The sequence below is a fragment of the Hippoglossus hippoglossus genome, chromosome 1 (genome assembly GCF_009819705.1).
Source record: "Hippoglossus hippoglossus isolate fHipHip1 chromosome 1, fHipHip1.pri, whole genome shotgun sequence".
Classification (NCBI taxonomy): Eukaryota; Metazoa; Chordata; class Actinopteri; order Pleuronectiformes; family Pleuronectidae; genus Hippoglossus; species Hippoglossus hippoglossus.
Genome location: NC_047151.1, coordinates 26,326,570 through 26,398,093, shown reverse-complemented (window position 1 = coordinate 26,398,093; position 71,524 = coordinate 26,326,570). Strand labels below are relative to the sequence as shown.

At 45.0% G+C, this 71,524-nt stretch overlaps 2 protein-coding genes and 2 long non-coding RNA genes across 9 annotated transcripts in view; 2 read left to right on the top strand and 2 right to left on the bottom strand.

The window, feature by feature from the left end:
* The window catches only part of tab1 (TGF-beta activated kinase 1/MAP3K7 binding protein 1), a 12,517-nt gene extending 6,187 nt beyond the window's left edge, over positions 1 to 6,330 (top strand). For 3 of the 4 annotated variants that reach the window (XM_034581474.1, XM_034581463.1, XM_034581483.1), the window contains exons 7-11: positions 520 to 631; positions 1,775 to 1,919; positions 2,290 to 2,503; positions 3,442 to 3,595; positions 5,665 to 6,330. In XM_034581474.1, coding sequence (XP_034437365.1) covers positions 520 to 631; positions 1,775 to 1,919; positions 2,290 to 2,503; positions 3,442 to 3,595; positions 5,665 to 5,890 — 851 coding nt within the window. In that variant the 3' untranslated portion in view covers positions 5,891 to 6,330. The remainder of the gene's footprint in view (positions 1 to 519; positions 632 to 1,774; positions 1,920 to 2,289; positions 2,504 to 3,441; positions 3,596 to 5,664) is intronic. The other variant, XM_034581467.1, reaches the window with a different exon arrangement.
* Positions 6,331 to 14,648: 8,318 nt separating this feature from the next.
* Positions 14,649 to 60,894, top strand: mgat3b (beta-1,4-mannosyl-glycoprotein 4-beta-N-acetylglucosaminyltransferase b). Of its 3 annotated transcripts, none has more exons than XM_034581404.1 (5): positions 14,649 to 15,515; positions 55,613 to 56,075; positions 58,110 to 58,771; positions 59,827 to 60,109; positions 60,227 to 60,894. In XM_034581404.1, the coding sequence occupies exons 2-5, from the start codon at positions 55,614 to 55,616 to the stop codon at positions 60,722 to 60,724; spliced, it is 1,905 nt and encodes a 634-aa protein (XP_034437295.1). In that variant the 5' UTR covers positions 14,649 to 15,515; position 55,613; the 3' UTR covers positions 60,725 to 60,894. The 3 variants fall into 3 exon arrangements, with proteins under 3 accessions (XP_034437295.1, XP_034437303.1, XP_034437288.1); XM_034581412.1 differs by lacking the exon at positions 14,649 to 15,515 and adding an exon at positions 47,667 to 47,823; XM_034581397.1 differs by lacking the exon at positions 14,649 to 15,515 and adding an exon at positions 47,703 to 47,818.
* Positions 23,332 to 40,310, bottom strand: LOC117759627. Its single transcript, XR_004613527.1, has 3 exons — positions 40,299 to 40,310; positions 23,807 to 23,902; positions 23,332 to 23,669 (listed from the first exon to the last, which is right to left on the bottom strand). It is a non-coding gene; the product is annotated as an uncharacterized LOC117759627 (long non-coding RNA).
* Positions 60,895 to 67,081: 6,187 nt separating the features above from the next.
* LOC117759602 lies at positions 67,082 to 69,566 on the bottom strand. Its single transcript, XR_004613520.1, has 3 exons — positions 69,450 to 69,566; positions 68,040 to 68,254; positions 67,082 to 68,002 (listed from the first exon to the last, which is right to left on the bottom strand). It is a non-coding gene; the product is annotated as an uncharacterized LOC117759602 (long non-coding RNA).
* Between the last annotated feature and the right edge of the window lie 1,958 nt (positions 69,567 to 71,524).

Below are 71,524 nucleotides of genomic sequence, written 5' to 3'. Positions count from 1 at the left end.
CCATTAGTGTGGACTAGCTTGCACTGTGTCATCTATCCATGGTGGACAGCCGAGCTAATGGTCCAGTAATGAAGGTTGTGTGTGTAACAGAAAATACACACATTGTGAAAAGCTTTGCAGAAGAAGCGTTAGGTGTGGCCTGGCACCTGTAATAAATATTATGTGGAATTGGCTGCATCGATCCCCTGCATTTCGCGGGGCGCCATTAGAGGAGGAGGCAGAGTCTCTTTGTTCTGTTGCTCCTTCTCTTTGTCTCTGCCAGTCGGGAGTCACGTAATTGCTCTGCTTTTCAGGCCCTCCTCTGAATGATTTAAATGAAATGGCAGTCATTCCATTAACCCAGCTGAAGGTGACCTCTCCCCTCATATTTTCATCCCACCCTCCCGCTCCCTGCCTCCTCTTATTGCTCTTGTCTCATTGCTTTGTCCCCCCCCCCATACAAAAATCTCCTGCTCGCTATCCACCTTCCTAAGACTCATCTGCTTTATGCTCCTCCATAACGCCTCTCGTCTCCTCTAGGTGTGGATTCTGCTCGTGTGAGGCAGGCGGGCCAGATAGCGGGACAGAGCAGCACCAGGAGACTGGGAGACTACCGGGTCAAATTTAACTACAATGAAATCGACCTGCTCAGGTGAAGCCACAAACACGCTGTCTGTTCATAAAGCACTTTATAAGACTCCCAAACTCCTCCAGATTGTTGCCTTGTTTGTTTAATCCACAAACAGAAATCCCAAACTGTCAAGTGGTGTTTTTACAGGTCAGAGAGTCATGTGCTGCTACTGTGTCTTCACTGGTCAGAGTGATAATGTGTTAATCAGTCAAATTTGACTGAACCGGTCTTTATGCTAAGCTAACATCAAATTAGCACCAGCTTGATCTGACTAATTAAAATCTTTCACACAAAAAATGAGAGAGTGGCATCAATCCTGTCCTTTCCCTCTGGGCCACAAACTGATATTTGAGGTAAATATCAAACTATCTACTTAAAGAGCCGTGTTTCAAAGGAAAATGTGACGACTGAAGAAATATTTTGAAGTTGTGTCAGCGTGTGTGTGTTCAGCAGCACCTGGACAGTTCTGGCTTCATTATCAGAGCTGACTCTGTTCCAGTGATTACTTTTACGATACCTGAACCTCCTGAAATTCTATAATCCAGGGCCCCCCCCCTTCTCTCACATGTCTCATTTCCTGTTCTTGTCTGTTGCTCAGGCCAAGCAAGTGCGGCTCAGATATCTATGAGTCATGCCAAGAATGATCCTCAATGAGACGCACAAAAGAATCCTTATAGGATTTCCTCCTTAGTGCCGTCGGGGAGAGTGCAGGAAATTTGATGTGTTCAAAGTATAAGCAATCGATCTTTGGGTCGATGGGAGTAGCTGGATTTAATGTATTCATTTCAGATGCTCTTACAGTCAGACGTTTTACTGAAAAAGAGGCAAATGTCAGAGTCAGGCGGACATTTTCTGGAACTGTTCCTGCCTGCCCCCGGGTAGAGTCCGAGAAATGTCTGATTGAGGGAGAATACAACAGGAAAATGTGCGGAAAATTCACAGCAAGTGGATGTGTTGATGACATTTCTAACACGTGGCGGACATCAAACTAAACAAACATAAACATTTTCTAGAGTCTGTGAAACTCTAGAAAATGTTCAGAGCCAACTTTCTGGACATTTTCCAGAGTTCATATCCGAAAACAGTTTGTGCTTGTTTCCTTCTTTATCTCTTTGTGTTGTTCATGTATCTACATATCTATCTTTTGTCTTCCTCTGCCGTCAGTGTGGCAAAGACCAAACCAATCATTGCAGAGCCTGAGATTCCCGTCAGCCAATCTTTGGACAGTGTGACGGGCTTCTTGTTGCTCATGTCAGAAGGACTAATCAATGCTCTGGAGTCGGCCCATGGCACCGAACAGGCCAATCAGGTTCGTGCATTCATCCTGACAGTTTCTTTCCACCTCAGCCAATTTACCTTCACTTCATTTATTTCTTTAATCTGCGGTAATATTTCTCTACTTCCTACTCTGTCTCTAACCTTCAACCTTCTTTTGTCATTCTACCCAGACTTCCTTGCTCCTTTTTTACTAATGTAATCGTTGTGTTATTTTTCTTTGTCCTCTTCTTGTAATCACATCTACGTGACCACTTAGTCTGAAAGTCCATTATCGGCGTCTTTTCCTCTTCTTCTCTTCTCATTTTCAAATTTTTCATTTTCATCCTCTTTATCATTCTTCCTCTAACTCTAACATCGATATATCTTTCTCCGACTCCCCGTCTCCTCTGATGTCTCTGTAGGAAATTGTTGCCATGGTAGCAGCAGAGCTGGCCCTCCAGACCAGTCTGGAGGCTGTGGCTCAGTCGGTGGTGGAGCGCGTCAAGCGGCTGCACCACGACGTCTACGTGTCCGGCCGTCAGAGGGCGACCTTCTGTTCTCAGCACGAGGACATGACTCTGCTCATCCGTACGCTCAACTACCCGCTGGCTGATGGAGCGCTCACTCCCACTCAGGGTAGGATGGGTCCACGTGTCACAGAAAGCCTGTCCTGGGACACACCTCTGTACTGGTTACACCAACGCCAGTGTTCCTCACTTTGAACTTAGAGAAATGTGACAAATATATAATTCTAATTCATACAGTATGTTAAAGAATCATAAAGTCTTCATATCAGTGGTTTGTAACCTTTCTGGGCTGTAACTCTAAAAACTAATTCATCTTCAATCTTCTTGAGCTGTTACCACTTGTAGCACAAATCTATTTTTAACTTTTTTTAATCAGGCCCGAAGAGATGAAGCTTCACAGTACTTTTTAAGATATTAACAGAGAAGAATATCCTACTTCTGATTACTTTTTTCAATTTTTTAATTAAAATCTGGCAAAGGAACGTTTCTGAAATAAAGGGTTTAAGAACCATTAGAAGAAGTTATGTCCTAAGCTGATCTTAAATATCAGTATCAGTTTTATAGTTCTGAATCATGACCTCCAAATATCTAACATCTTGTAGAAAGTATGTGAAGAGTGTTTTCATTCCTGAAAATACTACAAGCAGTTCTTCTGCTTCTTTTTCTTCTTCTATTGTTTAATGTTGTGTTTACTTCCTGCAACTGGTCCAAAAGTCCTAACTATTCAGAAAAGTGATCCCGAACTGCGACTCTACTGAAACCATGGTTCAGTTTGATCTGGACAGAGATCACCTCTTTAGAAGAAACCTTGAAATCACACTACGTCTATCCTTGTCTGAGCTTTTATTTTCTAAAGGCAAAGATGTTATGAAGTGTTGCCAAAAATATCACAACAAGGCCAAGGCAGAACAAAAAAATCCAATTTACTCCAGGTCTCCAAGATATCTTTTTAATGCTGAGCTTTTCCCACTCTTGTTTTTCTTAATAATAGCACTTATGAAAAGTAAATAACAATATCGGCTCTTTTTTTATTCCCTCTTGTTTCAGGGGGCCGTATCTACCCTGTGTCTGTGCCCTACTCCAACAGCCAGAGCACCAGTAAAACGAGCGTCACCCTCTCACTGGTCATGCCCTCCCAAAATACCCTCACCAATGGAACCAACACTGCGTCCACCTTAGAGGAAGGCACCCCCACGCCAGGGTAAGCATGGTTTTTCTCCTCTGTCCACTTGCTCTGTGAGTAGACATGTATTTCCGCCCCTGGTTCCCTCCCACTCTTTATGTTTGGTCTGGGTACGCTTGATTTTTATTCATTTGCATGTTTTTTCCCTGCTGTTCAGACCCTGATACGTGCTTTTTGTCTCGTATCTGTTGCGCCTTCATATCATAAACTTGATTTCCACTTCGTGTCCCGCCGCCTACTCTACCTGTTTTGGATAAGCTTGTTTGAACTCCCACGTGCCGCTCTTTACTCTGAGTTATTCTGACTCAACACCTCCCTCCCTGCTGGTAAGTTTGTTTGTGTATTTTAGATAACCCTGTCCTCCCTCCCTTGTTCTATTTGTTTTAAGTAAGCTTGATATTCACTTCCCTGTGTCCCTCCTCTGCTTTGCTTATTTACGTGTGAGTGTAATTTTCACTTCCCCATTGTTCCAGTGTGTGTGAGGCCTGGATTCATTTCACAGTGTCCAAAGGGCAGATTGATCTTTTACAGCTGAATCAATATTTAGTAATTGTCATTTCCTCATAAAGATACGGTGTATATCATATACTACAAGTATGTAGATGTAATTACAGCAGTTAAGCTCTCGGGCGTCATCTTTACAATTGATTTACTGTGTTTGGCAGAAACAGACGACACAGGAAGTCATTCACGCTTTCCCAAGAAAAAAAATAATTTTACAAATTGCTGTGAGTAACTGGCCCCAGTCCTGCCTGTACTGCCAGCTGGTGTCGACCACATGCTTTTTCCATCACCTGCATCACAGCTGGTAAAATGGTAATGGGCTGTGTTTGTTAAGCGTATTTCTAGGTGGCTCCTCGAAGCACTTAAAATACAAGTCACATCCACACAGCACTTCTATACATCTTTTCTATCACTGACACTCCGGTGTGTGGACAAGGGAAGCAGGGGGATTGATGGGTTAGTCGACAATCCGCTCTACCCCCTGAGCCGCAGCCGCCCGGCTGGGTGTGATCACAGGACGTTTCAGCTCTCATCCAAGAGGCGTCTTCAGTTCTCTTCGATGGGAGGTGAAACGTCTTCAAGAAACACAAGCAAATCTACTGAAGACACCAAGACCTGGATGACTGAGAATCTTCACAGTTATAACGATGATAATAGTAATACTTCTTTCAAATTGGTAAAATCTTTCTTCTTAGTAGATCTGCAGTTCATTGGTTATGAGTCCCTCACTTTGCTCTCTCGCTTATCGCTCTGACACTAACTCACACAGACAACACATTTTGGTTTTCGTGAACAGAAATGATGTTTATTTGATGTCAGGTGTGAACAGACAAACTAAACGCTGTCCACTTGGGATTGAATCTCTCAGGATGGATGTTAATACCAGGTCTGAACTGGCTATATTGAATTAAATAATCTATGAAGTTCTTATTTAAATGATCAATATCCTTTTATCATCGTTTCAATGTTCTTTCACCAAGTTTATATCAAAGCATGAATAATTGAGGAATGCGCCTTAACCTGCAGCTTTGGTTTTGATGCATGTGCAAACTTTCTCTCTCCTTATTTCCCCCCTGTGCTCAGTCGTCTGCAAGGATTACTTTCACCGTCTCTTCTTCCTTTAGGACCTCTGCTCTGTTTCTGTCTGTCACTCACTGTCAGACTCACATCTTCATTTCTCTTCCTCATGGTCCCTGACTCGCCTTTATCCGTCCCGTGTCCCACTCTTTTCGCTTTTCCTTTTGTCGCTCCTTCAGCATGTTTCACCCAACGTCCTCCCAAACCTGCGTCGACGTCCTGCAGCCCATAATTGAACTCCCTCTTTTCCCCATCTCTCCCCTTCCTCCTCTCACCCTCTCCACCTCCCTCTTCTCTCTTTCTACCACCCCACCTCCTCCCCGTCCTCTCCCCGTCTCCACCTCTCTCCTCTGCCTGTCCTCCCATGATATGGACCCCGTCCTCTCCTCCGATGCCCCCTCCTCTTCGTCCTCGATTCCAACTCTCATACCTGCCTCCTCCCCGTCCTCCACCCTCCCCAACCACCCACCTTACTCCTCCTCCTTCTACTCCTCCGCTCTCCCCAGCAGTCAGAGTCCAACGGCGACCCTCCAGTCCACCAACACCCAGACGCAGAGCTCCAGCTCCAGCTCGGGAGACGGGAGCCTGTTCCGCCAGAGGGGCAGTCAGGCAGCGCAGCCCGACGAGACGGGCAGAGTTCCGCCCTACGTGGACTTCAGTCAGTTTTACAGCCTGTGGGGAAGTGACCACTGTGACGGCCAGATCACCCAGGGAGGACTGGGACCCCAGTGATGAGGAGGGTGCAGCGGGGAGGCACATGGATTTTGACGGGACGGAGACTGTAAGAGGTGTTTGGGCTATTAATGTATCATAACTAAAAATAAGTGACCTAAAGGTGCATGAGGACGCATGGAGGACGGACAGAGGTTTTCACGGCCTTGCTATCAAAGAACTGTGAAGCCAAGTGAGAAAAAAAGTTTCACGACATGCCACGAAATGATCTTTGCTCTTCCGTAACAGATGCTGGTGATGAGTGATTGTGAATATATGTAATCCAGATTGTAGCCATTTTTGTCAGGTGTAAAAAAAAAAACGTGTAGGAATCTCACAGACCTAAGAATTTGTAGAGCTGAGAGTAATTACAAACTCTCAGGCCTTAAAATGGGATGAAATAATGCGTTTTGAAAGTATTTTTTTTATATGTACTGAAATATATCACTCAAATGAATCAACTCTTGGCTTCTCTTCGTGGTTACTCTCTCACCTATCTTATTTTAGCTTGGTGTCTTGAAACAAGACTTCAACATTACCTGTGGTGACAGGTGGTCACATACGATTTAAATAATACGTAACCAGTCAAGCTTCATTCAGACGGACACAGGTAGTCGATTGGGGAGCAGCTACATGGCACCGGGCCCTTCATTAGTCAGGACAAGAGGAAATCCACTGTACAGATTCACTCTCGGACAAACTAGAGAATAATTAAAACGTTTTATTTAGAAGATGATGAAGTGCAAACAAATTCTCTCAAATGACCAATAGAGGGCGACTCCACTGGTTTTTGTAGAAGTCTATGAGAAAATGACTCTACTACTGTGTTTACTATTTATGATCTAGTTTCAAGTCTTCTTCAATGCAGCAGGATGTTCATTCTCTATATTACGGTGTAGACAATAGACAATAAAGCTAAAAAAACCAAGATGGCGCTGGACAAAACGCCAAACTCAAGGCTCCATACCAGCAGCTTACAAGCTAATGGGTGACGTTGCCGTGGGCACTTGCATCCGACATGTGCAATTTCATTTGTTGAACATACAAACTGCTTTTTACAGGAGGACCAAAATGAAATAGAAATGTCTAAGATCTGGAGACCTTCCCTTCCTGGAGTGAAGTCAACAGTGATCACGCATTTGAAGGCTTCAGTAAATTTCAGTGGGTAAAAAAAGCTATAAAATAATAATCTTCATGAGATGAAAAGCCCGAACAACCAAATCGCTGACTGTGGTGGTTTTCAGCGATCGAAATGAAGAGATTCAGTGTCGACCCAATGAAAGACGAGCTAGTGTGTAACAACAAGCGTTAACGCTGACACAAGGGTTGAATCGTAGCAAGGCTGTAAGTGTGTGTCCTTGGTTATGAGGCATGGTCTGCTCTTTCAACATGACAAGCAGGAGCAGCGGAGGAGGACTTCTCGCACACGACAGCGCCGCAGCGTTGATGGATGGGGTGAATGGAGACTTGAGCACGGGCAGATTGTGTTCATAACGCAGTCAAGTAAAAATATAATCGCACATCATGTGGTGGGTGAGGGCGGGGAGGAGGAGCAGGAGGAGCGGAGAGAGATTGTTGGCGCAAATGAAGCCATCCATCAAAGTCAGACTGAGACATCACTCTTTGGGTTTTCTGTCACCGCGTTGCCGCCGCCGCCATAATCTCCGGAGCGCCGAAGCAAGAATCAGACGCTTGTACTCGCTGGCTGAGATGACATTTAAAAAAATAATTTCACTTTTGAAAATGATTTTCCGATGTATTTCAGGACATTATACCAGTGTTTTCTTCTTTCTGCCTCATACATTTCTCCCACTCAAAGTAATCTGTTTTCCAGAATTACTTTCAAGAGGGAAAAGGGACTTTCTCATGTTTTCACTCCACCAATTCTAGATGTATAGATCTGCAGTCTGCGTCTGCCTGGGACTCTGTAATGCAGTATGTTAACTCTCTGAGAAAATCCAGCTGTGAGAAATCAGATATCTCAACATCTCTTGCTTTTGATCAGTGTGTTCATCAGTCGCAAGGCCAGAGGACAAAGGCATTAGGTTTTCTGGTTGTTCGTCCACCCGTCCCATTGTTGTGAACACAAAATCTCAAGAAGGCCTTGAGGAAATTTCTTCAAATTCGAGAAAACTGTTCACTTGGACTCAAGGATGAATTGATTGAAATTTGGTGGTCGAAGGTCAAAGGTTGCTGTGACCTTGCAATACATGCTTTTGGTCTCGTGAAAGCAGCATCTCAGGAACACCTTCAGGGAATCTCTTCAAATTTGGCCTCAAAAAGGTCAAGTTCATTGTGACCTCATAAAACCCTGTTTTGCTTCTTGAATGTGAAATCTTAAAAAACGGCTCGATTTGGGGGATAAAAGATTAAGGTCTGGACAAGATATCGCAAGTCTGCCTTTAGGGAATATCTTCTTCAAATTTTAGCCAGTTGTCACTTGGACTCAAAGATGAACAGAATAGATGTTAGTGATCAAAGGTCACGTAGACCTCATGTAGATTGAAACTGAACTAGTCGGCAGAGGCACACAACCACAGGGCGGTAATTCTAGTTTGTTGGGTTTTTTTAACTATTTCATCCAGCAAATTCAGGAGTTAATTTCCTTCCCTAAGTTACACACTGCTAATAAACCTTAATTGGCTTTAATCAGTGAAGTTATTAGAAGAAGAAAAACCCATTTACATGAAACCCTCAAATGACCAGTTGGAGCTGAATTGTAGCAGAGAGATGTTTAGTATCAAAGCAGACGCAAGGCGCGTTGCTAATTGTTCATTTCAGGGATAATTGGTGTTTTCCTCCTGCTTAGGCCACGACCTCATTCTTGAAGAGTGGGTTCAATTAACTTCATTGCTCCTCTTGGAAAATGAAAGGAACTGAATAGTCCAAGGTGAAGGATGAGAGGCTGAACCGAGCTGTAAAAGAAAACTTGTCCGTAGATCAGGTTTTGTCCTTATTTTCTATAAAATTTGAAACTGTAATGCTATGAAAAGAACGCCTCGACCATGATTTTCCCTTAAGACGGGCTAAATGTTTCCGAAATGATACTCTGCGCTGTGTGTGGGGAGGTTGGAGAGTTCGTCAGCTTGAAATGGCGCCTTGTATGGCTGAGCGGGGGGGGGGGGATCTCCAGCAGGTCCAGTGTTGCAGCACTAAGTTCATAGTGTCTGGTCGTCTACTGTACATGCAGGTCCTTGTCCTAGCTGTATTATGCTGTATGATGTGGACCTGCGGTGAGCTGGGAGACACTCCTGTGTGTGTGTCACCATTGTATATTTCATTTGACAATATTTGCATGGTGTGGAGCAGTGCTGTTCGTATTGGTGCAATCTTTATCAGCTCACACCTTATGAGACTACTTTCCATAAGTGTCCAAACAGAAGAGCCTTTGTCCTGCGTCTGTTTCACTGCAGGAGGCTTTAGTCACTGAAAAACGTGTTGTGACCAGCCAGAGGTTCAGGGCGTGAAGTCAGTGGTGGAGGAAACATCCACATCTCCGTTTACTTTAAAGGATCAGGCAGACTCATTGGTCAACAGACTGGTCCCTGTTGGGTTTTTATTCTCACTGATGCACCAGTGTAAATGCAACATTTTATATTATAACTTTAAGTAAATTGTATTACTCCAGATGCTGTGGTGGGATTTTGTCTGTTGAGTTTAAGTGCATAATATTTTAGAAAGAAATCACATTTTGTAGTTAAACCTTTGATCAGTTAAGACTTCTTGCGTAAATGTACTTTCCACTTTCTTTTATCCAAACTGAAAGACGACAAGACTTGCTATACCATCTTATTTGGATGTAGTAATTGAATTTCCTCAAAATAAAAAAATGTCCATGAAAATCAACGACATCCAGAACAGCACTTAAAATACATAAATGTCCACCATGGTCCAACGGTCCCAATAAAGTATGTCAAGCAGCACCAACACTCATCGATGTCAGTCCCCCAAATATACAAGATCAAGATCCATGAGTTATTTCACTGGGAAATTGGTGAAAATGTCCAGAAAACACACTTGTGGATTGGCCCCTTCATCCAGATTGACACCAAAAGTTAACGGGTGTATTTTCTTGGCTTGACGAACAAACTGATGAACAGGGGTGACAACATAACCTCCTCGGCGGCTGTGAAGCTGAATTCTAAGTGGGGCCTCCAGTCACTGCCACTTCCTGCTCAGCTGTTTGTTTTAGCCTGTCCATCAGGGGTCAGGGTGGAGCTAGATATCCAGACCTGCCTCAGACCACGTGATGGGAGAAGTGGCCTGTCCATTCAGGTTCAGACAGAATTTGACTTTGGCAGCAGGGTGTCCAAATGGTTAATAACAAAACCTGTAACCTGAAGCTTGAAGGCTTTATCTCATTAACACATCATGTCGGGCAAGATACACACTGCATGCTTTATACTTTGTCTTTCTGCGGACGGACATGTTTGGGGAATAACCTGAAAAGGGAATAGGAAGATGAGATGTTACTCTTCCTCTTTATATTCTCTTATTTTAATACTGTTTCCTGGACTGGTGATAAAGGGTTTTCATCCACAGGGTTGACCTGCAGCTCTGGGTGTGTTTCGGGTGTAAACACAAGTGATGAAGCAGCATCTCTGCTTCAGTTTGGCGCCCAGGAGAGTGTGGACTGTCATGTTTGCGCAGCCCACACTCACCTGAGTCTTCTCACCTTTAATGGCAGAGCTTGTTAGCGTCACCCGGGAGCAGGAGCACAGCAGGACAGGGAGCTGGTTGAATCTGGCACCGCTGAGGAGAACCATGGGCATGAGGACATGTTGGAGGTAAATACAAAAGACCCTTTAATAACAGTTAATCCTGCAAAATGAGGAGGAGGAGGAGGAGGAGGAGGAGGAGGAGAGCTCAGTGTGTGTGTGTGTGTTGTAAAACAGATACGTGACTGCGTGTCTGATACTCTGTTCATGAAGGAGCAATGCTGGGATCTTCAGTCTGAAAGTAATTATCTTCTTTATTTTTATGTAAAATTTGCTTCTATATTGGAATTGTAGGCAGGAATGTATCGAATTGTGTCTTAAAAGTAGGAAAAAACTTTTAAAAAACAAGTTAGGTTTTAGGTGCAAACCGGCAAGAATCTGAAATCAAACAATGTGTTCAAGCTTTTATTGATATTTTGTTCACAGAACAGTTCACCACTCTTCTTTTTGACCTCTGCTAAGGAGATTATGTTTTCGCTGTGCTTTTTTTCACGTTCGTTAACATCCCGAGAACAAATAAAAATCTGGATCTGCTGAATGTAAACGTGCTGTATGGTAACAAGGGGTCTAGAAACCTGTTACTACAATGTGTAGCTGAGATACCGTAATGTGGCCTTGGCTATAAGGCTTGTTCTAAATTAACTGTTCCAGTTGTTTCTGTTTGTCCTTTAGTGATAAAGTGATTTTATTGAAATTCTTCGGGCATTTAACATGGATCTCATTTTCATAGAGGAACACGCACCCACGCGAGAGAGAGAGAGAGAGAGAGAGAGAGAGAGAGAGAGAGAGAGAGAGAGAGAGAGAGAGAGAGTATATTCAGGAAAGGAGTCTTCTCAGATAACGCTGGAGATATGAGGCTTATTCCGAGTCCAGACGAACTGAACTGCTGGCTCCAGGTTTCACCTCCGCGACCAACGAGCTTCCTCTCAGATAAAATTCCACACTGACAGACAGAAATTTGGAGCTGGAGACTTGATCACCAGACTGAAGTCAAGGTTACAGGGACCAGAACTGGTGTGAGGATTGAGGGCATATCTGTGGTTTTGTTCTTGCCTTTGAGACAAAAGGCGGAGGGAGTCGGTACCGGGACACAGACTGTGATGTGTCTGTAATTTAAACTAAACAAAACTATATGAGGTGGAAAAAGATTCATGTTGAACCAAAGTTTTATCTTCGGGGAAAAAAATAAAGTCTCAAAAAGTGAAAAGGTGCATAACTCCCACTCCCACCATTCTGTTACCTTTTATATTGACGACAGCAGAGTGTTTAGATAAATATGGAGCTGGATGAGCTTTAAAACAACAAGATAATCATTTCTCTTTGACCTTCATTAAAGGAGATATGAACAGTCAGAGCACCTACAAAAAGTTCAAATTTCATTAGCCCCTATCGCCCCCTAATTAGGCTCAGAGACATTTGGATTCCACGTGTTTCTCATGTGACCAAATCAGCGTGAAAAGTTTCATTAAGAGCTGTGACAGTGTGAAATAAAAGTACGACGATTTGTCCCCGTATGACCCGGTTTCTCTTTCTCTAAATTCCAAGTGTCAGCCAGTTCCCCTTCAAAATGCAGATGGACATAAATCCTAAATGTAAGTAAACATTATTCCACGACTAGTAACACTACTGTTTGACTGGCTGATATCAAATATGATTATTATAAACAAGCTAAACCGTTAAAGTCTGATGGTAAAAACTGATGTGTCATTCTGCGTCACAATTGTTGGAGGTTGTTTCTTGTCTCCTCCAAACTTTTTTTTTGTTTTTGTGGCTGACCAGAGGTGTAACTGTCAAACGTACAGGAAATATAAACCTAGGGAGGGAGAGGGCAAAACCTGGGGGAGTCTTTTACTTCAAACCATGTTCCCAGTTTGATGGGGCTCCAGGTATTACTAAAACTAACTTCATACCCCGGCTTCACGAGTCTCCTGCTGCCTGGGATTTAAAAACCCACCTCTGCCCCATTTGATGATGCTGACAGGCTGATATCAATATTTGATAAAAGGCAGACGCAGCGTGGGATGTGGGTCTCGGCGCCTCCCACCGATGGCTGCTGACCTCACGGGGGGAGAACACAGGGAGGGTGTGAGGTTGAACACCTCGGGCTGACATGAGATATGAAGGATGTAACGCTCCATGGAGGCCGACCGTTCAGCGGGATTTTAGTGTAAAACTATAACAAGCTGAGGTGTTCCATTTCACTGACTTACTGCATGAACGCTGTTGTTAAAAGGTAACTCGGTCACAGGCCATTGTCCTTGCAAATAGTATCAGTATCATCTGTATTATGAGCGTCTGGACTTTGAGTTCCCTTCTCGTGAATGAACAGCTCCCTCCTGACCTGAATCTGAGAGAGTGACCCAACTGTAACCTGAAGCCTGAAAGAGTCCCAGCAATTAGTGTCAAAAACCACAATCCTGTAATAAGTAGTTTGAAGCTTGTTTCATCAGACATAAATTAGTCTATCAGACGTCCTAACTGTGTAGTATAAAAGGTCAACAGGTCGACCCGATCAGTATTCATCACCTGCTGTATTATTCCACCGAACGGCTTCATTGCAACACAAATCAGTGGCTGCAGCATCAGCGCAGTACAAATTACCACAAACATTACAACACAACTGTGTCTGCAAAAACTGTCAAAAGATGGAAAACTCCCAGAGTCACAGAGGCCTTGTGAAATGATCCAGCCTGAAACTGAACTTATTTAAATAGATGTGTTGCTTTTCAGGGCCTGATCTAAAGTTTTAGTTTCAAGTTCAGTATTTAGTCACACGGCAAACGCACCGTTCCTTCCTCTCTTAATTATTCTAAAAAACACCTGATGAATCATTTTGGTTTATACCTGAAAAACTAGCTGTACTTTGTGTTTAGTATTAATTAGAAAAATGTTAGCACGTTAACACTCTGAACTAAGATGGTGACCGTATAGCTTTGTCCCAATTCAGGGGACGTGTCCTTCGGAGAATCTGATATGTGTGCATCCATGTTTTTTCCACATGAGCAGCACATACAAGGGTGTATCCAGGGGTGGAGCCAGGAGGGGAACAGGCCCGAGCTGAACTCTGATTGGCTCTTGAAGTGCCCCTGTTTTTTTTATAAAAGTAGTCACTTACTAACAATAAATATAACAACAGCAACATCAATAATAATCATAATAATTGAATTAATAATGTGATTTCTATTTTCCGAGATGTTTTTAAGAACTTGCTTGAACATGTAATTACTTTCAAAATATATTCAGTGATGTGCGACTTTGCTCAAACCTATGGAGCCAAACAAGTTTTTATTTACATATTTATTTCTTGTACGTTCAGCCTTTCACACAAATTGCAAAAAATAAAAAATATGACCCTCCTAAGTGGGTTTTTTGGAAGATATACACTTGCATGTCACTTATCATTACTTACTGATTGACTCTTGCTGCTGTAATATTGCAAATTTCTTATCTATTGCAAATTTCTTATCTTATCTTACTAACATGTGTCCCTGAATCTGGAAAGGTGTGTAGCTGTATAATATAATAATGGGGCCCCTGTTCTCCGGAGCTCGGAAATGCACAGTAACCATCCCACGTACAGGGCTCTCTCTGGCGCCACCTTCAGGACAAATGTTCCTGTTCTCGCAAGTTCATCCAAGTAGCACTTGTCTCTTTAACATTTCATCCGTGCAACTTTTGTGTGTCCTGGCCTGCAGTGAGCATCCCGGCCTCAGGGGGGGCTCACAGAGGAGTACCCCCCCCCCTCCCCTCCCCTCTCTGCATGACTCGTGTGTTGTTTGTGGGGGGGGGGTTGGATGAATCCAGGGTTTGAGCTGAGACTCCTCAGCAGGAGGAGGATGTCAGTGAAGCAGCAGTAATAATAAAATCAGTCTTCTCTGCATGCACACCCCCCACCCCCCCCCCCCCCCAAGCTCCTCCCCCATCTCTCTCATATTTCCCTCCTGTGATGAGCGCCCCCCTCGTCCGCCGCTGATAAGCAACATAACGGGGGGAGGAGCTCTCTGGTCGCGGGGCTCCGCCTCCCAACCCCTTGGTTTCCCTTCACTTGCACCCCCCTCCTCCTCCTCCCCACACACACACACACACACCCGCACGCACACACACTCGTGTCCACCGCCTCCTTCTGCCTGATCGAGAGGGAAGGAGGTGATGAGAAAGCAGCAAAGCAGAGGAGAGACCCGGGGGGAGATCGTAGTGTCTTTACGCACCGAGGAGGCGTCGCACGGGGCGCGGACGAGCAGGGGACGCATCACGGGAGAGATAGAGAAGACCGAGGAAGAAGGAGGAGGAGGAGGAGGAGGAGGAGGAGGCGACAGCGGCTCGTAAACACGACAGAAAAACGGCGAATAGGACGGAAGACAGCGGCGATCACCCCCCCCCCCCCCCCCACACACACACACACACACACACACACACAGCGCCACCCCCGTGTCCCTCCTCATCTCTCCATCTCCATCCTCTTCCGCGCCGTTCCCTTCCCTGCGCACCTCCGCGGCTCCGCGTTCACTGGATGTGTTTTTCTGCCTCGGGACTAACCGCTGCTCGGTGTTTTCGTAGAATAAACACCGGAGAGGAGAGGGGGGGGGAGGGAGGGAGAGAGGGAGGCTGAGGCACCACTACCACCACCACCACCACCACCGAGAGGATCCACCGGATAGGTCCGGCTCGGGACGCCTCTGATCCGGCGGATAACACCGGAGGACAGGGGGGGGGTGGGGGGGGTGGAGAGCACTACGAGATGCCCGTGGAGTAGCCGTGCTGGTGGGAGACACACGGAGAGGGACCCCGGCCCCTTGTTGTTATCACCGCGGCGCCAGCATCACCGATGCGATGGCATAGCGGCTCCTGCACCAAAACTACCCGACTAGAGATCAGCAGGAGTCTCATCCACCATGGACCTCTGAAATATCTGACACGGGCACAGATGGGTAAGAGGAGATGCTGTGTGTGTGTGTGTGTGTGTGTGTGTTTCTGTTTTTGCAATTCCGGGATATGAAGGTTAGGGAGGGGGGAGTGAAGGGGAGCAGGGAGGCTTGTGACGTGAGGACCCTTGTCATTGCACGTTCAGTAAAAAAAACTGCAGTTTAAAGGTGTTCAAAGCAAATGGGTTGATATGAACAGATACAGCATTTCTCTACTGGTCAGGCAGAGATATACTAAGTAGTGAAGCTCATGTCTTCTCAGGTGACTCACTTCTGCTTTGTTGTGTTTTCGGGGGGGGGGGGGCCTGTAAGATTTGACCTGGACCTTCCACGACTTCAGGTCAAGCTCGTTTCCCACTTTCAAAACTGTTTGGTTTTGAAGTTTCCCGCATCGTGGACAGTTTTTTTCCCGGTTTCAATGTTGCTCTTGAGTTCCCGGGATTGTGGCCTTGATTCATCCAGTTGCTGACATGTTCGTCTCCACCTCGCCCTCTGCACCTGAACTGAAGGCGGCGTTCAGCCTCGTCCCGGCTACATCTTGCAGCCCAGAGGAAAGCCCATGCAGCTTCCTGTCACCTCACTGCGTCTGAATCACTGTGCCCCAGGCAGTTGTCTTCTGTATGCAGCGACTACAAGCCTTGCTGACAAAACCCATTTTCATCTCCCATCTGGTCAAACCAAAACCCAACGCCATTGCCTACTGAAGCCCTTTCTAATTTCCCACGAGAGCGGGCCTGTTGGGCCCAATGCAAGGGGGTCAGGTATTGATCCATGGCCCCAGATGGGTCTGAGAATTTGGGCTTGAGTTAAGTGCAAATGTAGAGCAAGTGAATGAGTAGGCGTTGGTTTTTGACAGCAAACACAAGCCTTTGTGTTTTTCCCCTGACATGTTGCCTTTGAGCAGTGCAATAACTCCATTAGAGTGGCCCAGAGGTGCAACAGCAGCAGACTGTAGCAGTTCCCAGGTGTGATTGAATGGGTTGAGAGCATGGATCCAAGGGATCGAATGTCACATGGGGACTCTTAACATCGTTACTTGCACATTTGTCCCAATCAGAGAGCAAGAGAATGACCATATAGCCAACTCTGTTAAGGACACACCTGGTGTTTGAGTTTTAGAGAAGCTACTTTGGAGAAGTTAGGAATCGCTGCTGGCTCGTTTCGGTTTTCAAAACTCTGGTGCTACATTTCAGTCTGCACGGGCATAAACAGAAACAAGGATGTGGACACTCACAACTACTTGCTTATTGTGTCCGTCCAGTCACAAGGTATATTTGTCAGGCTTTATAAAACCATATGCTAAGAAAACCAAATATCTTTAGTCGTGGCTGCGATAGTCAGTGAACATAACATCCAAGTGAACGCAATCATTTTATCTGCTTCTTCTTTATTTTGACAGTCTAGACCAGTGGTCACCGACCTTTTCGAGCCCAAGATCACTTTTTAATTCCAAACGTAAGCCGAGATCTATTCAATGCACAATATTCAAATTAATATCAATTCATATTTACAATGCAAAATATGTAGCTTCTCAGTTCCACAACATGTTCTGCAGAGGAGCTGCTACTGCAGCACAATGTTTTACATATAGGCTTTGATTTAAATATGGCCACAAATATGATTATTGCCTTGTATGAAAGAAGTCCCTTGTACTAAAAATAAATACCAGTACTTGAAGGAAATGCAGGAGATAAACCAGCTGCTCAGACGCCAGTTGCGGACACACAGCGCGTGTGAAAAACAGACAAACGACACACAGCTGATCTGCGGCGCGACTACAGCCAGTGAGTCCAGAGAGTTCGGGGATCGACAGTGAAGACTGGGAGATCGACCGGTAGATCGCGATCGACAGGTTGGCGACCACTGGTCTAGACCTTTTACCGTAACCTTATGATACACATTGAACTTCCAGGCATTGACGAGTAAATAGCCGTAGCCTTTCATATCGTGCAAGGTGCGACACTGACAAGACGGCAAGGTGAGAGAGCCCCTGAGTTTTCTGCGTGGTCGTCACACAAAGGCAAACTCTTCTATTAGCAATGGGAAAGGATGTATAAAGATATACCTGAGTAAAAGAGGAGTAAGTGAAGTGAATGTGTAGCTGCAGATTGAAATGTAAAGATGGAGACTGGAGGGAAGCCGAGTCTGAACGTAAAACAAAAGGAAAAGGGAGAGAACAGATAGCAGAGGAGAGGATGGAGTGATAGCGAGGTGTTATCCTGTCATCTGTCTGAAAGGGTGTTTGTGCAGATTCCAGAGATCCACCTGAGCCCCACAGCTGACGCTCACTTCTTTTGCCAGATTTGATTAGGAACACACTCCTGTGATGTCCTCTCCCCTCTCACAGACACTCTCAGCTTCACTATCAATTTGCCTTATTGACATGACACAAAAACACATGTGTTGCAAAGGACGACAAAAACAAGAGGAGATGCAGAGTATAAAACAGAATGACCATAGAAGAAGAGATAAATAAGTAGCTGTAGTTATTTTTACTTTATCAGAAAGACCTAAACAAGGGGGACACTTAAAGTAACAGATTTCACATAACATCACATTTAAATCTCAATAATGAACACATTATATTTTGTTTGTTTAATGTGTTAAAAATAGTTTAATAGTATATCTCACCATCTTATCTAGCGTTATGTTTTTCATATTTCTTGTTTTGGACCAGTAACTTCCTGGAGTCACAGCCAAGAACTAATCAAATTATTCCATCTCAGTTTTTTTGTTTACTGTTCTGATAAGGAAGTCAATCTTTTCATCTAAGTCATGACAAGAATGTAAACAAGTAGAGTTTCCAAAATGCCAAACTTTTCCTTTAGAGCAACAACATTAGTTCAGATTTGTCTGTTTTGGTTTTTTACCAGTCGATGGAAACTCAGCTTGTTTGTCTTTCTCTAATAAGAGAAAAAGGAGCTTTTTGAAGCTTTTTAAAAGCTTGAATCTTATTTTGTTCCAATATTTTCGTAGTTTTTAAATTGGATGTCTGTTAGCAGAGGCTTCAGTTTTATTGTTGTAAGAACTAATGTGGAAAACCTGATGAACTATACCTCATTAATGAATCTATCTTTATCTAGGTGTTTCATTGATGCACAGCCTTTTCCACTCATCGATTCCTCCTTCCTCTCGTCCTCTCGCTCAGCTCTCTCATTCTGGCGCTCCCTCTTTTCACTGCCTGTGACTCAAGTTGCAAAAGCCAAATCAAACGGCCAAGAGGCTGTTGGTTCATATTTCCAGAGGTGATCTGAGTACGCAGAGATCGGCCGGCACTTCCTCTGCCCACAGCTTCCTGTTTTGGAGACTTTCCCGCTACAACGTGTTTTCTGAGGAAATCAGATGTTAGCTGTGAGTCACCCCCGTACAGTCAGATCAAAGCAAACTGATTTCAGCCTCACGGGCGGCGGTCACATCCAGAATGTTTGTTAATCCGTGGACGGGAGAAGGGAATCCTTTCTTTCAACTCTGGTTTCAGTAGGTGAGAACAGTGCTTTCACAAATGGAGGCCTTTGGCTTTTCTTAGTCAAACATATTGTGTTTCGTAAGAAGTGAGAATGTACGAACGTCTGCAGGAAATACCCACAAACCAAGCTTGTTGTGATAGGCAGATGGATGCAGACATCTGATGTCCTGGTGTGCGTGCGTGTGCGTGTGCGTGTGTGTGTGCGTGTGTGTGTGTGAACACCAGTGCAAGAGCAGAAAACACATTTTTGCCTTCTTTAGGAAAAGAGGATACCTGGGAACCAATGACTTTCGTTTGAACACCTTTGCTGGAACTTGAGCAGACTTTATGTTATAAGTTAAAACCAATAAAATCACAACAAAGTCAACATTTCCTCCAAAAATAGGTCAGAAAACACATGGATTATGAAGCTGGTTTGTTCTCAGGATGCACATTTAGCTCATAACTTCTTTCATCATTTCTTTTCATGCGGTTTCTGAAAGGTTCTGGTCTCAAGCTGCAGCAGCTGTAGAAACAGATCCCGGTTACATTTACTTGTTTAGCTGCAAAGCTGTTGTCAGACTCAAAATGGGGCAGCAGCACAATAAGCTTTCAGTGATTGTAAAGGTTGGGCGGCTCACAGTTACAGGGACTGTAGATCACCTGTGTCTCTGCACAGAAAGTGGAGCAAAGGTTGAGTGAAGCTGAACGATGTGGGAGGCCATGTTTGTCCCAGCAGCTTGGGTTACTTCCTGCCTCGGGAGGTCTTTGGTATTAATATGCTCTCTATTCCGTTGGATGGCGGCGGGACAAAGGGATGTTTTCACTGCTGAGACAAGGAGGCAAAAACCCTGGTGAGCGCGAAAGTAATTACTAGACATAGCTCAGCGGAGAGTGAAAAAATGTGCAGCATCATGAGACACTGGGAAAAAAATTCAGTTTCTCTTCTCTTTCCACGCCTCTTGCGCCTCAATGCTTGTTTTCCCTCCGCTGACCTGGATCATACAGAACAGCCAATCTCCACGTGCACCATCACTGCTGTGTGTGTAATCTCTGCAGTGCAGGCGGGGTCGCCCCAGTCTCCAGGATGTCCAAACAGCGGCGTGCTAACCCCACCAACGGGTTACCTACGGCTGAGCACAGCCTGCCGCTGCTGGGGGAATTAAGCTGTGTTCCACCTCTGATCTGGCATCTGTAGACGCACACACACACAAACACACACTCATGGACTGCCGGGCTTCTGGCTGTGCTCACGCTGTTCCTGGAAAGAGAGGGAGTCAGACACACCCATGCATCTCTTTCATTTTTATGACATCTATTCCATGCAGCGTGTATATATCATTTCACTTGACTTATCGGTCTTCCGGTGAAGTTCTCAATTTCTTTTCCTCTGCCGAGACATCTCAAGTCAGCGCGCTATATATACCTGCGTTAAGAACACCCCTCCGCCCACACATGCTGCAGATTCTGTGTTGCGTTCTGAAGACGGCGCAGAGGAGGATGGAGGTAGAGGAAGAAAGAAGGAAAGAGGTCTCAGAAAAGGCACATCCCCTCATTTGTCGCCCCCTCTTGCCTCGGGGTTCAGTGTTCAGAGCCCTCATTAGTCGGTCGGAGGCGTTTGATGGCTCGGTACGCCAACAGCTCAAAGTTTTCCCCGTCACTAACCTGCTGTTGCCCGACAAGCTGCGGAGACAAAAATATAGTCCCCGAGCTCAACACATGAAAGGTGGCACTCGGCTGTTCTACTTTGACTTTGAAACTCACGTGTTTCAGACTGCGAAGCTGGGGTTTGTGTTGCAGGAGCACAGAACACAACCCAGTTCTCTGCGAGGGATTTAATGCACAGATAATGTAGCCGGTGTCACAGGTGTCTGTCGACAGTCACTTATCATGACAGTGACGCTTATTTATACAAACTGGAACGAGAATCAGGAAACTTCTGTCATTAATTTCCCTTCTGATTGACGACAGGCTGATGAAACACGTGTTGATGCCTGATGACACAGGCGGCCTCTGCAGCTGGGTTCCACCCCGACTCTGCATGGATATGTTTAGACTGTCATCTGTCCATCCACCGATGCAATTTAATTATTAGATCAAAAAAGATTAGTAGGAAAGTATAACATTTATTCTTATGAGTTATTGAAACTTAAGATCCCGCTTACAGGAGCAGGACCTTTCAACACATTTTCTCTACCTATGACAATACACCTGACTGTTAAAAAAAGAAAAGAATGTGTATGTGCCATCGGCCGATTTCCCCGGAGATGTGTCCTGACAATTGGGTCTGAACTTTCTCTGGAGTTTGCTTTTCACATGCAGGAGATTAAAGTAGTTTACAGGAGGCAGGATGTGATGTATGAATTCCGTTGTGTGGATCACATGTTTGTGTTTACAGCACATCTGCACTCTTATCTGCAAAACCTCTCGAATCTCCTTGTCTTTCCAAATTGACATCTTCGTCTTCTACGTGTTTGGCTTCCATTTTGCAACCGTTGTGTGTTATTAGCTTCGATGCGCCCGCTCGCTTGCTGTGAAACCTCTGGAGAGTCTCCTGGATCTCCTGGATGTGTCACATTTGCTTACACTGCACAGGAAAATGAGCTCTAACCATGCATGTGGGACAAGGAAACACAAGCCCGGTGCATCTTGCATTAACTGCACCGGGCTTCGGTTACTTTGAGCTGCGGACACCATCCTTGCATGGAGCGTTCCATTCAAATGAATGGGTTTCAGAGCGCAGGGGTGCCACTGTTGCGTTATATCTGAAAGGGCCTTTAGGGCGATTTCATTCAGAAATTCAAACTGGAGGAGTTTTGTGCAGAATTACATTTTTTCTTTTCCAGTCAAATTTATTAGCAGCAAATGAGTGTTCCCCTGAGGGTTCTCCAATCTATACAGCATCCATCCTTTGTCCTTGTACCCTTTAATTATAATAATAACGAGGCCTTCATTATTAGTAAGTGATATATCCTCTGGGGTTGTCTGCCACATGTGTGTTAGAAGTTGTTTACCGTGCTCGCTGTCGACCCTCGTTCCAGCGTGAGCTCGTCACTCTGTGTTTGCTTGTGCTCTTACAGCAGGATTCTAGTAGGAGTCATTCTATGTGTTAACTGTGACCTTGCATAAGTGCCACCTCCCGGCCTGCGAAGACGACTTTCAGAAACCAGGATCTCATACAACACAAACCCACAGGTGACCACATCTGCTGATCTGGTTCACGCACATCACAAAAACTGCAGCCGTCAGTCGTCTGCTGTGAGATACACGCCCCTGCTGTAGTCGACATTACGCATTAACTTGCAATGCAGCGCTGCTTCCACTCGATAGCAATCACACAGTCTCTCAGACACATCGCATGTACGAACACAGTGGCTCTCTCCGGCTGGGTCTCGGGAGGGCAGCCGCTGTGATGATGAAGTATGGATTTCTGCTCTGGCAGGTCAAACCGAGCGGGGCTGGGCTTTTATGTGGGGGTGGATAAAGAGCACTCCACGCTCCGCTGCTGCTTGACACGCCGAGGGCCGACCGTTCGAAGGCCCCACATCGCAATCCTTCCCTGGCTTGTTCTCTCCCTCTGTTTTCCTCTCTCCTTTCCGTCCCCCCCCCCCCCCCTTTGCTGTTTGGAGGGTGCTCCCCTTTCCTAAATAAGGCTCTGTGTCGTGCTCTTGTCAGACGGCCAAGCCGAGTTCACCACCGGGCCAAAATAGAAGTTGTCTGTCCTTGAGGATGTCTCTCTCTCTCTGTTCTCTGTGTACCCTGCTCTCTCTCTCTCTCTCTCCCCCCCCTCTCCCCCACTCTCCCTCCTGGTCACCTTAGGATCAGCTTACAGCCATGTCTCTCTGTGGAGACCTCAGGAGACCCTGTGCCGTGCAGGAGGAGAAAAGGCTGCTGACCTGTGCCTGACCAGAGTTTTGGAACATGCTACTGCTGCCCCATTTATAGGGGGCGTTTGGTGTCAGTTGGAAATGGACCACATACCTTGGTCAGAGATGAACATGCACATGTTTCGTCTGTGGGGGGAACCTGGTGGTCTGCGTTTTTAAATCTATGTAGAGGATTTAATTCATATTGAGAATCTTTTAAGACGCAGTTTTGCAGTTTTGTAGGTCAGAAGATGAATTCAGCAAAATCTTATAAATTTTTAACCTGTATGAAAAGTTGTTTTTATAAACGTCCACTTCCTGGCTCTTAACTCTCTGGTTCTTAAAAAGTCCCAAATTTAATAATCTGGATTTTAGATTTAAAAAGTACATTAAATATTATTTATTAGCTCTTATATGTTTAGGAATGAAAGTGATGCTTTTTGTGTTTGTTTCTCAACCTGTTATTTCGAAAGATTACGCAAAAACTACCTAACGGATTTCCATGAAACTTGATGGATCGATTAACATTGCGTGGTAGAGCATTTTCAACACTTTCAACACAATGTTTAAGCAACTGATATTTTTAGTTTGGTGCAGATCCAAATAAAAATCTGGATCCAGTGACTTTAAGTGTGGTTTCATAAGGGAACTGTTGGACCTGGGCATATGTCCACTGGGTGACTCGGCTTGTATGAAGGACAGACGAGGATACCCTCTGTCTCTCTCGGTGTTTGAGAGATAACGTGGTGTTTCCAGGGTTATTCTACACTCTGCTACTTCACCTTATCTTCAGTTATGGAAAAGTGGAAGTAATTCTGGGATTCCGATATTCTTTTAATATCTGTCATACTTGACGTAGGTTTTTTTAAAGTTCATTCATTATGGTCTTTCTTTTATGTAACTTGTTGAAATCCGCAGAAGCCCAGACTTTACTTCCAATCATTATTTCAGCAGAATCTTAGTTCAATTATTTCAACTTCTATGACCTGGACAAACGTGCACAAAAGCACAAATTCAGATTTTGCTTCGCTCATGATATCCGAATTTAAAGCCACGTTGCTTAAATTGAAATATTTTTCACTCTGAATGTGGTGTCAACACCATCAACATTCTCCTGGTGAATACTCTTTTGCAACAGTGGTCATAAATGTCCTTCAGCAAACGTAATCTCCTCCTGTAGCTTCAACAAATGGCGTTATCTGCAGATGCTGTTCACACCTGGATGTGATGACACTTAAAGTAAATATGTGGTCAAAACTAAGGAGGGAGAAGTGGGAGAAAGGTCAGTGTGACATTGCAGAGGATACTCACACCAAGCAGGTTATTTTCCTCTGTGTGTGTGTGTGTGTGCTTTAAAGTGCTTGAAGGTTGTCTCCATGCAGCATGCAACACTACCTTTTCACTCACTTGTGCTTTATTGCCTCCCACGAGTCTTCAGTTCTCGAAAAATGACACTGACAAACTGCCTCGTAACAGCAGGCGATGCTCACGTTGTTTTATTGAGAACAAACCCGAAGACGTACTGTCGAACTTGAGCTTGTCAAATCCAACTGTGTGTGAAGAGCAATAAAGCTTGTTTCTTGGATCGCACCAGCATGTGGTGTCGGTGCTGGACAGAGCGAGTGGATCTGTGTGAGAGAGAGAGACGACATTTCACCAACTTAAAGTCTTAATCAGAGCGCAACAGTGAATGTCCGATTTCCCAACTATTTCCTCCATCGACGTTTCAGAAAATCCTGAAATCCTGGAGCCAGGTTGAGGAGCTGGCATTAGATGAACATAAGACATTCGATTTGGAGCAAAGACAAATATTGTAAACCAGAAAAAAGGCAAATGTACCAGATTATTTTAAGAGTAAAGGAACTCCGCATCCCATCCCCTTGAATTTAACATTGTTGTTATAGTTTTGCAATGTAATGTAGTTTGTTTCTTGAATGTTTGTTTCTAGAGTTTCATATTGTGTTGGGAACAGTAACCTAGGGTCGATCATAGACAACATGAACAACATTTCCATAGTAACTAGCTCTGCCAATCACAGAGTGGATATCATGCGGACTTGTGGCTTCCGCAAGAGAATATAACATTGTTTAATTATCTCGTAGCTTGTGGCAAGTCAACGCTGCATAGTTACAATTTTATAGCTGACAATCTTTTCAGAGATTGGATTTTTACTCCGAGAACCGCGCAGTCGAGCTCTATAACAAGCACCCAGGTAAGTGACGGAGAACAAGGGTGTGCCGAAATAAAGAATGAAATGGAATCCTCAGTGGAGGCTAAGGTAAAAGCTGCAGACGGAAGAGAGGAGGAGTAGGAGGAGTAGGAGGAGTAGGAGGAGGAGGAGGAGAGCAAGGACGTGAATATGATTCATTTGACACAACAAAAGCAGCCTGGCTGTCCGGCGTCTTTTATAAGAATGACAGTGACGCACAGGGCATCGCATTACTTTTCTCTTTAGCAGTGGAGAGAGATAAGTGCGTCAATGAGGGGTCTGTAGTGCAGCGGTAGTGCGAGGGAGGTGAGACGTGAACAAAGGTGGGAGAGGAAGACCGAGGGAGGCCGGCCCGCGGTTTGTGTGTGGACGGACGGACGGACGGATGGAGAGAGAGGGAGAGAGGGAGAGGAAAGACATTTTCATCAGGATTATCCTGCAGCAGAGAATCTCATCTGGGAAAGTGGCCGAGTGCCGACTGAGCGCACACACACAAATACACACTGCCGCAGGAGGCTGCAAAAAATTTAAACCAGGAAGAGCTGAGCTTCACCTCAGTTTGCCCAGAAAAGCCCCCCCCCCGTTCAGGCGGCTGCCCCCTGGTCAGCCACAGACCCTGCTGCATTTAATGCCGGGAATGTGTGTTTGTATTTGTTTGTTCTCCCTGTTGAATCTCAGTGGATTTCCTCCCACTTGATTACACTGTTTATTCACTGTGTGTCCCCAAACTCCTGCCCACCCACCAGCAGGCATGCAGCAGCTGGAGGGGGGGGGAGGGGGGGGTTCCTGGAGAGCAATGTGCAGATTGAAGACTAAAATGAGGTGTATGAACAAAGGTGGTGATTATGCAGTGGCTGAACGTTTGGTCGACTCCTCGGATAATTGATGCGACAACAAAGTGGCAAAAATGCTTCTCGAACGTGAAGACTTGAACAAGTTGTGGGCTGTTCAGATCCAACCAGTTTTTTGCCGATGTCTCCGTGGGCACTGGGACATTACAAGATTTCGATTCATTGTCGTCTGACATTTTGAGTATTTGTTCAGGGACATTGTCGGCTTTATTTTCTGGAACGTGTAGAGTCGAGAGCTGACAGAAAATGGGAGGGGGGGGGGGGGGGGGGGGGGGGGGGGGGGGGGCCGCCCTCAGCCAGACAGCGTCTTCATCCCACACGCTGCGACGACGCCCCATTTCCTAACAGCTACACACCATTAATCAGTTGTTTGAAAGAACAAAACACCCAACAGGTCTGCCTCAGATCCACATCGCCCGTCTTCATACGTACACGCTGCTGCAAACCTGTCATTATCATCAGGCCTCAGGGATGACGTGCATGGAAAGTTACATACTGATGTTCTGATTTAAATAAGTGAAGATTAGATTTTAAACAACTGCTGGTTTGACACAAGTAGGTTCAATCAATTCAATATGTTTTTCTTTTCTGTTGAGGAAAACTGAAATGTCACTTAGTCAAGTGCAAACACTCAAGGCCCAACAGACCCCTCGTGAATTCAATGTATTTAGAACTGCATCAAGGACACTCCCTGGATGGACCTGTTGATCTGGATCCACTGTCTTGTGAAGAAATACCCAAAAGCTTCAGCAAACCGGAGAATCTAGTTTCAAATATCTTTAGCTGCTGATGCTGCTGTTACCTTCTTCCTTAACGTGTGTGTCCAGCTGTGGGTCCACTTGACGTCCTATTTGTATTTTTGTATTTACTCTCAATACAGGTAAGATATAATCATTACCACTACTACTACTACTACTATTACTACAACTATTACTACTAATTCTCCTACTACTACTAACATGATAATGGTAAACTTTATTTATGTAGCACAATTTACTGATAACAAGTGTTTCACATAGAAGCAGTTAAAAACAAGAATTGAATGATTAATCAGAACAAAACAGTCGTCAGGTAAAACAGTATGTGAAATGAGTGAAGAGAAAAGAAAAGACGTCAGGAGCAGGCTGACGGTGAAGTTAAGTGTCTCGAGGTTTCTTTTGACCTCAAGTGCATTTTCTTACCTGAAAATCTGAACCAAGCTCTTTGTCTCTGTTCCATTGTTTTTCGTTTTTTTTTTTGGGGGGGGTTTCTCTGCTTGGCTGCAGGAGATCAGGATCGAAGCGAAGGGTCGATATTTATTTAGACATTATTAATACTCGCTGCGTTAAAGATTTTTAATTTGCGGTTTTAAGTATGTGATTAAACGCTTCACATCATCATCATCATCATCATCATCATCATCATCATCATCATCATCATCAGGGGGGTTGTCTGGTTTCAACATCAGGATGAATAATCGTTTGAAGGAATTAAACCTTCCAGCAGATAAAAAAAACTTGTTTTTGCAGAATATTACTTGGTCTGGGAGCTTTACCTCAAACACAGGAATTGATTTTGTGTTTATTATTTTTCCAGCTTGTGAAAATGTAACGTCCTCGTCCCATTCGCCGATTTGTCATAATCATCAGAGGCCTGGATTTTCTTTAGCATATAGGCCAAGAGTGTGTGTGTGTGTGTGTGTGTGTGTGTGTGTGTGTGTGTGTGTGTGTGTTTGTGTTTGCATAAGCATATATGTTTTTGTGGAAAAAGAGGAATGTATGCATTTTTAAAAGGACAGTGGGATGTGGGAATGTTCATCATATCACACCTTGCTCCTCATCATCATCATCTCTTAACACATAGTTGCATATATTTATTGGTGTGTGTGTGTGTGTGTTACGGAGCGTTCACGGGTCTTTGTTTAAATTAGTTACACACACACACACACACACACACACACACACACACACACACACACACACACATGCAGGTTGTGGTGTAGAGCAGCCTGGTAAACTGGTGGTTCAACTCTCCATCTCATATTAAGGTCATTTTGAGAAAAAGTGCAACCCTGGATGGACCTGTTGATCTGGATCCACTGTCTTGTGAAGAAATACCCAAAAGCTTAAGCAAACCGGAGAATCTAGTTTCAAATATCTTTAGCTCCTGATGCTGCTGTTACCTTCTTCCTTAACGTGTGTGTCCAGCTGTGGGTCCACTTGACGTCCTATTTGTATTTTTGTATTTACTCTCAGTACAGGTAAGATATAATCATTACCACTACTACTACTACTACTACTACTACTCTTACTACAACTATTACTACATACGAATCAATATGACAATACGCTTGAGTTTGTTTGGAAGCTCAAACTTTATTCCTAAATCACATAAACCATTTATCTCTTCATAACACAATCCATTTTTTATTGGTGGTTTTGTTTAGTAATAGAACTCGTGACTCTTGCAGAACAACTTCACAGTAAATTCAGTACATGTGTCCAAAAGACTGATTTTAATTAGATCCCAAACATTTTTTCCCATTGAATTTGGATTTGATCCTATTAATAGTTAACATGTGATTGTCGGTCGCCTCATATGTTTTCTCACTTGACCTGGATTTGAACGCATCCCTCTGTGTTGCCAGCTCAACAAGGAGCCTCACATAAGAGCTGCACACCTCACTGCCCTCCCTGCCGCTGCCGCCTCACCACACTGGTGGTTCATTGTTCTGTAAAGGTTGTGTAAGAAGAGACACCAATTCCGCTGGCACAGTTTCCCTCTATTAGACCTGAAAGACCGAGTGGATGTGTGAGGATCAGGTGTGTTTGGGACTTTTGTAATATCTAGGTTAACACTCTGCAAACACAAGGCAGCTCACGTGTATCGGCTCTCTGAGATAACTGTCAGTCTTACACACCTTCTGTTTGTTGCCAGTAAAACCGACGATACTAATTTCTACTCAAACAATGTGAGCAGAAATATGTTGACATAGATTTCAGGTCGCAGCCTTTGATAAACGTCTGTTCTCATACTTATCGAGTTTCGAGCTGTGAATTGATTCAAACCTTTTCCTCATTCAACTCTTCTGTACGAATTGTCCGTCTATTCAATTGAACTTACAGGACTTATGACATGTGTCATATTACACTCGTTAGGTTCAATAATGTGACCATATATCCTGTTGTCACAGCCGATTACAGCTCTTAATCTCCACAGAGACGTGTGGCCATATCTTTATTGTGTCTTTATAATATGAAAATTGGTACTTAGAGCCACTATGTGAGTTTGGCCCGTGACATGATGAATTGCTCTCATGTAACGTGGTCCAGTGCACTGGCATTGTATGATAAAGGCATGTAGTTATTATACTTCACAGGCCAACACGTCAATCTGTCACCACGTTTGCTCCTGATGGGTTTATAGCCACGTAGTGACAATTCAAAGATGGCTTCATTGAGGATTATGTGAGGCAGACACACACACACACACACTTGTTCCCCACCTCATCAGGAGCTGTGATACAGCAGTATTCTAGAGACAGGAGGTGGTGCAGAGTTGAATGGGCTTCATTGTGTTCTAACGGCACTGTCTTGGAGACAGACTGGCGAGTCAGTACACACACACACACACACACACACACACACACACACACACACACAGTGCTCAGTCCTATGCTTGACCCCACAATTCTCTCTCCTTTCCGTTTTTTAAATGATGCAACAAAGGCAGTTGAGACGTTACAGAAATTACACACTGTCGGCTATCGAGTGTGTGCACACATGCTTTTATCTGTCTTATCACACACACACACACACACACACACACACACATATGCTTTACATCTATGCCACACTGTCTCACACTGTACAACACCATCAGTGTGTATATAACACGCTGTTGAACCCGACTTGATTATAAATCAGCCAGCAGGTGATCAGCCTGCTGACAGGTGGAAGGGATCGTGCTGCCTGCGTCTACACACATAAATGACACATAATCGTCCTGCACAGAGTTCCCATGGGAAACGTCTGCATGGTGTTGTGTTACACGGAAGCTTCACAGAAACGTTTCTTTCTAAATCAAAAGCTCTGACGTCTGTGTGTGTTGTAACTTCCTCTTCTATCAAGGTTGTGTGTTTTTCTCATGTCCTTATCTACCGACCTCTACACACTCCGCTCACGTCAGGTTGGACAAGCAGGACTGTTCTGCGCGTGCACACTTAAACGTGAGCTGCAGTGAAAAAATAGAGATTTTCACATAGTTGCCCAAATTGAATTTCCTGTCAGGTTACAGACACCGGTGGGGAATCGTCTCCTCGCAGGGAGGAACTAATCGAAAAATTTAAATTAAACAAACACTGTTTTACTCCTTGGTCTCCAGGATGGCAAAAGTGTATTTGAACATTTTATTGGCTTTGCATAATTGGCACTCATTTCAGTCAATTTGCATTATTGTCATATAAAAACTGTTTCACAATTCCCAACTGTGGATTTAAGTGACTAAAGATATTTAATCTCGATCCAGTTTGGGCCAATGAGCAGAAAGGCTAAAGGATGTTTTCCCACCACTGTCCACACAGTATGATTGACAGGCACTTCCTGTAAATGGTATTGCAAAAACCACAGAAACCGGCACTTAGCTTGGAGGGTGTCACCTCAGAGAAAGATCACTACGCTCTTCAATCTTCTCGTTTCACACAGCTAATGTGCAAAAACCTGACATTTATTATCCAACATTTATGATTCTACACGTGAAATGTTCCCAGGACAACCCAAAACCCATCAGCTGGTGGACAAAGAGCAGATTTCATTGGGGCTGTTATGGCGTTAAGACCCTTGCTCAAGGGCAGACTGACTGCATTTACCAAGGGAGAGTCCACTATGTGTTTCCCCAATCATCAAGGTTGTGCTTATCATCACAAGGTCACGTCTCTAATCTTATTGTAAAACACACACACACACACACACACACACACACACACACACACACACACACACACACACACACACACACACCATAGTGACCAGTTCCTCCTTGCCTAACGCTAACCCTTGACCTTAACGTGACCTTAAACATGCTTTCACCGTAAAATGTATTTATTGACATTATGGTGACTTGTCCCTCTTTTGTCCCCATAATGTGACTCAGACACACACACACACAGTCACACAGCTTCCCCCCCCCCCCCCCCCCCCCCACGTCCCTCTACCTATTTTTGTCTCCCTGTCTCTCTCTCAGACACACTCTTGTTCTGTGTCACGCTGCCTCTCTGCAGGTCTCCTGCCATTACTGCCAATCTACCATCACTGGGTCTTTCATCACTGCCGGGCTCTGGTGAAAAGGCTGTTGAAAGAAAGATCTATTTATATATAAGCGGATTTCACTTTCATACGAATTTGGTGGCTTCCAGTGAATCAAGTAGCTGTTGCAGGCTAAGTGATAAACACGAGACTTTAGAAGGTGTAAGTGAATCACTTTGTCACGCTTTTGTGTTTGTGTGAAGCAAACAATTGATAAATGCACATGGTTTTTCTTGCCTTATCTCCAGCACCATGATCAATAGCTCACTGCTTCTTGTCCCTTTGCACTGGATTCAAAACAGAAGGTGATGATGCATTTGAGGTCATGGCTCCGACGCTGAAAAAGCTCAAATCTCTGCTGTCCTGCGCCCAACAGCCTGCGCAGTATGGGGTCGTGATGCGAAGCTGCTACACGCGCTCCACCAATCACGAGTCGTCTTTTCACCCAATTTTTATCGCATCACGTAACTAAATCCTGATGCAACAAACTCTGGTGTATTGACGAGTGTGTGTAATTTGGTGGAGCTTGAATTTAAGGGGACGGTTTGACCTCGGCGAAGGTTTTACGCTATAGCTTTTGAGCGACGGGGTATTTATTTAAAAACTGATGTGTTAGTAAAACCATCAACAGAGACATGTTTGTATTGGGCTGTTCTCCCCCCCGTTCTACTCAACAAAGCTTTTCATTATCATTTTGTAAACAAGTCTTGGTGTGAGGCAGGAAGAGAGTGTGTGTGTGTGTGTGTGTTTGTTTGTGTGTGTGTGTGTGTGCGCATCCTAACGTCCATAATTCGCTCTTAAAGACTCTGACACTGCACAAAGCTGGAGAAAAGCCCCCCGACTGTTCAGTATACCCCTCACTGTTTTAGTCCCATAATGCAGCAGTTTACCAGACAAGAGGCTGTTTGTGCGTCTAAATGATCCACTTTATCTATGTGAGCATACAGCTGTGTGTGTGTGTGTGTGTGTCTGTGTGTGTGTGGGTGTTCAAATTCCACCACAACAGTTTAAACAGATGGCCTCCTTCACCATTGTCAGATTAATTCAGAAATGTGTTGTTCTTCCGTCAGTTCAAGACTCTTATTGTCCCACATGGGAAACATCGATCTGCTGCCGTCAGGAGACGACAACACAAACACGAACGGGACACATTAAAGTCAACAATGGTGATGCAGCGACCTTCTCACCTTTTCCCCCGAGTGTGAGAAGCTGCAGGGTAGAAACGTTAAGAACAACTTGATGTCACCTCACTGAACCGCAGCCTGTCCTCCTCTGCTGGCACTAATTACTCTCATTAAAGGAATTCACCGTCCTCCTCTCTCCTCACTCGATTCCAACTCCGCTCTGACGCCGTCCTTTTAAGGTCGCAGGGAATTTGTTCTGTCTCTCTTTTTGCTGTCAGTTGCTGGGGAGCAGAAGCAGAGGCTCTCCCCCCCCGCTCGTCTTCGTACAGTTGGTTGATTTAAATAGAAGTGATCCAGGAAATGAAGCTTAATCTTTAAAAAAAAAGAAGGAGTCAAAATGTAAGCAATGCAAAGAGCAGGAAATTGAATGAGCAGCGGAGTGAAGGGCTGCCGGAGCCTGTCAGGGGTGAGACTTCTTAGCGAGCTCGGTGTCGGTGAGTCCCTGTGGTTCAGAGACACGGTTCACAAAGAGGTTTTGGGTTTGTGGCTCCTCTAGAGTCACTGAGCTGAGAGCAGCAGACATCTCCCCCTCTCACGTTGTTTCATTTGAAAGATTTTTTTACAAACTTATCTTCTCGTAGTAGATTTGTTTTCTACCGATGGCAGTTTTTCATTTATTTTTATTTTTTATTTTATCTCGTTCGGCTCCTCTTTTATTATATTTTTTTAGTTTTGGAAATGTCGGGAGTAACTGACTGTGACTCTGAAAGCAGCTGAACATAATCGTTTTTAGGTTTTCGAATCTCTTAAATTGCCGGTTTACTCTTTTAACTTGATGCATGGCAGAGAAAAAAATGTCAGGTTTACCTTTTTTAATTATACTCTATAAAATATTTTTCTTGCAGCAATTCTTAGCTCACTGAACACGACGTTATTCTTCATGGTCCAGTTCCAGCTAAAGGCCCGGATACGAAACAGAGGGAGGACGACACATGCAAGCAGCCATTAGTCATAAACTCTCTCATCCTGCCACCACGAGCAGGAAGTCCTAATAGCACAAACAGAGAGTGTGTGTGTGTGTGTGTGTGTGTGTGTGTGTGTGTGTGTGTGTGTGTGTGTGTGTGTGTGTGTGTGTGTGTGTGTGTGTGTGTGTGTGTGTGTGTGTGTGTGTGTGTGTGTGTGTGTGTGTGTGTGTGTGTGTGTGTGTGACGCAGATTGAATGCTGAAGAGTCGAGATGAGGAGCGGAGGACAGATGTTTCTGAATTGCCAGGAAATCAATTAGACGTCACTGCTTGATGGGAATTAAACAGTATTGTGTGACTCCGGATCCTCTGCCTGTTTGTGTATATTTTCCTCGCTTGTTTATCTCGGTGTTTGCCTTTTTGTCATCCCATACCGTCTTAATAGCGGGGGTAAGGTGCTAGCTGAGTGTTGCTCTCGCCCACCGCTCCGATCGCATCATTAACGGGTCGTCTTGCAGGGTTTAATGAGCTGCCAGTCGCCGCTCCCTCCTCTCACATTTCCCTCCAGAGACAGCCGGAGTGTGGCCTGATGGAGCAGGTGCTCCTCTGCTAATTTTGCGGGGGAAAAAATATTGTATTTGCAATAGTGTGAGTTTGGTTAGTGCCATGTGAAGCCCTGCATGTTTGAGCCAGGGCTTTTATTTCCTTCAACAGAAAAATGGAAGGTGATCATTACAGAGCGGGCTTGTTATTTCCTCTTGCTCTGAACCCCCCCCCCCCCCCCCCCCCCCCCAACCCTCCTCTGCTCTTCCTCCTCCATTAAAGCAGGAAATGAAGTCGGACTTTACACATTTTATATTTTTCATTTGCCTCCAAGCAGCCGAACCAGAGGAGAAACCTCTAGTGGCTCCTCGAGCCTCTGTGACACATCTGCTCGAGTCCGATTCTACAGGATCAACTCAAAAAAGTAGCAGGAGCAGATGCCATGAATCATGCTGCTTATTTTTTTTATTTTGGTGGTGGTTGTTGAAATTGAGGCTCTGCTGAGCTGCGTCACAGTTTGATAAAACTGTATCAGGCACAAACACAGTGGTATCAGAGTTTGTTATTGAACATCAGTGTTTCTGCCGGCTGCACCCGGTGGTCACAGGCATTTTGTTTTCAGGTTGTCAGCCCGTCCCATTCTTGTGAACACGATATCTCTAGAACACCTTGAGGGAATATATGTAAATTTGGTACAAATGTTCAGTTGCACTTATGGATGAACTGATTATATTTTGGTGGTCAAAGGTTAAGGTCACTGCCTTGTGAACGCAACAACCTCCAGGGAATCCTTTCAAATTTGGTGCCAGTCTTCAGTGAGACTCACGGATGAACTGACTAGTTTTGGTCAAGTTAAAAGGTCTTGGAACAGATTTGAACCAGTCTTAACTTGGACTTAACCTGGAAAGCAACTGCAGTAATTACATTTTTTATTCTTTCATTCCATCCCTCCGAGGCTGTTCTCACCTCAAAGTCCATTTAGTAGCTGTTACAGAGCTAAGACATGATATTCACCAGCAGAGGGAGTTTGTAGTTGTAGTGGAATTTCTCTTCAATTCTTTTTTCCTTGAGCTTTTTAGGGACAGCAATTGAAGACCATGTGATATAATGGAAGGCTTCTGAATAGGTACTACATGTCCCTGGTTGCAACGTGATTTAGCAACATACTTACTAGACCAGTAAAACAGGACTCAGGTGTGAGTACACAAGAAACCACTTGTTTGGACAAGTTGATGACAAAGTCACCGCCGCATGTTTTCCTGCAGTGTAAACTCAGACCAGGGCCGGAAACTCTTGTTTGCACATGTGCTCTGTTACCAGTTAATGACGTCTACGTGCACTGGTTCACACATTGTGGCTTGACCAGAGTTTGTTCATTGATCTGAAGCCCCTGTTGAGTTGTTCCTCTCTCTAAATGCATGCGGCTGCATTAGTGACACATGGTCCCGTGCAGGGGCTGATTAACGACCCTTGCTTGGTGTCAAATTCATTACTGAAACCTACGAATCTAATTTACTTCCCTCGTTTAATCATTATTTTACGTCGCCGCGCCGATACGCTGTGCTCCAGTCGCAGCTTGAGCTGCTCCAACCGGCCTGAATTAACGTCCGTCTCACTTCTTCTGTCTGAGGCCATTTGTAGTTTCTCACCATCTCCAGCGATTTGTCGTAATACTAATGACAATGAATAATGCATCATGTTGTTACGCTGTAATGCTTTGCACAGAGCGAGACGTAGTCAGCGCTGAGAACAATGCAGCACTGGGAGCTTTAAAATGTCAGCAGAGTCCCTCCCTCTCTTTCATTGTAGGCGAGGAAAAAATGGGGGATTCTTATTGTGTTTAAAGGCCTGAAGCAGTGAGGATGATGGAGAGAGGGAAGAAAGTGTCAAGGAGCGACAGCAGGAGAAAAACAGAATGACAATGAGGTGTCGGCGAGAGGAAGATGGAGAATGGTGACAATAGGTGCGGTGTGCAATCGGAGTGTGCACGGCTGTGTGAGGATTAGCATGAGCATGAGAGGGAGCACAGCAAACAGCCCAGGGTTATTTACCCAGCTCTCGGAGGGACCGGACATGCTAGCACGCCGCCTCCCCTCTCCAGCGCACGTCCTGCTGACAAGTAGCTCAGGGTGCCTGACATTTTCCTTTTTCAATTTTGTCCCCCGTTTTCTTTTGCCTCTACATTCCTGACCTTTCCAGTTAGCTCTCAGGGGGCGCAGGTGGGGCCTGTGCTGTCGACGGGGGGGAGGAGGGTCGGCGGGGGGGGGGGGGGAGCACTTGAGATGCTGGTCTGTTAGTAGCCCGGCCGCCGAACGGTCAAGGTGGACGCCACATGAGCTTCACGTGTAGGTGCAGGGGCTGAATGAACGTTAGGGGCTTTTGAGCAGCAGCTGATAAATTATCCAATCAACAGCTTGAATTATCCGATCACACATTTACTGTATATTGTAAAAAAAATGACTTTTAATCCTCTGAAAACGTGCAATGCAACGGACCCCCCCACATTTACAATAAAAACCATAATAGTCATCACATTTTGCGCTCGAGATGATATCAGTGTTGTTAGAAATATCCCCAAAATTAAAATCTACATACTTCAAATAACTTATGGATTGTTATGAAATCGTGTGTTCATGTTTTTATATTTAACAATCTTTTGGATCAATATGTTTCATGTGATCGAAAAACGCCTCATTTGACATAATTTCATTATTTTAATACTAGACTTGCATAACCTTTTAGCTTAGGTTGTGCAGAGTTTAGGGATATGAATTATTCTAAGATACTAAAAGAAATAACATCACTAGACGCAAAACTAATAATTTAGTCCCTGGCAAACGATTTCCATTGCTGAGTTCAAAGGGTTAAAGGCTTTCATATTACAAAAAACATATTTTTTCATTACTGGTATCCATTCATTGAAGTTTGGTTTTGCTTCCAGTCCAACACAAAGGAAGGGAGAATAAAACTGGTGAATATAAGCACATTTGTGGATCTCACATAATACCATCGCAGGCTTTGAACATTTTTTTCACAGGAACTTTTTATTTATTTATCAGAAACTAGTTCAAATAAAAAGTGTTCACAGTCAGGGTGGTGGATTATCCAGAGTTAGGGGGGGGGATTTTGTTTCCGGAACAGCGTGTTGCTTTTCAAATTTTTTTTTTAAAGCCGCTCCAGTGGATATTTTTATATTGACAATGAAGTTAAAGCTAAAGGGGGGAAACTTCAGAGTTGTCACACTCTCTCACTCTCTCGCTGCTCTTATCAAACCTTGTTTCCAGCAGCTGAATCTGTGATACACCCGCTTTACACTTCCCTGCCCGGCACAGAGCTGCACACAGACAGAGATGGCTACAAGCGGAAGAACATAGTGGATCATCATTCGGCAGCTTGAGGCGGTCGGACAGAAATACCTTTTGAAACACATGCAATAAGTATTGCTGTATGTTTACGTGATGTATGAATAGTATAAACGCCACAACAACTTTATAAGGTGCTTCTACTTTTTGACAGTGTTCTGACCTGGTTTAAACGACCGTACCCCAGCTCTAAGTAAGACTCGAACATCTCTGACCCGCTACAGTTTAAACTTACCTTTACACTTCTCCGCCCCTGACCCTCACACAACGCTTGATTCTTTACTGAAATTGGTCAAATCTTTCTTCACAGCTGTGTGCATTCATTCATTCAGTCCCCCCTGACTCTGCCTGCGCTCTCTTTCTCTTTCTCTTTCTCTCTCTCTCTTTCTCTTTCTCTCTCTCTCTCTCTCTCTCACTCTCTCTCTCTCTCTCTCTCTCGCTTGAACCGACACACACATACACCTCACATAGAGTTGCCGGCTTAATGAAACCTAAAGAGTTAAATATTTGCACGGTGAGAAATGACGAAGAGGAAGTGAGAGAAGCATATTTTGTGATTTTAGAGAAGTGACTCTTTCACATGAGAAACGTTGCAGGGTTAGAAAGAAGAGACGCCTCCCTGATAAGTGAAGTGTTTCCGGACTGCGGCCTCTGATGTGGCAGCTGAAAACCTTGACCACGTGTATCAGTCTGTATGTCGCCTCCACCCGGCTTCAGTGCTCTTATCGCGGTAATGCCTCTATCTCAGCCTGAATAAACTCTGATTGTGACAGCGACTGGTGAGACAGACTGCAGCCACCGCGTCCTCTGTCAGCCGAGAGGATAATAGAGTGTCTCCTGTCTTAAGGTGTCTTGTACTCCGCCTGCACCGTTTTATCTTTTCATCTCCGTACCCTTCTCTTTTTGTGTCACTCCACATTTTTTAACATATGCATTCTTTATCATCCTCTTGTGCGCCCGCTTCTCTGTTTTTGTCTTTTGTCCATTCATCTTGTCCTTCTACCAAAACAATGCACAAAATGTACTGGAGGAAAAATGGTTTGAGCGCGGATGATGATTTACTCTGAAATGATTCGTGCACTATTCGGTTACAGTAATTATCTTCCCCGCTCTCTACCACCCCCCCGCCTCCAAATGCTGCCTATTGGGTTATTATGCAACAGCACTGAGGTCAAGGACAGCAGTATTAATTTTTTTTTCAGCAGAGTTCTGCAATTTAATAGCTCTTCACCTAAAGTAGTCCCTGAACTGTGGTCAGGTTAGTCAGAGCCGGGCAGCTCTGCACAGAGACTTCCTGGTGGCATGGAGAGAAAGTTATAAATCACAAATCTGCACAAACTAATGTACGTCATGTTTAGGAGGTCGGGGGTTCGACTCCTACAGACTGAAGAGTCTTTGGGCAAAATGCTGAACCCCATGATGGCTGTGCATGTTATGTAAAAACTACTAGACAGATTTTTACATTGTGGTGCCGATCAGGAGCCAAATCCTGAAAGTTTATTTTTGTATCACTTTCTTTAACGTGGTGAGATGATATTTTCCAACATTTTCACGGATTTCCTGGCGTAGTTAGGGGACAGACGTGTTAAATCTGTGGAATTAAAGGTGTTTGGCCTAGGTAGAGGTAAAGACTCCCCTGAGTGCCAGTTGTTGGTGGATTTACAGCATTTCCTCCACCTCTAATTATTGGACACCCTCTAGCTGAAGTCCTGCGTTGAACAATGCCTGATTGAAACTATTCATAATATTTTATTTGACTGAAAATAGGACGGTGGTAGATGCATTTCCAGAAACCTGCCAAACCAGAGTCACCGTTGATCCCTGAAAATTAACAACAGAGCAGACCCCTAACGGTGTCTTTGTGTTGCTCTTGGAGGTAACTCAAATCAAACGGCCTCCAGCTCGTTCCCAAGCAAACGTCTTTATAATGACACACCCATTTGTATCCTCAGCCGGGTCACAGGGAGGTGACGGGAGGGTTTTAAGCCACAGGGAGTGAAGTTTGTTTTTTATGAAGTTGTATTTCCTGGCATTTTTATTCTGGGGCTGTACGACTTTATTTGCTTTCCATCTGCTTTCCTCCCCTGTTATATTCTCTACTGTTGCTTAAATTAACCTCATAATGTCAAGCCTGAACGTGAGACTGGGTGTGGCGTGCAGCCTTGTTTTGGGGATATCAGTGACACACACACACAAAGCGCCACAGTGTCTTAACAAACATGTATTCACTGGTACTGCAAAAAACACACACAAGCGTTTTTTTCCTTCTCCTACACAACCATGCACACTTTTCTACTTACATACACATTCAAGGGCCAACAGCTCTGAACTCCCAGCATGCACGGCGCCTCCTGAACTGTGCCCGTAACAGATAAGTGAGCTGTGAAGTCTCGTGATTGCAGTGGGCACCACACTTGGTTACAAGCCTGGACAGCGTGGTGGCCTCGAATGGGCCAAACCTGATCGGATATTGTTTCTCTCACACGTGTGGCATCAAACTGCCGCTCTCCCCGAGGCGTGAAAAAGAGCCGTTGGCAGCGAGAGAGAGTCAGCAAATGAGGGTGTGTGTGTGTGTGTGTGTGTGTGTGTGTGTGTGTGTGTGTGTGTGTGTGTGTGTGTGTGTGTGTGTGTGTGTGTGTGTGTGTGTGTGTGTGTGTGTGTGTGTGTGTGTGTGTGTGTGTGTGTGTGTGTGGGTGGGTGGGTGGGTGGGTGGGTGGGTGGGTGTGTGTGTGTGTGTACGCAGGGTGAGGTGAGGTGAAGTTATGGTGTGAGTCAACGTTACGGGTCTGGGAGTCAGCTGACCCTGGACAGTATAATGCAAATGTCGCTGACCGTGTTTTCTCATATTTCACTTTTAAAATAATTCACGATCAAAATTGTTTTACCAACCAATAATATCCTCAGAAGAAAAACGACTCATAATCACAGAGGCAGTTTCATGGTCTAAAGTTATTTCCAGAATGTTGATGAATGTTAATTAGCAGCATGTGTCGGCTTTTTGTGCCTCAGTTGTCCGTCAGGCCCATGAACACAATAACTCAAGAAGGCCTGGAGGGAATTTCCTCAAATCTGGTCCAAATATGGACTGATTGGAATGTTGTGGTTGAAGGTCAAAGGTCAAGGTCATATGACCCCACAAAAAACCCCTTTGTGCTTGAGAGACTGCGTGGAAGAGTTATCTCACAATATCATTGGAAAACCTGGCTGAAAGGACAAACTACTTTGTTTTCATTTGCCATTAACTGTGATTGTTGCTCTGCCTGGTCCACAATGAAGCAGTGTGACCATTGGACCAATCAGAGGCTTCACCACTTTGTATTCATCAAAGTATTTTGAGTTTCCATATATAAAGATGGACGACGTGGGAGCTGCCGTTAAAGCAGTGGAAGGCGCGGAACCAGTGGAAATGAAGATGTGCACCAACAGAAATTATTTCTGGCGGGTGCTACCACGCAGACGGACGGGAACGGCGAGCATAATACGATGCTTGAGAAAAGCCGAGTGCTTTCAGGCTTTTCAGCGGTTGTGCCTCCGGTCGGGGAAGAGACGATGCCGGCAGAGCCAGGCAGAGCTGACAGGAATCACCTGACTCCTGCTTTCATCTCACTCTGTGGGAATCTGTGTCTGCATCTCTGTTCAACCTCACTTCTCTGTTGCTGCTCTGCCTCCACTCCTCCCTCAGCATCTCTCCCTTTTTCTTTTCCTCCGCTACCCTCTGTGTTTACGTGCCCTCCAATAATTTGATTAGAGCCAACAGGGTAATATTGCAACTGTCGCATAAACCCCTTTAGAGTTATCTTACTCGCATTAAGGTTGTAATCGCAGAAGCAGAACTCGATTAACCCAGCTGGATTACTCAAATTCCTCTTGGCACCTACACAGCTTAGTGATTTCCCTCCCTGGAAGAAACATTTTTTATTTCTTGCAGCTTGCAGTTTTTGTGGTGGGTGACAACAGTGAAAACACCTTTTTTGAGGTGCCACTTTCATGACCTCAGAGGCAGTTTTCTTCCACACATGAAAGCAGCAGTAAACTGATTATGAAACACAGCATGTTATTGGAATGAGCCAGTATTACATAGAGTGTAGGTGCAGCTGCCTGTGCATAAATATGACTGTCAGGATAACTTAAACTAAGAGAGAAATACTGCCTCACTAATTTCAGACTAGATTTTTGTGTGCACGCTTCACGCTGACTGCCGCTTGGCTTCAGGTGTGAGATTGGGCCTTGAATGTAAATACTCACTGGTATCATCTTCATGAAGTCAGTATCAGTCGGGCTCTGTTACCGAGAACGCCGGGTTACTGTGAATCCTGCAGTTTCCCTAATCAAACAATTATCCATCTGCACGGCCGGTGTTTGTGCACGTGCAGAATGTTTCATCTCTTCCTGTTCAACTCGCTGTCGTACATCCTCTCCCATCCAGCTCTCCTCCTCTCTGTGATCTCGTCTGCAGTCTTGATCTCACACACACACACACACACACACACACACACACACACACACACACACACACACACACACACACACACACACACACACACACACACACACACACACACACACAGCTTCTGGCTCTTTCTTTATTTAGCACTTCCACTGCATCTCTCCAACACATATCTCCTGCTCGCTCTCTATTTCTGTTTCCTTCTCTTCCTCCCTCCTTTGTCAGTCACACATCCTTCTGCTGCACCACTATCCCTGCTAACAATCCTCTTCCTCTCTCTCACTCGTCCTCCCCCCTTTAAAACTGCTCGTCTCACCCCCCCTTTCTCCCCCTAGCTGTTTCATTTTTCATTTTCCCTCTCCACATTCCTCCGTCTATCCACACTCTTCTCTTTGTCTAATCACACTTTCTTCTCGAGTGCCTCCGTCGAACTGTAATTAAAAACAGTTGCAGAGGCTGAACGAGCTGCGTTTAGGACGCACGCCTGACTCCTGTCGTCTTCCTGTTCCTCGGCGCTGAGACGAGTTGCTGCTGCTGCAGAAAACTCACTAACAGCGTTAAAATACCTTTTTGCCTTGTCGCATGACAGAGGGGGGTTGATTTGAGCATTGGCCACGTCTCAGCCTTGAATATCCTGTTATGCATAACACAGCAACAATTCTGGACACAATGGCGCCATTCTCTGGGTCCATCAGGCCGGATTCTACACGTTCAGCAATTCCTGCCAGGAGCGAAGACTAATGCAAAGACCATACGGCTCAACCAGAGCCAAAATGGAACCTTTCTAATGGCTTCCATCCTCCAGTTTCCGTAATAAAAATGGCAGCCACACAGACAGTAGGAGTGCATCAGCGAATCCCTCAGTGTTTTTCACGTGTTTGCCTTATACAACCCTGTGTATATCTGTGTTCTGTGTGTTGCTCAATTTACAAGTGACCTTTTGTGACGTGGAGTGTCGACGGCGTGGAGTCGACTCGTGGCCTGACCTTGCTGGTCGACCAGATCGTTAGCCCGCCGGCTGATTTTGTGAAATGCAACGCTTGCTGCTTTTACCTTGAGAGGAGGCAGTGGATTGAAGGGTGCAGCAAACATAGATGAGTGGATGCGGCGAGTGTGAGCAGGTGGGCTTTGCACGAAGGCTGGCTGGAGCCGCGGTGTGTGCTCACATGGATAAACAAATAGATAGAGAGAATCAGCAGTAAACCTGCTGCTGTTTCTTCCACACACACATATAGACGCAGCGAGGCCTGTACGTTCGATACTGAAGCACATACCCCCACAGATCCACTGCAGAGACCCCCGTCACTCCTCCGACTCTCACACACACAACATCTAATGACTTCAGTACTTCAGGTGCGAGTAGAGGAGGTGCACCTCGCAGCAAACAATTCTGCAGGCGTCCGAGAAGAAGAGAGGGAGGACAGAGAGGAGGAGAAGAACGGAGAGAGAATTTGTGTTTTCATCCTGTCTAGAAAATAATGACACACCTGGGGAGGACACTGCGTCTTTGTTTACTGTCAGAATGATGCGCGGAGCCCTGTCATTACCACTAATGGTAAACACAAGCGTGAGTCAGCGCAGTCCGCCTCACAATCACACGGCAGAGCGGCAACGAGCTAACACGCAGCCACTGGCCTTTTAGCCTCCGATAGAGTAGAAGCGAGTGGGCGTGGCAAACAGAAGAGGAGGACGGATGCTGCAAACGACTAAAGAAGTGAATCACTGCAGCGATAATTGTTTTGTTTTTTTAAAGAGAGCTGTGGTCATTAGCGGAGAGCAGCACGGTGATGAACGACGGTGCCAATTGTAGGAAATTAAGAAGATCGACGTTAAGGGCTTTGTAGTGGAGTTTTCCCCGAAGGCCCCTCGCGTATAATTGACTTCATTTTAATTTGGTTTTCAGTCAACATGGATGGGAGAGTGTCGCAGCTGAACATAGGTCAGGGGCCTGCAGCGATTATCATTGTTAGGGTTAATGTTTTAAGACAGAGGAAACAAAGGAAACAGTCTGGAAAGTGTAGATGATGATGAAACTATGGGAAGTTCATTGTATGGTGGACTAAATAAAGATGGACGAAAGGACAGCTCCCCAAAAGTGAAGCCAATGTGTCACAGTCACCCCTTAGTGGCTGGCTGCTGTATTGGTCATAAATCCAGCCTCCTCCATGTTAGTGGATGGGACAAAGAGTAAACTAAAAAGTCAAAGTTGAACTGAAGTCCATGTTTCTGATGAGTTTGGTTTGAATAAGTTATTTGATGCCATAAAAAGTTCAGTGTCGTTAAAGTTAAAGGTTTCAATTATTAGAAGTTAAGGTCGTTGCATTGGTCGGTGTCTCGGGCCCACGTTGTGAAATAATCTACAGAAACACGTTTAAATGGAAGCGGAGAGAAAGAAAGTTAGAGACAGAGAGGAAATGATGCCGCGCAGACAGGATCAGGATCCGAACATGTCCTCGTGTGAACTGCTGGTGTCAGAAGGTTTCAGCTGGAGAAAGTAGGAATGAAAGGAAGGAAGGAAGGAAGGAAGGAAGGAAGTGAATGGAGAAAACAGCTGAATCAGCCTCCACAGAGGAAAAGATAGAGTTGAGCTGAGCAAGACTTTCAAGTCCCTCAGGCCGCTTTTACAAACAGAAATATACAAGTGTATAAAATCAAAACACCAATACTTCTACACACAATACTGGTTGTACTTCAGTGAACAATTAAAGTCAACTGTTCATACTCCTTAATATTTATTTGATGAGAATTCGATTGATTTGCACCTAAACTTTGGTTCTAGCTTAATACGCAGTTTATTAGTCATGAGAGTTTCTTACTCAGCCTAAAAACACTTGTATGAAGTATTGTGTTTCTCTGGAGGAGCTTTGTCAAGTCTCAAGTGACTGGACATGGTTTTAGAGATGTTCCATAATAATGTAGGATTCTGTGTTGGTTGAACTTGATTCCTAAAAGTCATTGTGTCTTGGCTAGAGACGCTGATATCTGATATCATTTTCCCTTCCTGATACTGATTCCAATACCAGTGCTCTTCAAAGAATAGAACAATGAACTAGTCAAGTTTGTCGGTTATCTCTCTTCCTGCCTGAATCTGAAGGAGCCTTGTTGTTGCTTTGGAAGAACTGAAGAGTCAAATTGTCCCAAAATGTCAGTTTGTCCCGGAGCAGATCAGAGACCGGATACAAGATGTTGAAAAAACACTGAAGGACATTGCCAGACATTTCTAGGTTGTCTCTCTGAGCTGAGATAAAACAACAAACATGACAAATACCAAACGACTAGTCATGTTTTGTTTGAGAGGTCACTGCCAAGTTTGATACAAGGGAGGAGCAGTTGTCTTTACAAGCCACGCATGGCACTACCAAAGAATTTAGTTTGCACAAGTTGTTTTCCATCGCTATCTAACATTAGACATCTCGCAGAAGAGTAAAGAAAGATAGCATAGATACAAAATCGTAAAGTGGAATTTGTAATATTTATTTTAATAGAAGTGAAGCAACATTAATGCATTTAACCTGGTTTTAAACTCTGTTACTCATTTAAACTGGTTCACATCTTCATCCAGTGGATTTCACGGAGCTGCTGCTCACAGACGCTCTGCCTCCGGAGAGGGAGCAGTGGATTGGGATGGATGGATGCAGAGAGACAGTGAAATGTACCGTGGAACACTTGTCTCCTCCGTCAGTGCAGAGAGCGAACAGGGGGAACGAGAGAAAGACCTCACCCGCCACTACAGAGCTGAATTATAGATCAGGTCCGACGAATGGAAGCACTCCTCCGGCTTTTTCCCATCCTCCCACCTCAATCCGTGCTCCCTCACACACAGACATAAACACACACACACACACAAATCACGACTTCTACACCCAAACAATATTCCTCACACGCTCCGAGCCTCTCAGAGACATGCACACGCTCTCACTGCAGCTCCAGCTTCCCACCTCCCAGTGTTCGTGTACACCCGAACCCTGGTTCCATCCTAACATACAGTTTCACACAGGCACACATACACTCTTGCTGGGGCCCCCACCGGGTCTGCATTATTGAAACCCACTTAGCACACTGGCTTTCTGCTGACATCTGACTCACCAAAGCAGTGACCCGTGAGCCCAGAGAAGAAGAGCTGAATTCCCGGATTGTGGCACAAAAGAGACACGAGAGGAAGTGCTGCATTCTGATATTCTAGCAGAGGAGAGGAGTCTGGGAAGAGCTGCTGTTTGTGTGGAACTGAGAGAGGAAGTGTCCGAATGTAGAAGCTTTAATCCTTTGTCCTTCCCCTAGTGGGTTATTTATGTCACTGACATTTGCGTACTTCCCGTTTAGCGGCTCACCTGGCATGCTCCATAACAAAGCCAGGTAAAGTGAGAGCTGGAGCTGAAGTGGTTGACCAATTACAACCGAGTGGGGCAGCCGGCCAATCAGAGCTGTCTGGGCTTTAGCAGGAGGGGGGGGGGGGGGGGGGGGCCTTAAAGAGACAGGAGGTAAAACCAAGTGTTTCAGTCAGAGGCTGAAACGAGGAGCTGCAGCAATGGACAGTTCGAGGAGAGGGACGTGTTTTCTGGACATTAGAGCATGTAAACCTTACTAAGTAATAACACTAATACAAATTATAAACCTGAATATCAGCAGTCACCTTTAAAAGCAACAACATCAAGTTTGCTGAAGAGTACAAAAAACAAAAAAACCTTTTTGTCTTTTTATGTCTTTTCCCACGATGCAGCAAATGCACCTAAATGTCCCCAAAGGAAAATTTAAAGCCAATAAAGGTTTTGTGGCATTAATCCAAAAGCATCATGCACATTTAAAAACAACTCATAACAATTCAAACAGATAAAGCCGGAGAAATATGATTTAAAAGCCAAGTGCATCAACAGAAAGACACTAATGCACGAAACGAGCAGCAAACCTGTATTTAAATCGATGGCTTGAATGAGCTGCCACATTTTGATTTCCTTTCCTGTGTTAAACACGCCCACAGGAGCTAGTCACAGCTTCATAATAAAACACTAAAGGTGTCAACGCGTTCTAAAAATCCCGTTTTGAGTGTGATACTTTCTGGATGCTTTTATCCCGCAAATCAATCGCAACAACACAAACAGCAGCCATCAAGCCTCTCGTTGGTGCTGTAGCCAGAGTGTGAGCTTCCCGACATATGATGCACTCAGACCCAGAAAGGTTATGTGGCATCCGTCCAAAAGCAGCAGCTCAGAGCATCGCCTATATTGAAAAACAGCTTTCCCTGATTTGAGCCAATACCGTGGCTCCAATATTGCTCAAAAGCCACCGATCAAGCATGGCGGTCGGCCTAGTGGACTCTGAACACCGCTCTCATACTCGTGCGTTATGGGCACACGAGTCCAAAAGAACCTTTCCATCGTATGCACCGGCTGACCACCTTTAACTTGCATGAATGGGCAGCCAAGACTCGATGCCATATCCAGTGGAGCTGGTCCCAAATTGCACACACTCATAGATATCAGCCCTCTAAATACGTCTGATCCGTGCATTATTATGATAATCTTTAAAAAGATAATACAATACAAGACACCTTTTCTGTTATATGTATTTATTTATTCAATATGTGCTTGCTTGTACCATATTTATCTATTCATTTCTTTATTTTGTAGGTTAGATGGCTTTTTTAAGTGCGAAGGAGCAGGATGCAAAGTCACTTTGTTCTACTGTGCACTTAAGTTAGGACAATACTGGGAATCTTGAATCGTAATTGGTTGAAATGCCAGATACAAAAAAAGAACCCTATCCTGCAATTTTCTAAACAAAAATAGTTTGGCCCACGTTCATCACCCAGTTTTGTAGAAATCTGTTCCGTGTTTGTTTAATCCTGCTGAGAATCAAACCAACGTCAAGGTTCCGATAGCAAAAAGAGCAAAGGTGGAAGTAAACAGTTAATAAACAGGTGCGTTCCAGCGAAGTGTCAGCGTACAGTTGTATTTAAGGAAATAGAAAGCAGCTGAGAATGAGGAAGTGCAGTGAAGTCAGAGAGAGTTGATGGTGAAGTGCTGTTTACTGATCCGTCTCATGTCACAATCCTCCAGTGAAATGAGTCTGTTTGCTAAGGAACGGAGGCAGAGGGGGGATTTAGATTCACTCTCCAGCTCTGGCAGTGGTAGAATCAGACCTAATAAAACTCTACGGCAGAAGCATTTAATTCCCGAAACTCGTCCATCTTGAGAAGAAGTTGCAGCCTGATGTTCAATGAGTAAGGTATTTTTTTTCATATTCATTAACTTTCAGTTTCACGCCGGGGACTTTTAATAAGATCAGGAGTTACCCAACTCTTGAAATGCATTTTGAAGAAAACCCTTCAAGATAATTCAGATTTTTAAGGTTTCAGCCCGTTTTAATGAAATGTTGGTGGCTGCAGTTTCAGATTATTTTGATTCAAGTTTAATCCAAAAACAGAATCGTTATTTTACCTTAAAAATAAAGAGACACATGTCCTCATATTAATGACTTACTTACACATTAATAAAACAAAAGTTTGACCACAAAGAAAAGTATTAATTTTAGAGCAACTGCCAAATTAGAAGCTTCTCTGCATGTTTTCGCTTGTTTTATAGCTCTATTTATATTTTAAAATAATATATTTGTGTGAGATCATGTGAAAGAGACATTGTATGACACTCGATTGAAGAGTGTTGAACTGTGGCATCGCCCCCTCTCTGTGTATAAGCTCCTGTTGGGTTTTGATTACACAGCCTGCTGCTCTGTGTCTGACCTTCGTGTGGGGGGGTATTAGATTACAGGCTGTGGGTGGGACTGTATTCTCTCCCTTTGTCTCCATGTTGACTCACGAGTCATGATAATGTTATCATCATGTTAATACTTGGCATTTTATTGTTTTTTGACTCAGTAACACCATCGCAGCAGCGTATTAGGGCCATAGTGAAAATATATCAAATATATATAAAGTCATGACATTTGGAGAAAGAAACACACTTAACAGACTTAAAAAGCAGTAAATACAAATGAAAACAATAGGAACAATAAAACGATGACAACATAGAACAAACAATAAAAAGAATGGAAGCAACAAAACGACATTATGCCTTTTCTTTTTGTTCTTGTTATATTATGACCTCATTCTGGAAATGTCTGATTGTGTTTTTCCCCTTTACGTGGCCCTAATACTCAACCATGGACTATAGATTTTAATTATTTCTCTGGATTTCCACCGTCCTGTGTTTTAGCGCTGATTCATGTCTTGCTCTGTTGCTCACAAACAAAGGCTTCGTTGGTAAAGACAGTCGAGGGAGGTGAAATGACTCAGTTTCGGAGTTTGTGGCTGATTTAAAGTTTTCAGATTTCAGTTTCTCTCTCGCACAATTTGCAATTAAGAGTTTCTCTTTTTCTCCACAAGTTTGGAGCCGTAACCAGCGGACATTTTGATTGGGCCGCAGCTTTTGATCTTGTGGTTGGAAGTCGGCCTCGGTAACTGCTGCACCCCGAGCACTTTGTTTTGTTTGGATATCCCCTCCGGGTGCTTGTTAGGTGAGATCAACAGGCTGGTCGGAGACTGAAGGTGGCGTCGGCGAAAGAGCCGAGAGACGCTTTGTAGTCCAGATGAGACGATAGCGAAGGCTGATCCCGTGTGAAAAGATGTGTCTGAGTTTTTCTGTGCGATGAAAGAGTAGAAAAGGGGATTTAGATGAGGTGGCTCGCCTTTCTCAGAGCATCATCACACACACACACACACACACACACACACACACACACACACACAAACACACACACGGTGCAAAGCTGTACTGCCTTAAAGTCCTTATGAAATAAAGGCCCTTTAAGCACTGTGGAGAGGCAGTGCATCATTTATTATTCCACCTATGAAACTGTTTTCGCTGATATGGCAAAACAAATCCGGCCACAAACCACTAAGTGTGCGATTGTGTGTGCTGCAGTGTGTCCGCCCATGTTTGTGCGTGCAAATTTTAATGTATCTGCTGAATGATAGGGTTTGTGCACTTTTTCCGTCAACTGGCAAATATTGAACCTCGCCTCTGTTTGAGTACTGACATGTTTTTACCTGTGTTACTGGTAAAATCTGTACTGGTTGTGTGTGTGTGTGTGTGTGTGTTTGTGTGTTTGTGTGTGTGTGTGTGTGTTTGTGTTTGTGTGTGTCAAGGTGTGGGTAGAGTGGCTCACTCAATATCTCCTCTGTGGGAACAAGTTGGCAGTTGACTTTCTGTGAGGGATGTATCTCATTTTACATTCGGTCACATGAAATCGTAGACAGTAATAATCAGGCTAGCTATACCCTCTGACCTCACTTTATTGGTATGTAACTCATATTTATACAGTTACAGTTATACATTTAATATACTTCAGATCTCTCTGTGTGTACATCTGTACTCTAGTGAACACTAAACTCGTGTGTTGATTAGATTTACATTTGTTTTCCTGTTTTTACAGATTTTGCCCAAACACACGACATCAGAATGTGTTTTCCCAGCAGCTCTTTGGTTAAATTGAACTGTTTTTAGGTTTTGAAGGTTTGACAGATGCAGCCGTGCAGGAGCACTCGGCCCCTCCGACCTCTCGTTTCAGTCCAAACTGATATCCAACCAGAAATCACACCCACACACAACCAAAGGTTTCCTGTTGCAAGAGTCGACTGTTCACCGCACATTCGCTTTCAGTTAACCAGGTTCCCTCTATGCAGTCCTACCTCAAATCCCACTTTTGATTACTTTAAAGCGGTGAAACACGGTTGACAACAACATGCTGATAAAGCACCAGAGTCTAAGAACATATACTATATGCATGTACGTATTAAAATGTATTTTAATTGTTTAAAAAAGCAAAAACATTTATTTCGAGCAGTGATACTGTGGCGTGACCTCCAACCGTTGCCATGACAATAGACAGACGCCCCCACATCCATCTTCCCTCTGTCAGCCCCAAATTCTTAAATTCTTAGACAAGTCTCAGTGTTCGATGTAAAACTGGTTCAATAGGTCAGCAGTGGCAGTGCGCGCACACACACACACACACACACACACACACACACACACACACACAGATGAAATTAATAGCAGTTAGGTGGGAGAACCCCTGGCGTGGAGTCTGCCTCCCTCTCTGCAGTTGTTTATCACTTGGAATCGGCCTCAGCGTCTCCAAACCAAATGTTTGGACTGTGTTTGTCCACCGTTGGCCGGGGCTTCTCTAAACTCCCCGGGGGGGCACCAATAAACTTCAAAAATTTCCCACAGAGACAAAGTTAGTGGGTATAGAGCGACAGAGAGAGAGTGATATTTTGGAGGAGTGAAATCTACACGTAACACCAGTTTGATAAGATAAATAAACTGTGCCGTCAGGGGGGGGGCTGCCGTCCCCTGCGCTCTCCACCTCCTCTGACATCAGACGGCGCACAAATAAAAGCTTTCGCTTGTATAAACACAGGAACTCAAGTCGGCCTGAATCAAAAACACACAAAAAGCAGATTTCAGAAAACGTCCTCCTCCCATAATTCAATGCATTCCAGTGCTGAACACATGCCCGGGTTTGATTGGCTGGCCCGTCACCAGAGAGGTGGGTGTTGCCCTCCCCCGTGTCTGGCCACATTTTAAAGAGTTTTTTTACTTCACAGATTTGTCTCAAAGTGTTTTTTTGGGGGGTTTTTTTACAGCAGAGAGGAATGTGAATTTAGATGAAAATGAAGATAGGAAGAGGAAAGGTCGAGGCCGGGCTCTGCTGGGTGTACAACACTTCTGTGACTTCATTATCAAGAAAAGTTGCGTTTGGACCCAGAGGCAGAAAACAGATTTTTCTAACTGAAAAACTTGAGGAGATGTGAAGTGAGATGTCTGAGTCAGAGTCGCTGACGGAGCGGAGGTCTTTACTTTACTAACTACTGCAGGTCCCTTCTACTGTATCAGAGAGACAAATGCAACCAGCATCACCACAGGCTGAGAAAACCTGTTCAAGACAGACAGGTTCAGAACGACTACTTATATGTAAATAAAAAGCATGGCGACACTGGAGGTCACACACGGCACCTACACAGCCTTTATCGTCCATGAGCGCGTTGTATCTTGTGGACGTGCAAAGCCAGGCATGGCAGCCATGGGGCATATGCATCGTTAGAAGGAAGTCCTTAATTGGCTAATTAACCCTTGTGTTGTCCCTGCTTCCCCCGGCTGTTGGCCCCCTCACATAGCCCACCCCATATTAGGACGCACACGTGACGTTACGACCGTGCAGTCCCTCCGTTACATCGAGCACTACCTGCAACCCCTGGTTCCGTTCTGGGCGTCCGCCGCTCGGCTTTCCGGTGTACACTTGCATCTTCCAAGCGTAGCTTGATTTCGCATCACAGGCCACCCACGACTTGATCCCGTATTTCGCCGGCTTGCGGGGCATGTACTGACGGAATGGACACCGGCCTAGGGAGAAGAAGAGGAGGAGAAGAGATGAGAGGAGTCGCCGTCTTCTTCGCTATCGCCGTTGTCTCCGTCTCCGTCCTCTCTGTCTTCTTCTTCTTCTACTGCTTTTTATTAACACCAGCCATACGTTTGATGAGCTGCAGATTCATTCTACAAACTCATATTCTGCTTCTTGGGAATCTGACTGTGGACAGAAGTTTCTGTTTGGACATTCATTGGGTTTTTGCTGCTGCCCAGTGAACAGCCTGTAAAAGCAGCCTGTAAAAACAGTGGTATAAATGTCTTCTGCGGCTCCAGAGGGGCTTTGTACATTCTGCCTCACCCTGATTATGTCACAGTGTCGTCAGCTCGGCCTCAAACAACAGAAAGACTTCGTTAAAAAGGGGCCACAGGTTGTAAATGAGTCGATGTTTACCAGAACAAACCCTCAAACAAAAGGTCCCTTTGAGTTTCATTATGGGAAACACAGGATTTTCTTTACGAGAGGACTTAAAGTTTCTGGGCCTCTGCTGCATTCAATGATTCTTTGTCTCTTTCAAATCTCCCAATTTGTAGGGGGCACAATAATGGACGACCTTTGACCTCTGTCAGTCAGGTTACCAGTCAGTGTTTCTGCTCAGAAGGTATCAACCGTTCAGTGGGTGAACCCTCCTCTCTCTCTCTCTCTCTCTCTCTCTCTCTCTCTCTCTCTCTCTCTCTCTCTCTCTCTCTGTGGTCGTGGATCGTCCTCTCAGAACTTTATGTCTTTAATCATAGACTGTTAATAAAATTCAACACTTCCACTTCCTCCCACTTTCCAGAAATGAAGCTTAAATATTCCAAATGCAAGGTCACTGGTATCAGGGGTGGAGCCGCTGTTTCAACTTCCTGTTGACACACACCACCAGTAGTGAGTCAGTCTCAGCTGTCATGACCACATATAACAGCTGATATAGTGTTTGGACATGTTTTATTGCCCAATATCGGCATAAGCCACTAGATGAGAGATAGAATCCACAGTTTATTTTTAAGTTAACATCGCCTGATTGGGGTTTCTATCATCTCCCCTCCGATGCTCCTCCTCCTCCGAAGAAGAAGAAGAAGAAGAAGAAGAAGAAGAAAGGAAAACTCTTCTTCTTCTACTCTCTCATTTTCTTTCCATCCCTCTGTGTATTAGGACAGAGAGAGAGAGTCTTTCACTCGGCCCTCGTTTCCTCCTCCCTGTCCTTCGTTCCGCGCTGTGTGAGAAGAGGAGTGAAGGAGTGAAGGAGTGAACATGAAGCGGAGTTAGAGATGACAGATCAGTGAGCTGAGAGCTGCAGAGCGGATGTGACAGCGGGAGCTGCAGCTTCCACCTCATTTTTTCCTCTGACCTCTCCTCCCCTCCTCCATGTATGATTGTGTTCAGCAGCATCTCAGCAGGGAGATGAAGTATCACTGCATAATGCATCGTATCCATATATACTTCTGCCCTAACTGCAGCGTTAGGGCCTGTGTGAGTGAGGATTAGGTTGAGTGAGGCCGGAAAACTCCTCCACCACCTCATCATGAATTGCTTCTATCTTCCTTTTTTTAATCCTGCGACTTTTTCAATCATCAGTTTTCTTTTTTCTAAAATGAGATCTCGGGGGGGGGGGGGCACTTTACTCTGGGGTTGATGAAGCAGAGTGTCGCAGTGATGGATTTCAAACCGAGCCTCCTAAACCTTTAACGGCAAAGTCCAAGAACCTCTGATGACAATGTTATTACGTTTGACGGTTTGACATCTGTCAAAATTGAGTTTCTGTTTGTTTTGTTTACGTCACTTAAGCCGCGAAGACCTGGTCCCAGCAGTCAGGGTTCGAATCCTGCCTCTCCTGCCTCTCTTTTCACTGACTATCAGATAGAGGTACCAGGGGCTTCTGCTGGTGAAACATATGATGTTTGACCCCCTGTAAGATTCCTGAGTCGTCTTATGTAAACTTCACAGCGAATCCAACCACCTAGAAGGTTGTGCAGTGTAAACTTGGCAGTAGCTTCGTCGTCTTCAGAATTGATTTGTAAACTACTCTTTGATATGTCAGGATGTTAACACGAGTTTCAACACGAGTTTCAAAACAACCTGTTAAAGATGAGCATGAAATCATCTCCACAGTGGACTCTCGCTCTCCTTCCTCCGCCTCACTCATTCTTCTCCTTCGTCTCCCCCTTGTCCTCTTCTTCCTCCCTGTCTTCTTCTTGACCCCCCCCCACACCTCTTCACAATCCTCTCCCCTCTTGTTTAATACTCTGTCATGGACACGCTGTCGTTGGGCTGTCTGTGCTGAACAAGTGTCTGTGCTGAACAAGTGTCTGTGCTGAACAAGCGTCGCTGGGAGCTCACTGGCAGCACTGGCTCCTTCTCTCTCTACTTACCTCATGCTTTTGTTTTTATTCTCCTGCACGTTTCTTTGCTCAATGTGTTCAGATGTCCAACATTTTTGAAGATGGATTAGGGAGCAAAAATTTAGTTCAATCTGCTCTTTATCTTCGAGAAAAAGAAGATGAATTGGATCAGACAGTTCTTGTGCAAACAGGACCAGATTAGGATTATGTGTAATTAGTCTGAGTCATGTTATATTTTTGAACACCACGATCATTCCTTAATACCGAGTGCATTGTACGACATTTTCTCATCTCAATCTAAGACAGTCCATTGGATGCAGGTTACAAGTGTAAGTGGGCGTGTAGTGACCTCAAGATCTCAGTCAGGCTCCACCCCCCGCCCTTCAAAATATGGTTACTTCTGGTTTTGTGGTTTAACACTTGATTATCACTGATTCATGGCGATTTAGGAGAGATGCAACAAAATGTAAACCTTACTTTGACATACTATCCCCCTCTGTAAAGTCAACATGGCAGACAGATTAGTTTATTAACACTTATTTCCACATAACGCTAACTTGAAGCAAAGATGAGCTTTTACTTTGAGTCATGTTTTCAGCCAACTTATGAATATTACTCTTATTTCAGCTCTGGTTTGGTCTCCACCATCTACCGGCTCTTTAACTGTTAACAATGTTAACCAACTGGCCACAAACTGAGTGCTGATTGGTGCTGAGCAGCTACTGTTCTATAGGTGGAACATACAGAGGCACTATTTCTTCAGACTTACAGTGGTTCCATCTCAATTTTAAAACCAACAGTGGAAAAATAGTCTCTCGTCAAACAACTGGTAATAAAATCACGTTTTTAATTTCCTTATCTTTGAACAAAGAGCCTGTTTCCCTGAGGTTCTTTATTTCTTCACAGTTTTCACTTCTCTTTAACTTTTAACAAGTATTTCTGGTAATTAGCAAAGAAAACAAGCAACTGAGGAGAAAATCACTGAAGGTTCATGTTCCGTAGCTTCCTTCTGTTCTCCGGACTGCTGCTCTTATCAAATCCCAAAAGTGGTGATTGATTTATTTGTTTTTAATTATTAATACCCTAAACTATCCCAGAGGCCACTGTCTTATGAAGTTAATTACGGTTTACCCACAGCTATAAACGGTGCAGTTGGGAATGAAGAGATTGCTCCGAAAACGGAAATTGTTTTTTTTAATCTTATTAGTCAGATTCATGTTTTTCATTTCTCTCCGTCACCTCCCGCCCCCTCCTTTCTCTTTTCGCAGGATGAAAATGCGGCGGCACAGGGTGTTCTTGCTCTGCACAGTGGGCCTGTGCGTCATCTCCTTCCTACACTACTACAAGGCCCTCCACTATGTCTCCCTGCTGCGCGAGCTCTCCGCCCCGTACCCCAACATCAAGTCCTTCATCATGGTCTCCGGCTTCTTCTGGAGGGAGAAGGGCGTGGCCTCCACCCCGATCAGCCCCGCCTCCCCCGAAGAGGCCCCACCCTTACCAGTTATCCGTCAGTCGGACGCCAAAGCCAGAGGCGCGTCGGGTGCTGCGGGAGGAGGAGGAGGAGGAGGCGGGGAAGGAGGAGGGAAGGGTCTGGGGATTGGTGGACTCATGGTCGGAGGTGCTGGGATTATTAGCAGCGCAGGGCTGGAGATGAGGCTGAGGGAGGAGCCGGCAGCTCCTTACCCCTGGGAGAAGCCAGAGGAGAACCAGCGGGGAGATTCTCCCGATGAGGTAAAACTTCACCGTCACCTTTCAAACCACAGAGTGATCTGCACAATGTAGTGTAAAACCACTGACTGTATATAAAGATAAATACATGACAGATTCCCAAAAATGAAGCCAAAGCTGCTTGATCATGTCTTCTGGCTTCCTCCATGTTAGCAGATGGGACACAGACCAAAATAGAAAGTCAAAGTACAGGTTGAATAAAATTTAATTTTGTCATTTTTGGTAGTTTCTAACACACTGATATTGGTCCAAGTTTTTGTTTCTGATAAGTTTGGTTTTCATTAGTTATTTGATGATGTAAAAATGCAGTCAAACGCCATGATTGACAGCTGAGACTGACTCGCGATTGGTCAGGCGTGCTTAATTAACAGAACAGTTTATAGAAGCACAAGATGAAATACAGCTTCTTTCACTTTCTGAATAAAATCTTATTATATAAAATATTCTCGAGTAAAATAAATAAATTCTTCCTGTAAACCTGTATGGAGAATAGCACAAGTTGGAGGATTAATAATATAATAATTTATCATAAACTGCTGTCAGGCTCCGTGTTAAAAGTCAGTGTTTATGCAGTGCGGACAGTTTATTGTTTTTTATCTCCATCTCTTGAATGTGAGTGGGACGGCTTCGTGCTCACGTCAAGATACTGAGACTTAGTGGAGGCAAAATCCGTGACGCTTGCAGAAGAAAGAAAGTGAGACTGCATTTGACCTGAATAAATCCTGAATAAATAAACTGGTGGATCAGTGTAAACATTATCTCAGTTGTAAAAGCAGCATTTATAAAGCCAACTGGTTGTTTGTGATCACGTTATGATTGTTAATGTTTTCTGTCGCTGACACCTGCAAAATACTCCTTCAGAAATATAATATGTAACCTTGTCTGTCGTCTTATTTAAGGAATCTTTGTTCGTCGTGAAAACTTTACATTCCACACTTGATTTAGACGAGTGAAGGTGCAAAGAAACAATAAAATGTTTTTTATACCTTATATATTTTCTCCTGTTTTTAAAATGACAGGGGATAGAGCATTGCTTTGATCCCATATCTTCTTTTATCTGTCCCTGCTACTTTTGGCCTTAATACACATTTGTATTATCTCATCACATCTTTAAAATAAAGTGAACTGCTCGAGTCTCCAGTCACTTGTCAGAGGTCACATTGTCATGTAGTGATTTACTGTAGGAGCCAGTAAAGATTCCTGTTTGTCAAGACACCGTGAATTTCATACTGAAGTTGTGATAATGAGGTGTCACCGTGCTGTGACTTTTATTTTCTCAACATGAACTGCAGCCTGTTTGTTCACTTATCTTTGATCTTGTTCGATGCACCTGACAAAGGTTACGTTCTCACCTGCTTATTCTCAACAGTGAGACAAACACTTTGAAAACTACAATACTACAAACAACCTTGTGGTTTACTGTCCAATGATAAGGTTCATCCTGCATTAATTCACACTCGCACACGGTAGGGAGAGTAATAACCCAGTTATGAAGACAGACTCGTTCAGACTGTGATTTAATAAATTCTTTGCAGGAGGAGCTGCTGCAAAATTTAAGTTTGACTAGCGTCTCGATGGTAGAGTGTGGATTTAAGTTTCTAATTTCATGGACTGTAAGTACGAGTCCATCCCGATGATACATTTTTGATGGGATATTCTCTTTCACGTCATCTCACTTTAATTACACAGTTACTTCAAATCAGGATTCTTTTTGGCTGCTGGCCGAAGTTCGGTATTTGAATAAATCTGTGTTATTCACACATTTACAGACTTTTGCAACCGTTTGCATTGAACACATCAGTCTGTGTTTACAGAGGTGATTCAGAGGGGGAGACCAATACACAGGAGCACCTTTTGTGTAACTGTCTGAAATGCGACTTTTCAAAATTGTCACCACCTTCATCCTTAGGGTTAGGGTTAGCCCTCCTAGCCCTAAATATCAAATTGTTGCTCGGTGTGAAATGTACTTTTCTGATGGTAGATATTCATTTTAAGTTGAAGTGTCCTAAACAGTTTCCTCTCTCTGTCTCCTTCCAGGAGAGGGACCATTTGCGGCCGCAGAACCCCAACCTACAAGTTGAACCTGCTGAGCCTGACCTCCCTGATGTCCCATTTGCTGGAAAAGAACACAGGGTGGTGTCCCTCAGGGATCAATTGCCGGAACCCTTAGAATACTTGGGAGACATCCACACACACACACACCAGCTTAAAGATGACAAAACACCTTACTTTGTCCGAACCAAAGCCGGGGCTCTTTGCTTTAGGCAGGGGACGGAGGTGGCTACACCGAAGGAGTACTCGGGAAAATCAGGGGGGGCTGTGGCCAACGGAGCTGGGGAAGGGGCTCGGGCCGGGGCTGCTGGGCAACGGAAACCTCTGGAAGTCCAGCAGCAGCCCTCCATAGCGCCTAAAGCCAAGACGAGGGCCAGGGGCAACGGGAAGCGGCTGGTCAAGTGTGTGTGTCGGCCGGGGTGGCACGGACCTTACTGTGGGGTTCCCACCATGGTGTATCACTCCAATCTGCCAACCAAGGAGAGGCTGACACCCAGGGAGACCCCGCGGAGGGTGATCAACGCTATCAATGTTAACCACGAGTTTGACCTGCTGCACGTGCGCTTTCGCGAGCTCGCCCATGCCGTTGATCTGTTCCTCGTATGTGAATCCAACTTTACTGCCTATGGCGAGAGACGGCCGCTGAGGTAAGACCCACATTTCTGGTGCATGTGTGGAAATTATACGAGCTCTGCCCCGAAGTTCAAGGTGTATTTCAGAAAGAGGTGTAATCCTCAGCTGAGCTGCTCTGTGGCCGTCAGCAGATGAGTCTGGTTGTAAAATGACATCCAGACTCAGCAAATCTCACACTGGATTAAAGAGGAGAGACTTGTAGTGCAATGACTATCAAAGCTTGAGTTGGCAAAGGTGGTCTCATCTTACTTATGTTTTAATACAGATAAGGAATTCATTTGAGGCTCTAGCTTGAACTTGAGAAATTTATGTATCATCTGTTTTCATAAATATTCATCAGCACAAAGTTAAAGCAGGTTAAAGCAAAATCCCAACTTTTTTTTTTATCACATTTTGACTCCTCCCGATACGTTTGTGTTTACAGCTCACAGATTTTGTTTACAGCCCACCTTCACGCCTCTCGGGTGTCAGTGCGCTGAATAACAACGACAATGAACTTCCTTTGGCGATAACACGAAACGCCTCGGGAGCAATTTTACAGCTGATTATGACAAGAGCGACACCATTGACTCAGTGTGCCGGCCTGAGGGCAGAGATTGGTGTGTTCAATCATAGGATGTGACACTGCATGAAAGAAGCTACTGTCAGGGAACACGTTGTCTTTCGTCATGCATATCAACAAGTTAATTGAGTTGTTCTTCCCGTCACTTTGCATATGGACACAGGGTTTCTGAGCTGAAAGGCGTCATTTGTCAAACAAGCCTGTTGTTCCTTATATTGTATTTCAGCCCTTTTCCACTGTATATCAATAAAATTCATACAGATACATTTTGGATGTTTTTCTCTCTATATTTTTTGGCAATAATTAGTCAATTGACATTTCAAACCTGTTTAGGTCTTATAATCAATATCAATACACATAACGTCTCCATTCATTTTCCTCAAACTCACATCACATAAAGTTGTAATGACACAACAATGAGTGTTTATGGACTTGGAGTAAATAGGCTGAAATATGCAAATCCATTGCATAACAATGCACAAACTAATGGCTCTGTGATCTTCCCAGTTTCCTGCGGCTCCTCCTCAACGGTACGTACGACTACGTGCGTCACAAGATCCTGTACGTGTTCCTCGACCACTTCCCAGAGGGCGGTCGGCAGGACGGCTGGATCGTTGATGACTACTTGCGAACCTTCCTGACACGTAACGGCATGTCCCGGGTGGTGGGGGCCAGGCCGGACGATGTCTTTGTCATCAATGACGCAGATGAGATCCCAGCACGCGAGGGCCTCCTTTTCCTCAAGCTATTCGATGGCTGGACAGAACCTTTTGCGATCCACATGCGCAAGGTAACGGCAATACTGTATATCAGCGTCTTTGTAATATGTCTCCTGCTGTGGTGACTGTGACTGGAACAAATGGCATCTTTTTCTAACTCTGTTTTCCTCTCCTCTCTCCACATCCAGTCACTGTATGGATTCTTCTGGAAGCAGTTCGGCTCTTTAGAGGTGGTGTCGGGTTGCACGGTGGGGATGCTCAGTGACGTCTACGACGGTGACGGTATCAAACTGCGTCGCCGGGAATACTACACCATGCCGGGATTTCGCAAGTACGAGAACGACACAGGCCACATCCTGGTGCAGTGGTCGGTGGGCAGCCCCTTCCACTTCGCCGGGTGGCACTGCTCCTGGTGCTTCACGCCGGAGGGTATCTACTTCAAGCTGGTGTCAGCGCAGAACGGAGACTTCCCGCGGTGGGGTGACTATGAGGACAAGCGAGATCTCAGCTACATCCAGGATCTGATCCGGACGGGGGGTTGGTTCGACGGCTCCCTGCAAGAATATCCTCCGGTGGACCCCAAAGAGCACATGTACGCCCCCAAGTACATGCTGGAGCACTTTGACAGGTACCGCTACCTCCTTGAGAACCCTTACAGCAAAGTGTCCAGTCCGAGCGAGGGCTAGGAGGTCAGCTGGGTGAATCCACGTGAAATAACTAGTAGGGCCCAGGTGGGGCCTCGGCACTGAGTTGGACGGAACGGTACTGATGAACTACATCTCTCCTTGGAGGGATACTAAATGTATCTCCACCAGGCAGCACTGATGTTGCAGAGATTAGAAATCTCGAAAAAAAATCTTTTTTTTGGGGGGGGTTAAAAAAGGGAACACTGAATCACATCCACCATGGATTTACGATGAGAGCATATAGAGGATACAACCACTGGATAAACAAAACCATAGATTTCCTCATTCCTCCCTTTTTGGGGGAGGGGTCAAGCTATCTCTCTTTTCGTCCCCCCCACCCCTGTCCTCCCTTTCTTCGCCCGATCTGATTGGACGGGCCTGCCGTCTGAGCGAGACGGACGCTGAGAAGAAAAACAAGGGATTATTTGCAGGCGTTTGAAACCTGTGGAGAGGAAAAACTTAGCGGGTGAAGGACTGGTTTGTGTTTCTGTCTGTGTTTACTAAAGTTTACGAAGCAGGCTGATGTTCCCTTTTCACCCCTCCCCCCCCGCCTTCAGATGTCTTCCTGTCATATTCGGTGACCTCCTTCCACAACCACGTTCAGATATTATGTTTGTCTTGTAGAAAATTATAAACCGCATTTGAACCCTGCTGGAGTCCCCATCGCCAAGTGAACGACTGCGTGGAGATGTTTCAGCTCGTTCATGTTTTCACACATCCACATGCACCTTAGACCTGTTTGAGTGTTTGTAAGAAAGTGTGTGTGTGTCTTTATATCATTATTGTGAGGTTTTGGGGTGTGAAGGGGGAGAGAGAGAGAGAGAGAGAGAAACAGTCGGGGGAAAGAAAGAAAGGATGATAACGAGGGAGGAAGAGAGTGGTGATGAAAAGCAGAGAACGCTCTCGACGTTCCCTCTTCCCACAGCGTCTGCTGACGCACGAGGGATGTTGCAGGGTTGAGTGTGCAGAATGTGTGCGCTCCCCCGGCGCTCCCAGATAGCTCTGAATAAATCACGGCCCTGTCGATGGCGTGTGCGAGACGGATGAAACTCCAGCGTTAGTTTGTCCGATGAGAACAATTCGAGAGGAGCTGGGGAATGATCTCCCTCCGGTTTCGTCTCGCTGTCTATCTCGGAGCCGAGATGACTTTGTTTCCTTGGAAACTGAAGCATGTGAAAAAGGGAGACGGGATGGGTGTTGTTAAGATGAGTGGGCGGGTTCACATCAGGCGAGGAGCTGCAGCGTTCAGATGAGGTCAATGCCGAGAACAGGTCCCCCAGTTAAATATTCCTTCCTCCTCAGCTGCCAATCGCCCACTCTCTGAAACTGACTCTTCCAGAGCTTTTTCTGTCTCTCTCCTGTCGTCTCTCCCTCTTTTTTTGTGCTGGTGTCTTCTTTTTTGTTTGTTCATTTGTTTGTCCTCTGTGTGTGTTTTCGTTTAATCCTCATTAACAAGGCGTACTTTATCCTCCGTTTCATACCCTTTCTCTCAAGAAACGGCTTCCCTCGCTCACACACACACACACACACACACACACACACACACACACACACACACACACACACACACACACACACACACACACAACACACACACACTCATTTGCATTGGCTCTCACACATTTTTGGTGTGTATCTATTTCCACTTAATTCCTCGCAAGAATTCCCCATTTCAACAATAGGGGTGTATTTATCTCCGCTCTGCCTCATTTCTCTCGCCCTGTCTCTATAGGACAGGGCAGCCGTTACCATGGCAATGCCTTCCCTCTGCCCACAGATCACTATATCGTCTGAACGTGTAGGCATGAGCGCTCCTGCCGCTTGTCTTCCCCCTGTCGCAGACGGCTGCCGCTGTGGCCGGATGCCTGACTCCCCACCCTGAATTGTCCACGATGGGGTTAGCATACTTTCCCTCTGTGAGCGTGGGTCACGTGGGCTGAGGGCCAGTGGGGAAGCCAGGTTACATTCCTGTCAAGGGCAAGGAAATCACAGCAAAAGCTAAAACATGGAGCTCTGATCGAAAACAGCAAAACACAACGATTTCTCTTTTAATTGCAGATTGACTGAAATCCTCCGTCTGCTTCCTGGACGCCTGTCTGGGCCTCACAGATACCTCGGCTTCAGATTAGACACCGTTTCAAGGTGAACGGATCCACGAGAGGAATAACAAGTTCAGAGGAGAAATAGTTGATAAAGCTGCGACTGGGAATATTTTAAAAACCTGAAGACAAATGTTTGGCAAATCTGGCGTCGGTGTTTGTGTCCCTCAGTCCGTCGGGGCTGTAGGAAAATCAGATTAGCCAACAGGCCGATGACAGTTGCATCAGGGCTGCTCGGTTTGCCCGGGCGGCAGCATGGTCTGCTGCGGCAGCTGTTCGAGGTCTGGTGTTGGTGCTGGGAGCCAAACTTCAATCCAAACCCAGAGGGGCTCAGAGGAACAAGCTTTAAATAGGATTTGACATGAGACGACAACATAGAGGAATGAATCCCGCTTTTTGTTCCTAAACTAGATTTTGTACCAAATGTCTGAGTCCAGGGTTGAAGAGCACCTTCTAGAGATGTAATTTCAGGCAGTTATTTAAATGGTTTGGCATCAAAGGCTGCGTTGGTTATTCCTGAGACCTTTTTAATCTTCTTTCAGTCAGACAACTCGTGTTTAAAGCAGAACATAGTGTTTGGTGTCTTGCCTCCAACTTCATCACTCCCCCAGATATGATTACATAGATGTAATGATGAGTGATGAGCTAATATCTTTAGCCCTCCCGTCGGAGCCTGCAGCTGGATGCTGGGGAGGAGGAGGGGCGGCGATACTGACGGAGAGGCAGAGGCAGTGACAAGCAAAGGGAGCGATGGGACATTTCTGCAGCTTGGATAGAATAGGATTGTGGAGAGTGAGTCACAGTCGATTCAGTTTGTTGACGTCCAGATAGCCATCGAAATAGAAAAAGAAAATAGCAGCAACACGGGCATCATTTCATTCGGACCAAATGAAATGATTGGCTGGCAGACCTGTCCGTCACTAACAGACCTACCGCTGAAGCAGAGACGATGTTGGCAAGCGAGTCACGGAAAAGTTGTCAGGCAGTTCTTGTTCATGTGTTTAGCTTGCATGGCTGTGACGACAGAGACGATAGGGGGGGGGGGGGTGGGCTGTATCGATCGCATTATTTTCTAAGTTTAGGCTGCTCTTGCTTTTCCAGGATTACCAACCCCAGCTTTAAATCACTTAAATGCTCCTCTCGCAGGGTAGTTAACACAAACTGACCAAAGTATACAATTTGACTAACAACAGACAAACAAAATGTGTCTGCCTCCCTCTGATTCGGGGCCACAGACACACACACTTTGTCCGTCACTCTGATGGAACATGAACGCAGCCTCTCATTTACACGCTTCCATATGAAAAAAACTAAACAAACAGCTTGGTGCTTCGCAGCTGAACGTCATCTCAGAAATGTGACCGTGTGACCGCAGGGGTGTCGGTTCAATCCCATCAGGCGTGGGGGCGTCTGTGTGTTTGTGTTTAAGCTCTGCCAAGAGGCATTTAACCAGAGTTTACTCCCAACTCTCAGCTGGCTGCACTCGGGCTGCACATCTGGTCCACAGCATTCGTGTGTGTTTGCATATCAGTATGAACGCTGTGCACTTTCAAAATCATGTCTGTGTGTGTGTGTGTGTGTCTGTCTGTCTGTGTGTGTGAGACAGAGAGAGAGAGAGAGAGCGCGACAGTGACTCATGCCAGATAAGGGTGTCTCGCCCGCTGAAAGACAAATCAGGGTTACCTCACTCAGCCTGTTGCCCCGTTATCGCCATGGCAACGATTCTCCTGATGAATTCCTGAGATCCGTAACAGCCTGAGGTCATCAACCAACATAGCAGGCGCAGTGAGGGAGGGAGAACAGAGGGAGGATGGTCAGAGAAATCAAATAATTCTTCTTACACAACCACGACCGAGGTAAAAAAAACAAACAAACAAAGATCATCTCCGGTCAATGTCACAGCAGCGCGGAGCGGCGAGCAGCGACACAAGCAGCGGACACCGTTACCCAGCACGCACTTCTCTTTTCTTAACAGTTTGTTTGTGTTTTCATCGATTTAAACGGCTCATCACAGCGAGCAGACGATTTGCTGGAGCAGAAAAACACTTTCAACGTGAGCCAGGAGTGAAACATGAATGGGAAGGATTCTTTCTTTGGCCTGGAAAACTAGAGAAAAAGGAATTGAAGCCAAGGCTTGATGAATGGAGACTCGAATCCCAAACAAAACACGTTTCAGAAATAATCTTTCCACCGCTGTCCCCGGTGGATGAAATGTGGTCATGACACAGGTTAGAGGAAGGGGGGGGGGGGGGGGGGGGGGGGGGGAGCTGTTTGACCTAACAGCTTTGATTTCTCACTCTGATGAAGCAAAGTCGTTTGCTGGTGATGAAACAAGAAGCGTGCGAATGAGGAGAGCCGCTCATCATCCTTGTAAAAGAGAAAATCTATAAACCGGTGACAGTTTAAGTGAAAACGAGGTTGTGATGTCGACCGGCCGAAGCGGCGCTGGTGCCACCTCGCTGCGCTCGTAATGGATTTATCCAGATAGGAGGAGGGGCTACGTCCGGCTCGATGGGGGGGGGGGGCACTCAGCACTGAAACAAACCTGCAACGTTCACGTGAGTGGACGGACTGTAATTGCAGCACTGGACTGGTGCGTGATCGTTCATGAAATCAATAGGACAGTAACATATGGGAAAGGAAAGAGCTGAAGCCTGTAACCAAGATCAAGCCGCCTCCTTAATTCCATCAGGTTTTCTCAGACGCTTTCGCCAAACAAATAAAACGCAGTAAACACGTCTGCAGGCTTCAGGTGAGAAAATACAATACATAAATAAACCGAGTATGAAATGCTAAACTGTCGAGGAGGCGGACGGATGCAGCTCGTTGTTAATATGAGCAACAGGAAATGCTGTGATGTGTTGAATAAATATTTACATTCTTATTCTCTGTGCAGGTTTTCTGCCACAGTAGATTTAGGCCATTATCAGGATCCACTTCACTGCTGGATTTCAACAGCAGGTTCAAAAATGTATCTGTTGTTTAGGGTCACTGCTGCACATGTTGGCCTCAAGGGTCCTTGCAGGGATCGTCCCGTCCACACAACCTCCATAAACTGGATTCTCCATTTCGCACCATGCAGCTCAGCAGCATCTTGCCTCAGAGGGAATTCAACAACAGTTTTCAAACTAATCTTCACGTGTAAAATCACTGATGATCATTTAATCTATCGCAAAACTAGACTCATTCAAAGATACAGAGTTAAACATCAGGCTGAAATGATCAGCATCGTTGGTCCACTCGTCCTTTCAGCACAAACGCACACACACACACACACATTGTGTCTGACATGTGAAGCATTCTGCACATGTGTGTGTCTTGTGTACAGATGTGTTTCTGCAGGGCTGTGTTGCCCCCCCATCTGTTGTGCTTACGGAGCAGCTGACTGGCTGCTCGTCTACGTGCCTTCACCCCCCCCCCCCCCCACCCCCCGTGGCTTCCAGCAATTGATCTTTTCCAAGAAACATTAGCAGCAGGCAGGAAATCAAGGAGAGGAGGGTGGCAGGAAAAAGAGTCGTTCTGCTGGGGTCACTTCTCAGTTCTGCAGGAGCAGAAAGCTGCTGTTCTCTCTGCTGTAAACAAGTTGATTCTCTACGTTTAACTCACGGAAATCATCCACATTCCACAATCACATTAACTGCGACAGCTGCAATGACGTGTCACCGCTGATTGGGAAAAAATTGGTGTCGCTGACCACAAGTTTCACCAAAACAAGAGCTTTAACCTCCTTTTTAGATACTTTCCAATTGTATTAAAAGGCTCAGTTGACCCTAAAAAGAAACATTCTCCCTGTTCCCTCGGCTGTAACAAGTTTATAGTTGTGTAATTAGTGCTGCTTCGAGTTAACAAACAGAATTCCACTCACATTCTGTAGATTTTATTGTAATCGAGGCAGAAACATTGGAGGAAACTTGGGCAGAGTGATTCTTTATTTTCCTCAGGTGACTCCAGGTGAGCTCCGAACCTGAAAGACCCTAAAAAGTAATGTAAAGTTTCAATCCCTGCAATTCTGTGACGGCCGCACGCTCTATATATGCTGACGATCCTGTGGTTTGCACCTGTTGTTTCCTAACATTGGTTGAACCGACTCTTTTCGAACATTGAAAAGTGTTGGAAGCTCAACTGAAGATCTGAACATGTTGGATTCTTCCAGTGAGAATTAAAACCTTCCTTCTGTTTATGGGTCTTTTTAACGAGTTGGGTGCAGTTCAGTTCTGCTCAGAAAAGAAACCAACTCGTGGAACAGTCGCATTGGAAAATACTTCTGAAATAACGGAAACATTTGTAATCACGATTCCTCGTCTGTTAACATGTTTCAGGTTTTGTCTGATGAACGTGTGTTTGTAACGGCAGATCAAGGAGGTGTGTGTGTGTTTGTGTGTTTGTGTGAGCGTATGTGTTTGTACATCAGGAGTCACAACACGTCTGACTGTGTTCGAGGACAGATTGTTGGCTCTGGGGTGGATGTGGGACGAGTCTGGTCCAGGCGTCCATATGTCGTGACAGCGCAGATCAAAAAAGATGAAAGTCGGTGTTGCGCCGCAGCGACAGATGGACACAGCGACACATACATGTGCTAAAAGTCGGGCGGGCAGACAGGACGACACCTGGCTGCAGATCCGACGCCATCAGGAGCCGGAGGGAGGGGTCGAGCGTCCAATGTGTCTCTATTAATTTGTGCGTTTCCCGTGAGGTGGCTGATTGTTGTGATTTGAGCAAGGCCTCGTTTTTAATTTAAAATCTGAAGCCAGTGTTTCTCTGTAACATTAAATATTCATGACAGAACAAGCAACAATCATAATAAAATATATATCCTCAGGCTTTTTAGGACTTTAAAGGAACAGTTCAGCATTTCAGAAGGAAGGAACTGATCAATGACTCTAAATACAGATGGACGACGCATCTCCATTTCCTCCCTGTGTCCAAAAATCAAGCCAAAATATCTCACTTACCAGAAACCAGGTTTTTAGTTTTGTCCCTGTCCCATATCCTAACATGGAGGAGACCAGGTTAATGACGTGTACTCCAACCAGCCACCAGGGGGCGATGGAGATGTTGTGGCTTCCCTTTGAGGAGCTGTCATGTCGTCATATCTGTATTTACAGTCTATGGTACCGATCAGGAAACAGTCCAGGACATATACACGTCCCTGAGAAATGACAAATTAGTGGTTTCTACACTTTTGTTTTTGTTCGTATATAAAACAGAGACCGAACATTTTGATTATTCAGCTTCAGAGGAGCTGTGAGGTAGATTCTCTTGTGTTCGGACGACTTATTGTTCCAGTCTGAGCGAAGCTAAGTTCTTGGCAGCAGCGTCGTGAGTGGTATGAATCTTCTAATCTAATTCTCAGCGAGAGAATAAACTTTCCAGAATGTCAAACTTTTACCCTTTCTAAAAGCTCAGACACTTTTATTCCTGTGCTGTGGGACTGTGTGTGGGCGGCACCACAACCCACCGACTGTGAACTAACTCTGATTCAGCAACTGCCAAATCTTTATTGTTGCACAGAAGAACGAGACGCCACCTTCCTCTGGTGGAGAAAAAAACACTAAAGCTCTTTTGTGAAATAACCACAACTCAGATGTTCGTGTTTGGAATCAACACTACAACAAACAGTCATTGATCATTTTAGACTCATAGTGAACTCTCCTCGCAGATCTGGATATTAGAGATTATCCATCTTGAACTTTTGAAGATGCTCCGCTCAGCTTCACAGTGTGTATGTGTAATAAGGAAGATTTTAGGGTATTTTCTACTTTTGAAATGTACTGTGAAATTGACTCAAAAATAGTTTTATCTGGATTGTTATTCTGACCCGTACTAAATGAATCACAGTTATAGACCCACATGATTTATTCCCATGATTAAAATACTTCATTCGTCCCTCAGGGCGAGTGGGAGAGCGAATGCAGATAATTCATGCAAACACACAAAAGTTAAGACTAAATACTGATAAAAACAAATATGTCACGTGGAAATCTGCTCGGGGGTGAGAACGTAACGTTGTTGGAGGAGGTGACAGTTGTTGGAATCAGATGTTCAGCGTCACATCCGGGTCTTAGTGCTCCGGCCGCCGCACACGCTCTTTGCCATTTGGTGTGTTTCAATTCCTTTTTCGTGTCTTCGTGTGTGACTTTGTAACTTCAGCCTTTACCTGCAGTTCTCAGAAACTCGACGCCCCTGAGCGGCAGCCGGCCTGAAACGAGACAGAGGCAGAGGAAGGGAGGAGGAGGAGGAGGAGGAGGAGGAGGAAGAGGGAGTGAAGGGGGGCGAGGGAAGGAGGGCGAGCCTCCAGAGGGGGTTCGAATTCCCTGCAATCAGAAACAGAGACGGAACGAGGGAGCGACTGCTACTTATAATCACAGACTCCCCCACGTTTCTCTCTCTGCCGCTTCTATTTTTTCCCTTTGTTTTTGCACTTATGCTTTTTATGTGAAGTCAATCGACGTGTCTTTTTCTTCTGGGGTTTTTTCACTTTCAGTTTGAATATTGTTCGGTGGAAGTCTGAGGAACGGAGGGAGGAGCGATGAGCGTCTCTGGTTTTCTGTTTAACTTTGTTTTGTACTTTTTTTTGTAACTTTATCCACTTGGCAGCTTGATATTTAATGTCTTTTTAAGGCGACCTGTGTGTGTGTGTGTGTGTGTGTGTCTGTGTGTGTGTAAGCTCATAAGCACTGTCTCAGCCCACTGCCACAGGAGACTCCACCTCACAGATCTCTTACCTCCCTCGATGCCGGTGAAGGCGACTCCCGACCGCGGTGCGTCCGCCTTGTTTACGCTCTGTGACTCGTTTGTTGTGTTGATGACATCACCTCCCCCCCCGTGACCTTACCACCGTCACATAAACTCCTTTTTCTTTTTTTTTTTTACTCATAACTGATTTCCCTCAGTTCCCACATGGCAGATAACTACAAACGCACACATTCACAAACATAGGTGCACACTACGTAACACCCACACACACACACACACACACAGTACAGCCTCTGTGTTGTTGTTTTTAACTGTGGTGTGATTGTGGTCGTGTTAAACAGTCGGACACTGTAGCTGCTCTGTCTGTGGCCTCGCTGTTATGCGATGGCTATGAAGGCTCGCCATTGTGTGACCAAAAAACATTTTTGTCGTCGCTCGGGCCACTGAGAACCGGTTTGGGCCAGAGACCCGACCCGAGAGAGAGAGAGAGAGAGAGAGAGAGAGAGAGAGAGAGAGAGAGAGAGAGAGAGAGAGAGAGAGAGAGAGAGAGAGAGAGAGAGAGAGAGAGAGAGATGCCATTTCTTTCCTCATCTTTTGTTTAATGTTGTGTGTCTGTCACACAACAAACCGGTGCTGGTTTCATGCTTTTATTTTGTATTCACTGACGTCCTCTCTGTTTAGTTTTTTTCCTCCAAATCGACAAAGATGTCAAAACATTACAAAAAAAGAAAAAGCTGATTCTTTTTCTTTACTTTTGGGAAGAAATTTGAGTTGCATGCTGAAAAGCAGAAAGTTCTTCTGCCTGTAAAACTATGAATTGCACCTTATCGGGGGGGGATGTGGTTTTCTTTGTATTTTTGTTTTATGCATAGATAATTATATATATATACATGTGGGGGATGTATGATGTTTTTGTGTATTTTTGGTTTCGACAGGAGATGGAAGTGTTTGCTTGTCAGACGATGCATGTTTCTTAAGCAGGGTTTTCGGATTAATTATATTTTTTCATGCTTATTGACGCCGGGTTTCATCATAATTGTTTCAGGCTCTGTTTGTGGTGGTGGGACGGCTTCGCTGAGCAGCGTCAGAGACCGGTGAACTATCATGACACTACAAAAAATGAAAGATCCGAATGATTCTCGATCGTGAAACTGAATAAAACTATAAGAGAAAAAAACCAACAGACTTAAAGATTCATGTTCGAAGACGTTTCACTTTCACGTGTTTCTCTACAGACGTGCGTTGCAGAAACAGGTGGTTGAGACTGAAACCTTGTGTGATTTGACTCTGACAAGCTGCTGCTGCTTAGTGAAGCCTGGTCCACACACACACACACACACACACACACACACACACTGGCCAGTCGTCACACAGCGACCACTAGGAGGCGCCCTGCTTATCCTCTCACATATCGCACATAGCAAACAGCTCCTCCACCTAACGTCTGTCTAGTCCTTGAAAAAAGGACAAATGACTAACAGACACAGGACGCCATGTTGCTCACACACACACACACACACACACACACACACACTCACCAACAGATGACTGGCAGCAGACATGGTGCTGCCACCCGGCCTCATGTCCCCGGGGCGGAGTGCTGTCTGCAGCCAATTAAGCAGCAGGGCCGGTTGCCAGGTCCGTAGCCATCTAATCCCCTGCACCCTCCCACTGGGTTGCCAGATGTAAAAGCCCTCTCTTTACTCTCTATACACTTTGTTGTGTTTAAAAACAAAAAGAAGTAGATTCGGGTTTCACACTGTGAGGGGACATCGAGGGTTTTGGACGTTTTTGATTCCTTTTTTCTGAAAGAGAGCAGGTTGCAGAACTTATTGACCTAAATGAGAGTTTATGAGAAAGTGGTCCGTTGTTGTTGAGACAAAGGCCCAACACACAGACACACACACACACACACTCACACTCCTACCTGAGTAGCCACGTTCTGGTGTAGCCCGTAAAGAGGAAGCCTTTGTGTGTAAGAGCTGTCAGCGAAGGACAAAGGAAG

Excerpts from the sequence above, each read along its gene's own strand:
- mgat3b (XM_034581397.1), top strand. Across the intron at positions 56,076-58,109 it reads GGGGAGATTCTCCCGATGAG|GAGAGGGACCATTTGCGGCC; the intron begins GTAAAACTTCAC and ends GTCTCCTTCCAG. Across the intron at positions 60,110-60,226 it reads TTGCGATCCACATGCGCAAG|TCACTGTATGGATTCTTCTG; the intron begins GTAACGGCAATA and ends CTCCACATCCAG.